The 72,089-nt window shown below is 37.4% G+C and overlaps 3 protein-coding genes across 3 annotated transcripts; 2 read left to right on the forward strand and 1 right to left on the reverse strand.

Annotated features, from left to right (window-relative positions):
* Nucleotides 1-27,092: 27,092 nt before the first annotated feature.
* Nucleotides 27,093-27,765, forward strand: LOC114165300. The gene is made up of 2 exons (XM_028049952.1): nt 27,093-27,346; nt 27,469-27,765. Exons 1-2 carry the CDS (start codon nt 27,203-27,205, stop codon nt 27,763-27,765), a joined length of 441 nt encoding a protein of 146 aa, XP_027905753.1. The 5' UTR covers nt 27,093-27,202.
* A 115-nt stretch (nt 27,766-27,880) lies between these two features.
* On the forward strand, nt 27,881-28,830 carry LOC114165792. Its single transcript, XM_028050374.1, has 2 exons — nt 27,881-28,060; nt 28,148-28,830. The coding sequence occupies exons 1-2, from the start codon at nt 27,892-27,894 to the stop codon at nt 28,633-28,635; spliced, it is 657 nt and encodes a 218-aa protein (XP_027906175.1). The 5' UTR covers nt 27,881-27,891; the 3' UTR covers nt 28,636-28,830.
* Nucleotides 28,831-29,927: 1,097 nt separating this feature from the next.
* LOC114167663 (fructokinase-like 1, chloroplastic) lies at nt 29,928-34,078 on the reverse strand. The gene is made up of 2 exons (XM_028052781.1): nt 33,264-34,078; nt 29,928-30,922 (listed from the first exon to the last, which is right to left on the reverse strand). The coding sequence occupies exons 1-2, from the start codon at nt 33,975-33,977 to the stop codon at nt 30,230-30,232; spliced, it is 1,407 nt and encodes a 468-aa protein (XP_027908582.1). The 5' UTR covers nt 33,978-34,078; the 3' UTR covers nt 29,928-30,229.
* Nucleotides 34,079-72,089: the final 38,011 nt, after the last annotated feature.

A 72,089-nucleotide genomic window follows, 5' to 3' on the forward strand; every position in this document is an offset into this window, starting at 1 on the left:
GATTGATAATATTCATTTCTTTATTGAAGTTATAACATATCCATAACCATTTTTGTTAAATGAATCCACCAATAGCTCATTTCAATCTCAATTCAGTTGCTATATTCACAAATGACTTTGCTGCTAAGGTATGCACATTTGTATTCCTTCTTTTCATTTTATTGTTATCAAATATCAGAAATAGCTTTTGGCAAGAGTCATAGAAATTTGACTTGTCATTCTCATGTTGATCCTGAAGCCGATTTCTATAATTTTGGAGTGCTGTTGCTTGAAATCATTTATGAAAAACTACCATATTGTGCAGAACATGGCCACATTACTGACTGGGTAAGTTTGAAAGAAAAACTTGATGTCATCTATGAGGTGATCAAATAATAGAACATATAGATTAAAAAGTACAACAAATTTTCTGTATGTGAAGAGCCCCTTTGTTAATATTGCCAATAGGACTCCTAAGGTATGACACTGTAGCTTCTTCTCATTGCTCTAATTATTTTCCTGCGGAAATATAACTAAGATCGATTGCAATTAATACAAAAATGCCCTGTAAACATTACAAAAAGGATATATTCTACTAATATTCTTTCTTTAAAGTTTTATACATTATACTTTGTCAAGTTAAAGCTTTATACATTCTACTAAAGGAATACAAAACATAAGTAACCAGTCCATAAAAACATACTTTTTTGTTACCACCATACCATTGTATTATTTTTTATGAAGAATAAAGCTTTGCATCGAAAACATAAACAAAAACTTGTAGAGCACAAACACAGTAAAAAAAAGCAGAAAAAGAAATGTAGAAAAATAAATTAAAACCATTAAAATCACAAACACCTCTAATACAAATCAACAAAAGTTATATGTCTTCAATTGTCAGCAATTTTTTTCACGCAACAATAAAACAATGTAGATCTAAATTGACCTTTTTAGATATGAAAAGTATATAAGTAACATACCTTATATACCAATGACATTCATCTCATAATAAACTTAATGTCAAAATCTCATGAATTGTAGATAATGCCAGAGTGCATAATTATTCCAAAGAAACACTTATGTTGAGATTTTCGGTAAAATTTCAATTTCTACATATAAGCAATCACCAAATTCCAAATACATGCCAGTGATTTTTTAACTACATACAAACAAATTTGAAACAACGGTGTATCGTGTAAGACCCTATTTCTTTTTTCAGCCCTAAGGGTTAATGGGCTGCTCCTAAGTGGGCCTAAGGGTGGCCCAGGGTATATAAGCCTTAGGTCTGCCCTAAACCTAGGGTACCCTACACTTTCAGAGACACCCTGCCCTTGTTGGGAGCTGCAGCCGTCATCCCTTCCGCTAGGGTTTTGCCCTAAGGTCCTCTTCCTTCGAGCTCGAACTCAGTTCCTATTCACGTAAGTCACTCTTCAGCCCATGCTCTTCTCTTCATGGTTTGTGTTCTCTGTATCGTTAGGGATTGGTAATAACCCGCTCTTTTCTTCTGTTCTGCCGTTCAGTTCGGCCGCTAACCGCCCTAGGGGCAGTTCTACCTTCGCTGTGCGAGTTGGAGCATTTGCTAGCTTGGATCCCAGGTACGGGAAGTTAGGGTCCTTGCTTCGAGTCCTTCTTCGAAACTTTTGTGCTTTATTGTTAATTTTATGGATGGATCTGCCGTTTGAATGCGTGAGGGTTTTGTGCATGTGTGTTTTGGACGAAAACGTGGCTGGTACAGTGATGAACAGTGGCGAACCCTGTAAATCTCGCCCAAGCGAGTCAATCTCGCCTAGGCGAGATGAAACAGGGAGATCTCTGCACGAGATCTCGCCCAGGCGACTCGCTCACCTTTTGAGCGAGTGGGCCACTCGCTCAAGCGAGAGGGATCTCGCTTAAGCGAGATCCCGTAATGCCCCCACCCACCTTTTTGTGCTCTCGCCTAGGCGAGGGGAGGCTCGCCTGAGCGAGACATCTCGCCTGAGCGAGACCCCTCAGCCTGGGCGAGATGCTGGGCGAGGTTGCGCTGTGTTTTGGACTTTCGATGCTTCCCGTGTGATCTGTTTTGATTGGGCATGATTGTGTGATGATGTATACGTATATAATGGAGTATGAGATACATGTTTAGCATGAATCATGAATTGTGGATGATTGAGTTGGTATGTGGCTTAGCATGTGAAATGAATGATGGTTTGAAATTAAATGAAACAGGGTGTTGTCATGAGATGAGACCCTAGACACATTGGGGTGGTTGTTGATCAGAGGTATGGGATTGAGAGGTGATACATATGAGGGCTTAAATTCAAGGACTGACATGGAATTGAAAACATAATTTAATATTCCCTAAATTACTGATTTATGAACGTTGGTCCGTGTCAGCGTATAATTCCTTGGGGTCTCTAGGTGGGACCTCCGGGGTTGCGCTTCAGTGGTCGGGACGTAATTCCATGGCCCCTGTTAGTGGGTGTTCATGGTGGTGCCCCATCTGTATAACTAGGTAAGGATTCAAGGTAAGGTTGCATCCTGACGCTCTGAGGAGTCAGTTAGTCTCACTTAGAGCGGACTGACTCTTGTGGTGGGAGTAGCAGGAGGCCTGAAACTCATTAAGGGCTAACCTTGTGGTGGGAGAGATTTGATTTATTGTAACAACTGGTAATACATGGCTCAGGATCGAGCAGCTCAGGTTCGAGCAGGGGTACCCACACAAGTGCAAGCATCCGCTGAATCCGACCAAGTTATACGTATCCGGATGAGTCGAGTCGAGTCGTAGTGTAATGGATGAAGAGTCATAACATGCTTGGTTGCTATGTGGATATGAAATGATGAAAATATGTTTGACTGCTTGATGCATGTTGTTAGCTCTAGCTTACCCGTTTTTGTTGTATGTTTGTGATGTATGTGGCTGTTCTTCTTGCGATGATCATCAACTTGGGTTGATGGGAGCAGATGGGCGAGTTCCTCGTGGTCAGCAAGGGAGCGGTGATCCAGTAGCTTAGCCATCTGGGCTGGAGTCGTCTTCGTGTTTATTTAGGGCCACGGCCCATGTATTCCTTTCCGTATTTCTACGCTTCATTATACGTTGTATTCGTATTCAGCTATCCTGCTTTTGTTGGCATCGTGGTGTGCCTAGTTTCGTATGGGTTGTGTTAGGGACCCCAAGTTTTACTCTGCAGTACTATTATCGCGTGACGTTTCCTTTAATTTAGATTATTAATTAAATGGGACGTTACATTTATGGTATCAGAGCGGTCGTTCCTTAGGTCTGTGGACTTGGATGTCCGCTTAGCTTTCTCTGTGTCTTCTGAGTAGTCCTAGTTAAATTCTTGCCTTTATCGAGTCTAACCAAGTGATTTTCTCTGTGCCAGTGGATTATGGCACCTCCTCGCCGAACTTCTCAGTCATCCCAGGGAGACACATTAGATATCGCCAGAGCTATGGAGGCGATGGTAGCAGCGATGACGCAGCAGAGTGCTGTGATGATGCAACAGCATGAGGCATCCATGCAGCGACAGGCGGCGTCGCTCGAGCAGCAGCAGGCAGTGATGCAGCAGATGGAGGCTGCAAGGGTAGCTGCTGAGGATGCTCATAGGCAGCATATGGAGGCCCTCCGCCAGATGGAGGAGAGCAGGACGACGACACCTGTGTTTGGTCCTGAGCCACGACCTGTGGTCAGGGAATGGAGCTTGGAGGATTTTCTGAAGCACCACCCGGCGAAGTTTGATGGGAAGGCTAGTCCTGACGCCGCAGACCAATGGCTGAAGGACCTGGAGCGCATCTACGACGCCAAGATGTGCCCGGTGGAGGACAGGTTGGCGTTCTCAGTTTATATGCTCACGGGAGAGGCAGAGCATTGGTGGAGCAGTACCAGATCCATCCTGGAGGAGAGGGATGAGCCAGTATCATGGGAAACCTTCAGGGAGAAATTCCTCTCCGAGTACTTTCCAGACAGCATCCGGTACGCTAAGGAGGTGGAGTTCCTCCAGTTGACTCAGGGAGGGAAGACTGTCACGGAGTATGCTGAGAGGTTTAAACACCTCAGCCGTTTCTACACGTTGCCGCTTGACGAGGAGTGGAGATGCCGTAAGTTTGAGAACGGCCTCAGAGGGGACATTCGCTTGATGGTGGCACCCCTGTCCATCAAGGACTTTGCGGCTCTGGTAGAGAAGGCCAGAGTGATGGAGAAGATGAAGCGCGAGGTGGAAGGCCAGCGCCCACCGCAGTCACAGCCGCCTCAGAGGATCGGTGGACCATCTGGGTCCAGGCCTAGACAGGAGGAGCGGAGGAGACCGTACGATAGACCACATCATCAGCCTCAGGAGCCTAGGAGCTTTCCTCCGCAGCAGGGTCGAGTTCGGTGTTACTCGTGTGGAGGACCCCACCCGAGGTATGCGTGTCCACGTAGGGAGGGTTACCGTCGGTGCAACAACTGTGGCAAGGAAGGCCACTTTGGGAGAGATTGTCCCAACCTTGCTAGGGCAGCGACACGCCCTCCAGTTCAGGCACCCCAGCAGCATCAGGGGAGAGACAGAGGCAACAGGCCTCAGGCGACGGGCAGAGTCTATGCTATGACAGGAGCAGAGGCGACAGGTTCAGGTAACCTTGTTATGGGTTGTTGTGTGATTTCTGGGATGAAATGTTGTGTGTTGTATGATTCTGGAGCGACACACTCTTTTGTGTCTTATGCATGTGTGGAACGGTTGGGTCTGCCGGTGCGCGAGCTGCAGTGTGAGCTTGCGGTGTCAACTCCGGCGTCGGGTTTGATCAGGACGTCGTCCTTGTGTGCTAGGCTTCCAGTGGAGGTAGAGGGGCGCAGGTACAAGGTGAACTTAATCTGCCTACCTCTACAGGAGTTGGAGGTAATCTTGGGGATGGATTGGCTCTCCGCCAATCGCATTCTGATAGATTGCCGGGAGAAGAAGTTGTTGTTTCCCGACTCGGAGGAGCATGAGTTGGTGTCCTCCCAGGATGTTATGAGGGAGCTAAAGGACGGTGCGCAGTGCTACGTGATCTTCACACACATGGAGATGGAGAGAGGAGAGACGACGTCTGAGATACCAGTCATCCAGGACTTTGTGGATGTGTTTCCGGAGGAGGTACCAGGGTTGCCTCCCAGTAGAGAAGTGGAGTTCTCCATTGATCTAGTCCCAGGAACAGGCCCGGTCTCGATGGCCCCATATCGTATGGCTCCAGCAGAGTTGGTAGAGCTCAAGAAACAGATAGAAGACTTGATGGAGAAACAGTTCATCCGACCCAGCACTTCACCTTGGGGAGCACCAGTGTTGTTGGTGAAGAAGAAGGACGGGAGTTCACGCCTGTGTGTGGATTACAGGCAACTGAACAAGATGACTATCAAGAACAAGTACCCGCTCCCGAGGATTGATGACTTGATGGATCAGTTGCATGGGTCATCGGTGTTCTCGAAGATAGATCTGCGATCGGGTTATCATCAGATTTTGGTAAAAGCTGACGATGTGCAGAAGACAGCCTTCAGGTCGAGGTATGGCCACTATGAGTATGTGGTTATGCCGTTTGGCGTGACCAACGCCCCAGCGGTGTTCATGGACTACATGAACAGGATCTTCCGACCTTTCCTAGATAAGTTTGTCGTAGTCTTCATAGATGACATCCTTATCTATTCCAGGACTCAGGAGGAACATGCAGAACACCTGAGGTTGGTGCTTGGTGTTTTGAGAGAGAAGCAGTTGTATGCCAAGTTGTCCAAGTGTGAGTTCTGGTTGGACGAAGTTCAGTTTTTGGGGCATGTGATATCTGCTCAGGGGATTGCAGTGGACCCAGCAAAGGTCGAGGCAGTGGTAAAGTGGGAAAGTCCTAAGTCAGCCACAGAGATCAGGAGCTTTGTGGGGTTAGCAGGATACTACAGGAGGTTCATAGCGGGATTCTCCAAGATTGCAGCGCCTCTGACTTTGCTTACCCGGAAAGACCAACCCTTCACTTGGACGGATAAGTATGAGGAGAGTTTTCAGGAACTGAAGAGGAGACTGACCAGTGCACCGATACTTGTGATTCCGGATGTCGGAAAACCGTTTGAAGTCTTTTGTGACGCGTCTCATCTTGGACTGGGTTGTGTTTTAATGCAAGAAAAGAAGGCAGTGGCGTATGCTTCGCGACAGCTTAAGGTGCATGAGCGTAATTACCCCACTCACGACCTTGAGTTGGCAGCGATAGTATTTGCCTTGAAAATCTGGAGGCACTATCTTTATGGTGCTCAGTTCCGAGTGTTCAGCGATCACAAGAGCCTCAAGTACTTGTTTGATCAGAAGGAGTTGAATATGAGGCAAAGGAGGTGGATGGAATTCCTGAAGGACTACGACTTTGAACTTCTATATCACCCAGGGAAGGCAAATGTAGTGGCAGATGCTTTGAGTAGGAAGACGGTACACACAGCGCATCTCATGATAAAAGAGGCAGAGCTACTAGAGAAGTTCAGAGATATGAGGCTACAGGTGGAGTTGGGGTCCGAGTCCATCAGGTGTAGTGCCCTTACTATATCTAGTGACTTCTTGGGATCGATCAGAGAGAGACAGCTGTTGGATGCTAGTCTGAACAGAGTTAGAGAACAGCTTGGATCGGATGAGGCTAGGGACTTCGCTGTGAGTGATGATGGCATACTGAGGTTTCGAGGCAGAGTATGCATACCTGATGACGCCGAGTTGAGAAAGTTGATCCTTGAGGAGGGACACAAGAGTCGTCTTAGCTTGCATCCTGGCATGACTAAGATGTACCAGGACCTCAAGGAAACTTTCTGGTGGCAGGGGATGAAGAAGGATGTGGCACAGTTTGTATCAGCTTGTTTAACGTGTCAGAAGGCGAAGGTGGAGCATCAGCGACCCGGTGGCGTCCTACAGTCGTTAGAGGTACCAGTGTGGAAATGGGACAGCATCTCCATGGATTTCGTGACTCATCTTCCACGGACTTTCAGGGGACATGACACCATCTGGGTGATAGTGGATCGATTGACCAAGAGTGCACACTTTCTGGCAATGAACTTGAGGATGTCTATGGCCAAGTTGGGCCAGCTGTACGTCAAAGAGATTGTGAGGTTGCATGGAGTACCTTCGAGCATAGTTTCCGACAGAGACCCACGGTTCACATCCCGGTTTTGGCAAACCTTACAGGAGGCTTTGGGAACCAAGTTGACTATGAGCTCAGCTTATCACCCTCAGATCGATGGCCAGTCTGAAAGGACGATCCAGTCACTAGAGGATTTGTTGAGGACTTGCATATTGGACCATCTGGGAGCTTGGGATGAGGTGTTGCCCTTGATCGAGTTTACCTACAACAACAGTTTTCATGCGAGCATTGGCATGGCGCCATACGAGGCTCTTTATGGCAGGAGGTGTAGGACTCCTCTTTATTGGTATCAGGATGGAGAGGCAGTGTTGGTTGGACCGGAGTTGCTAGCACAGACCACCGAGAAGGTGAGGATGGTGAGAGATAGGATGTTGGCTTCGCAGAGTAGGCAGAAGGCTTATGCGGATCGCAGGAGGAGGCCATTGGAGTTTGCAGCAGGAGATCATGTGTTCTTGAGGGTGACCCGAACCACGGGCGTGGGAAGGGCTCTCCGCTCAAGGAAGCTTTCACCCAAATTCCTTGGCCCGTATCAGATCACGAGGAGGATTGGACCAGTGGCGTATGAGATAGCTTTACCCCCGCAGTTGGCGAACCTTCATCCAGTGTTCCATGTATCACAGCTGAGGAAGTACGTGTTCGATCCGGCTCACGTGTTGGAAGCTGAGGATATACAGATCAGGGAAGACCTCACAGTGGAAGTACCACCCATCGCTCTTGAGGATAGCAAGGTTGAGGAACGTCGTGGAAAGACCGTCAGTCTTGTCAAAGTCATCTGGGATCGGAGGACGGGTGACTCGACTTGGGAGTTAGAGGAGGACATGAGAAAATCACATCCACATCTGTTTACCTGGTAAGTCTTTATTTTCGAGGTCGAAAATTTTTCTTGTTGGGGAGAATGTAAGACCCTATTTCTTTTTTCAGCCCTAAGGGTTAATGGGCTGCTCCTAAGTGGGCCTAAGGGTGGCCCAGGGTATATAAGCCTTAGGTCTGCCCTAAACCTAGGGTACCCTACACTTTCAGAGACACCCTGCCCTTGTTGGGAGCTGCAGCCGTCATCCCTTCCGCTAGGGTTTTGCCCTAAGGTCCTCTTCCTTCGAGCTCGAACTCAGTTCCTATTCACGTAAGTCACTCTTCAGCCCATGCTCTTCTCTTCATGGTTTGTGTTCTCTGTATCGTTAGGGATTGGTAATAACCCGCTCTTTTCTTCTGTTCTGCCGTTCAGTTCGGCCGCTAACCGCCCTAGGGGCAGTTCTACCTTCGCTGTGCGAGTTGGAGCATTTGCTAGCTTGGATCCCAGGTACGGGAAGTTAGGGTCCTTGCTTCGAGTCCTTCTTCGAAACTTTTGTGCTTTATTGTTAATTTTATGGATGGATCTGCCGTTTGAATGCGTGAGGGTTTTGTGCATGTGTGTTTTGGACGAAAACGTGGCTGGTACAGTGATGAACAGTGGCGAACCCTGTAAATCTCGCCCAAGCGAGTCAATCTCGCCTAGGCGAGATGAAACAGGGAGATCTCTGCACGAGATCTCGCCCAGGCGACTCGCTCACCTTTTGAGCGAGTGGGCCACTCGCTCAAGCGAGAGGGATCTCGCTTAAGCGAGATCCCGTAATGCCCCCACCCACCTTTTTGTGCTCTCGCCTAGGCGAGGGGAGGCTCGCCTGAGCGAGACATCTCGCCTGAGCGAGACCCCTCAGCCTGGGCGAGATGCTGGGCGAGGTTGCGCTGTGTTTTGGACTTTCGATGCTTCCCGTGTGATCTGTTTTGATTGGGCATGATTGTGTGATGATGTATACGTATATAATGGAGTATGAGATACATGTTTAGCATGAATCATGAATTGTGGATGATTGAGTTGGTATGTGGCTTAGCATGTGAAATGAATGATGGTTTGAAATTAAATGAAACAGGGTGTTGTCATGAGATGAGACCCTAGACACATTGGGGTGGTTGTTGATCAGAGGTATGGGATTGAGAGGTGATACATATGAGGGCTTAAATTCAAGGACTGACATGGAATTGAAAACATAATTTAATATTCCCTAAATTACTGATTTATGAACGTTGGTCCGTGTCAGCGTATAATTCCTTGGGGTCTCTAGGTGGGACCTCCGGGGTTGCGCTTCAGTGGTCGGGACGTAATTCCATGGCCCCTGTTAGTGGGTGTTCATGGTGGTGCCCCATCTGTATAACTAGGTAAGGATTCAAGGTAAGGTTGCATCCTGACGCTCTGAGGAGTCAGTTAGTCTCACTTAGAGCGGACTGACTCTTGTGGTGGGAGTAGCAGGAGGCCTGAAACTCATTAAGGGCTAACCTTGTGGTGGGAGAGATTTGATTTATTGTAACAACTGGTAATACATGGCTCAGGATCGAGCAGCTCAGGTTCGAGCAGGGGTACCCACACAAGTGCAAGCATCCGCTGAATCCGACCAAGTTATACGTATCCGGATGAGTCGAGTCGAGTCGTAGTGTAATGGATGAAGAGTCATAACATGCTTGGTTGCTATGTGGATATGAAATGATGAAAATATGTTTGACTGCTTGATGCATGTTGTTAGCTCTAGCTTACCCGTTTTTGTTGTATGTTTGTGATGTATGTGGCTGTTCTTCTTGCGATGATCATCAACTTGGGTTGATGGGAGCAGATGGGCGAGTTCCTCGTGGTCAGCAAGGGAGCGGTGATCCAGTAGCTTAGCCATCTGGGCTGGAGTCGTCTTCGTGTTTATTTAGGGCCACGGCCCATGTATTCCTTTCCGTATTTCTACGCTTCATTATACGTTGTATTCGTATTCAGCTATCCTGCTTTTGTTGGCATCGTGGTGTGCCTAGTTTCGTATGGGTTGTGTTAGGGACCCCAAGTTTTACTCTGCAGTACTATTATCGCGTGACGTTTCCTTTAATTTAGATTATTAATTAAATGGGACGTTACATATCGAATATGAATGAAATAAAGAAACACTTGCTCGTAAGCTATGAAAAAAAAGATAGCTTTTGATCTTTGGTTTATTGCCCAACATAATAAATATACCATATATATGGTATATTCATAACAATGAGATAAAAAAAAATAGTGGTCAGTGAATTATAGAAGAAAAAAAACGAGTAAAAAACAACCACAACAATAATGGTCTATTAAAAAAAATAAACGAAGGCAAATTCATATAAATGCAGATAAAGAATAACCAAGACTAAATTCCATACTATTTTACCTGGTTTTTCATGAGTTTGGCACACACAATTAGGGTCCTCCTCTCTAAAAAAAAATAATCCAAAAACAATGAAAATCATAACCCAAAAACAATGAAAGTAAGGGGAGTAAGAAAACTTATAAAATAGAACAAACATAAAATAAAAACTAAATATGACTATAAATCTTTGAAAACAACTTTCTACCTGATAACATAAAACAATGGAAAAGAGTGTTTTTTAAGATTAAGAATGGAAAAGGGTGGAAAAGGTCTGAAGGGTTCTTTAGTGGCGACATGAAGATGAATTGCAAAGTGGATTTGAAAAAGCATGGATTTTTTGAATGGGGTTGTGATGGGAGAGTTAGATCTGGTAAGAGGTATGAGTACACAGGTCTGAAATGCAAAAGCATTGCTAAAGAAGGAGCAGGGAGAGCGAAAATACAAAAATGGAAACATAAAAAAATAACATAGAGAAACAAAAATAAAAAATCTTAAACCTAGGAAACACCAAAGAAGATAGAAATATTAGATGTAAAAAAAAAACAGTAACGAAAAAAGTAAGAAGAACCTAACAGAAACCAAGAAAAAAATGTTACCCCAATAGATGAAGAGCAAAGAAATAAATCTCCCTCCTTCCACAGTTTGGCATACAAAAAATATGTAATCAAGTATTCATATCTGGCACGTACTAGTGTCCGAAGGAGCTGCTATGTGTGCTTGACAAGGGATTTGAACTGGGAAGAAATGGGAAACCCATAAGGTTGAACAGCGGAAGCCCGAAGACAGTCATTCAAATTTGGGTCACCTTCCTATGCTCTAACATAATTCCCAATTCACACGTTTCTCGAGTTACCACGGACAAGGCCTTGCTCCTCTACTGCATCATCAGGGGGTACATGATAGATGTTGCTGATTTGATAACTAAAGAAATTTCAAGATTGCTTTTTCTTTAATCCAAGCAGGCGACTAAGATTGCCCATCATCAAAAGATACTGTTGACAAACAAGTCTCTCTAGATAAACACTCTTTGTATTCAGATTTGTTGTGTCTTGAAATGAAGCACTACATGGTCCTTTTATAGGCCTTTGGACATTACCCTTCAACTACATTCATTAAATATAACTACTACCTAACTCACAATTAATACAACAACTTCTAACTACCCACCTTCCAACTACCAACTACACACCTTCCAACTACCAACTACCCACATTTAAGTTTACCTAACAAAATCCCCCCATAAACTTAAATGCTCTTCTTGTCCTTCATTCCAAGTATCATCTTGTTGTTCTCAAACAGAGAGGATGACAGCGGCTTTGTAAACATATCTGCAGCTTGTGCACGACTTTCAACGTGCTCCAACTCTACATTTCCTTCTTTCACTTGTTCTCGGATGAAGTGAAATCGAACATCAATGTGCTTACTTCTCTCATGATTGACCGGGTTCTTTGCCAATTCAATGGCCGACTTGTTATCAACTCGGATCACAGTCCCCTTTTCTTGCTTCAATTCCAGTTTACTTAGAAGGTTTCTAAGCCAAACTGCATGGCAGACACTCCAGGATGCTGCAACGTACTCTGCTTCACATGTTGACAGTGTTACAATGGGCTGTTTCTTTGAAAGCCAGGTGAACGCTGTGCTCCCCATGAAGAATACATATCCAGACGTGCTTTTCCGGTCATCAACATCTCCACACCAATCACTGTCTGAGTAGCCAACTAGTCGGTAATCATCCGTCCTAGTATACATCAGACCAAGTGACACAGTTCCTCTCACATACCTTAAAATTCTCTTTAGGGCCTTCCAATGAGTATGCCTTGGTTCTTCCATATACCGACTTGCTATTCCAACACTCAGCATTAAATCTGGTCTGGTATTTGTAAGATACCTGAGACTTCCAATCAGACTTCGGTATTTGCTCGCATCAACTCGGTCTCCATCTGTATACTTAGAAAGTTTTGTGCCAGGTTCCATAGGGGTGGAAACCGGGTTGCAACTTGTCATCTTGAACTTCTTTAAGACCTCCTCAGCATACCTTTCCTGCGACACAAAGATACCGTCCTTCCTTTGAATGACTTCCAAACCAAGGAAATACTTCATAAGACCTAAGTCGGTCATCTCGAACTCCTTCTTCATCACTTCCTTAAATGCTTCAATTAGCTCAGCATTATTCCCTGTGAAGATAAGATCATCAACATAGAGGGCAATGAACATCACATCTTCTCCTTTCTTCTTTATGTAGAGAGCATGTTCATAAGGGCACTGCTCATACCCATTCTTCTTGAAGTAAGTGTCGATTCTTTCATTCCATGCTCGTGGAGCTTGCTTCAGGCCATAAAGTGCCTTCTTCAATCTCAGGACTTTCTTCTCTTCGCCTCTTCGCATGTATCCAAGTGGCTGTTCAACATATACTTCCTCTTCCAAGACTCCGTTCAGAAATGCTGACTTCACATCCATCTGCAAGATTGTCCATCTGTGTTGAGCTGCTAAGGAAATCAACAATCTGATTGTTTCCATCCTCGTCACTGGAGCGAATACTTCGTCATAGTCTATTCCTTCCTTCTGCTTGTACCCCTTCACTACGAGTCGAGCTTTGTATCGCTCAACTTCTCCTTCAGCGTTTGTTTTCTTCTTGTACACCCACTTTACGCCAATAGGTCGAGCTCCTTTGGGCAAATCGGTTAGCTCCCACGTGTTGTTGCATTCGATTGCTCCGATCTCTTCATTCATTGCAATTTGCCACTTCTCCTCCTGCACGGCCTCTTCAAAGTTCAAGTCTTCCGAATCTGCCAAGAAACATACAACATGTACTTCGTCAGTCGAGTTGTATATGTCTTGCAAGCTTCGTGCTCTAGGCTGTAGAGGTTCATCTTCTTCATCAGAAGTCTCATGATCTCTCACAGCTGGTGGTGTATCTACTTCCAAGCTTCTAGACTCCTTCTCCGAGTTGTTCCACTTCCACTCGCTCTCTTCATCAACTTGAACATCTCGGCTCATAATCACCTTCTTTGTTATTGGGTTGAACAACCTATACGCTTTGGTTTTTTCATCGTACCCAATAAACACGTACTTCTTGCTCCGATCTTCAAGTTTGGTCCTTTGTTGAGCAGGAACATGACCATAAGCAATGCTACCAAACACTTTGAGGTGAGACACACTCGGCTTTCTTCCGCTCCAGACTTCTTGCGGTGTTTTCTCGTTCAGCTTAGCATGTGGACATCTATTTTGCACATAGATGGCACATTGCACTGCTTCTGCCCAGAACTCCTTAGGCACGTTCTTGCTTTTCAACATTGTACGAAGCATGTCAAGTATGGTTCGATTTTTCCTCTCAGCTACTCCATTCTGTTGGGGTGAGTATGGTGCTGTCAGAAATCTCCTTATTCCTTGCTCCTCGCAATACTTCATGAGCTCAGATGAAATGAACTCGCCTCCTCGATCAGACCTAACAGATTTGATAGGCATACCGGTCTCCTTTTCAACTATTGCCTTGAACCTTTTAAACACTTGGAACACCTCGGATTTCTCCTTCAAAAAATACACCCATGTTTTTCTTGAAAAATCATCTATGAAAGAAATGAAATACCTTTTCTCACTGAAAGATTCAGGGGTAATTGGTCCAGAAATGTCTGTGTGAATTAATTCGAGTTGTTCCTTTGCCCGGTACTCGGCAGTCCTCGGAAATGAGGTCCTTGGATGCTTCCCGAGTACGCACTCTTCACAAAATTTCTTTTCAAACTCCACCGTCGGGAGGCCTCGCACCATCTCCTTTTTCACCAACTCGGCTAGTCCACCAAAATGCAAGTGGCCAAACCGGAAGTGCCACATCATAGCTTCATCCTTCATGTCAAGTTTCAAGCACCTTTCTTGGACTATTTTTAGGTCCAGCTTGTACATCCTGTTCTTCTTCATCTCTACTCGAGCAATCAATCGATCTGACTTATCTTTCAAGTCTAGTACTCGGTCTTTCATCAGAACCGAGTAGCCTTTCTCCATCAGCTGGCCCATGCTCAATATGTTGCTCTTGAGATCGGGTACATAGTACACATCTCTGATTTCTCCAACTCGGTTGTTCTTCTGCAGGTACCAGATTGTACCCCGGCCTTTTACTGCCACCTTTGATGCATCTCCAAATGATACGTGTCCAGCGTCAACTTTGGTGAGCTCCTTAAAAAGATTCTCATCCCCACACATGTGGTTGCTTGCTCCTGTATCAAGGTACCAAACTGAGTTGTCAGAACAACTCGGACTTAGCTCGGCACCTGATCTCCTGGACATCATCAATATTCCTTCTTCCTCAGCATCCTCAGAAAGGAAGTTCGTTTCCTTCTTGCTTTCAGATCGACAGTCCTTCGCGAAATGTCCAACCTTCCCACAATTGTAACATTTGACTCCTGAGTAGCAGTCTTTAGCGAAATGACCGTACTTACCACATTTGAAGCACTCAACTCTTGAGTTGTTCGAATGACCTCCTCGGCCTCTACCACCACGACCTCCACCTTGTCCTCGTCCACGCCAATTTTGTTGGCCGACCTGTTCTTGACCTCTTTCATATCCTCCTCTGCCTCTACCACCTCGGCCTCGAGTGTTCTGAGTATAAGGAACCTTCTTCTCCCTAATGGTTGCCTTTGCTTGGAGTGCTTGATCAAGGGACTCCTCCTTCTTCTTCCTTCTCCGCTGCTCATGCGCTTCAAGCGACCCAGCAAGCTCTTCCACCGAGAGCGCTGTCAAGTCCTTTGATTCCTCTATTGCGCAAACTATATTCTCGAAGTCATCGGTTAACGACCTCAAGATTTTCTCCACCACTCGGCAAGCGGGCAGCGTCTCTCCATTTCTACCGAGCTGATTCGCTACGGTCTCAACTCGGGAGACGTACTCGGCAACCCCTTCATCTTCCTTCATCCTCATCCTTTCAAGCTCGCCTCTAAGAGTTTGAAGCCGAACTTGCTTCACACGGTTATCCCCTTTGTATGCCTTTTCCAGAATATCCCACGCTTCTTTTGAAGAAGTAGCATTTGCTATCTTCTCAAAGCCGGACTCATCAACAGCTCGGTACAGCACGTACAAAGCCGTTTTGTCTTTTGCTCGTGTTGTTTTTAACGTAGCAATCTGGGCTATCGTCATTTCTCCAACATCCTCTGGTTCTTGGTGCCCATTTTCGACCACCTCCCATACTTCTTGGGAACCAAGGAGAGCCTTCATCTGCAGGCTCCAGTTATCATAGCTGACGCCTTTTGATAACTTCGGCAGGGGCATGCTGTTAGCTAAGTTGGCCATCTCGATCAAACTCTCTAACTCACTCAAACACTCAGGCTCTCAAGCTCTGATACCAAATTTGTTGACAAACAAGTCTCTCTAGATAAACACTCTTTGTATTCAGATTTGTTGTGTCTTGAAATGAAGCACTACATGGTCCTTTTATAGGCCTTTGGACATTACCCTTCAACTACATTCATTAAATATAACTACTACCTAACTCACAATTAATACAACAACTTCTAACTACCCACCTTCCAACTACCAACTACACACCTTCCAACTACCAACTACCCACATTTAAGTTTACCTAACAGATACATCCAAGAAAATTGCACAAATCCTTTGGATGTTATGTATGGATCAGCGACCTGAACCCAAGGAAGAGCCAGAACACAGGATGAATATCACAAGCATAGGAAGAAACAATGAAAGTTGTGATGGTCAAGCTGGAACACACTCAACAACAGATCACAACTACATTCAGAGCCTTCACAGCTTTACACACTACCATACATGATTTCACGTTGCAGCAACAACAAAACCTCCACTACTTCTGCATCACTCCACAACAATTTCAACAATTTGCGGCTTGTCCTGGTGAAAATCCTTTCTTCCCGAGAGAAAGTGAGACAACACCAAAAGGAAATGCACCAGTAGAGCAGCCAACAAGAAATGAAGAAGCACCACATGTTGTCGTTGAGCCGCAACAAGCTAGAACAAAACCTAAGCAAGAGGGAATGAATAAGGAAGAGGAAGAGGATGCTGATGAGGAGTCTCCATTTGAACCAGAACCAGAAGATTTCTTTGATGAACACCCATTACAGGGGGCAATTGGAAAAACAAATTTGGCTTTAAACTTACTGCATTTAGGATGTATATATTAGTAGTAGCTTAGCTTTCATTAGATTTTGCTTTTGTTTGATATGTTGCATGCATCATAAACATCTGATTTGTTTGCACCCGAAGCACTGCATAATCTGTTTGAATCCCATGCATTGCAAGCATTGTTTTGTTCACACCCTAAGCACCTCGTTTATACACTATAACACCCAGACGTATATTACTTAATAAAAGAATTTATAATTGAAAATAAGTTCAATCGTCTGATTTTATTTCCAAAACGGACAAATTTTAAAATCATTAAATGCGCCTAAAGCCAAAATCCATAATTCATCATTAAATTATTACAAGTTCCTACGTCCCAAAATCAACTTAAAGGAATTACAAAGTTTATTCCAAAACATAGTTTCTTTACTAAAGCCCAAGCACTAGTCCTCGCTTTGTCTCTCTGCCTCGCTATCAACACCTGGATTATCATTTGCTTCTGTGTGATAAGTCACATTATCATCGCCAAACAAAAACATCAAGGGTGACCTCAAAACATAATAAAATTATCACAAAATCTCACCTCAAAGAAATAACTTTACTAGACAAGACTCACATACTTAAAGACCTTATAACACAAGGTAATTATGCTTCCATAATCTCATAACCTATATAAGACCAGCACATCAATCAAATAGTATACATAGTCAACCATGGCCTTAAGGATATCATATGCTTCCACGAACATGCCCGCTCGTGGTCCAACTCTAGGAACCTCCCTACTCGTAGTCCAACACACGTGAACACCACCTGTTATGAACCTCCTTGCTCATAATAGCTTCAAGTGTGAGCACAAAACATATGAACCTCCTTACTCGTATCCTCACACAACATTACATCCAATACGAACCTCTCTATCTATATCACACGTTTCTAACTCTATTACGAACCTCCCTGCTTGTAATCCATGCAAGCATATCCCAGACCAAGAGTCATCACCATGAAGCATGCAAAACTCAACACAAACATGCACTGCCACTACATTATCCTCTGACGCAGCCTAAGCGCCGCCAGGCGAAGTTGCATTGCAGATCGCTTGGCAATCCCAATACGCCGCCAGGCACCATACGCCTTAGGGCCTCCCTGGTCCTCCCTATCGCCTAGCGGCTTCCCTTTTGCCGCCAAGCGCTATACCAGTAAAAAGAAATTATAGGTTTTTGCACCCCAAAAAAAAGTTCTAATAATCCTAACACTCAAGACACATAGTTCCAGAATCCAAAGTACATATATATGTGTGTTCAATGACTCAAAACTGCACTATCACACTCTCATGCATCAATCACATATATACATTCTCTATGGCTCACAAATTCATTCATTCCAACACTTAATTTAGCATTAAGGATAAACCATGCTCATAATAGAATTCATAAGACTTTGGTACAAATTCTTATATTTCACTACGACTCAATTATATATGTATCTATACACCAATCATAATTAAGCAGTCATGCATTCACAATTTGAAATCATGGCATCACTTGAGTTTGACCAAGAATATTGATTGCTTATACGAATCAAAAAGACACCAACATCAATCTAACTCCAAACAGCAATAACCACATTTTAAAAGTCAACCCAATTATTAAAAGAATCTCAAACTAAAAATAATAAGGGTTAAGTATGTTTTTAGTCCCTCAACTTTGGTCAAAAATTGAAATTCATCCTTGGTCGAAACTTTGATAAATTTTGGTCCCTAAACTTTAAAAATGAATGAATATAGTCCTTTTAACCAAATTACATTGACTTTTTCCAACATGTGGAATGTGTTTCATGTTAATATTGGAGTTGTTTATGCCGTTTGATACATTCTCAGCTCAATATTTACTGAGAAATGCGTTCTAAACCTAAAAAAAAAATTAATAAATTTGGGTTAAAATGACTATATTCATTCATTTTTAAAGTTTAGGGACTAAAATTTATCAAAGTTTCGACCAGGGACGAATTCCAATTTTGGGTCAAAGTTCAGGGACGAAAAACATAATTAACTCAAATAATAAACATGTCAAATTATTTTGTCGTTGCCCTAAAAAAACCACACTACCAATGCTCCTCATAATTCATTTTTGCCGCTACTGTAACGCATGATAATAACATGCTCCCACTGTTAAAAAAAATTGAATGTTATTATTTCATCTAATAAAAGAAAACGACTCTTTATATATATATATATATATATATATATATATATATATATATATATATATATATATATATATATATATATATATATATATATATACACGAAATCATTCCTTATGACTGCAACGCATGAAAACACCATTTTAACATCACCAATTAGAGTTACTGCCATTTTAAAAAAATTAATCCTAAAAAATAATTTCAACCATTCGTTTAGGTTAAAAAAACAACCAAAGACATAACATTACCATTATAATAAGCCTAGAATCATAATCCATATATAAAATAGTTCAATCCATGACCATCATCTACTTTTGATTATTCCCATCGTGTTGCCTATAAGATAAAAATAAATTGTCACCAACGTAACTTATATTTCATACCGCGTAAAAAAAATCATTTATCATATTTAATATGTAACCCACATATTATAATATTTTTTTGTTTAATTATATTTTGGTCTCCATTTTCGTAACAAAATATCGATTTGATCCCTCTATTTTTTTTATCTCAATTTGGTCCATATTTTGGGAAATTTGATGCAATCAAGTCATTTCCATTAGTGGTGCAGTAACAATGTTAAAGAATGTACCACGTGTCAGTTCCTGAATTTTTTGAATTTTTTATTTCTTATTTTAAAAAAAAATTAAAAATGTGTCATGTGTCATATTGACGTCATGCCACGAGGTAGAGATAGTGTGATGTGGTAGTGATAGTGCCACATGTCACTATTATGCTAGGTGTCATTTCCACATTCTCAATTTGGTCCCTGTATTTTAATTTTTATCTCAATTTAGTCTCAATTTTTGTAAAAATGGAGCGATTTTTTCCCTCTTCAAATTGAAACCAGATTTCGTTTATATATAAATGTACACAAATATTTCTATCAAAATTGATATTTCAAGTAAATATTTTTAATAAAATTAAGTTTATTTAAATTTATATTTTACATTAAACTTTATTTAAAATTGTTTGAAACTTGGTAATAGAAACAAATTCATAAATTATTTTGATATTTTATTACATTATACTTTAATATTGTTTTTTTATTTGAATTTATTTTTCAAATAATTGTATATTTTTAAAACGTGTAAAATTAAGTAATCTCTATGTAAATGTTTGAGTTGGTATAAAAATAACGATTATAAAAATTTTAAAAATAATTTTAACTAGTTCATGTAACAATAAAAAACAAATAAATTTAAAATTTGATAACAATTTTAAGTAAAGTTAAATATGAAACACAAATTTAAATAAGCTTAGTTATGTTAAAAATATATAATAAAATATCAATTTGAATAAAAATATCAAATTTAATAAAAATATTTGTATAACATTTATATAAAAATTAATTTTTGTTTCAATTTGGAGAGGGACAAAATTGCACAATTTTTACAAAAATTGGAACTAAATTGAGACAAAAATTAAAATACAGAAACCAAATTAAAAGTGAAGAAATGACACCTGGTATAATACTAACATGTGGCATTGTCATTGCCACATCATTCTATCACTTCCACGTGGCATGATGGCAGCTTGACACGTCACAAATTTTTATTTAAAAAAATAAAAAAATAAAAGAAAAATTTCAAAAAATTCAGGAACTAACACGTGGCACCCCTTTAATGTTGTTACTATACTACTAACGGAAAGGACTTGATTGCATCAAATTTCCCAAAATAGGTACCAAATTGAGATAAGAAAAAATAGAAGGACTAAATCAATATTTTGCTATGAAAATGGAGATCAAGACATAATTAAACCGTTTTTTTACTCTAACTCGTACCAACATTTTAATTGAATATTATATAAATCGTCATCAACTGTAAGCTATATAATATTATAATATTATTATAAAGCCAACAACATACCCATAAATTCTAACAAAATCTTGAACTACCATTTCATATAATCACGGCAAAACCAAAATAACCTAATCCCACCTCTAATTCACGATTATGAAAACACATCCACAAATGCCAAATTAGTTAGACTAAAAGTCTTACATTGTCGATTACTTGTGCTGATAAAACAAAATATCATGTTGAAATCTTTCAACCCCTTCAAACCTTCCACTAACTTTATAAGATAAATAACTCCTATCAGCAAATAAAAAAAAATATGTACATTGTGTAACACCAATACACAAACGTGTCACCTCAATCTAACTTTGCCATTGACAACACTTAAACCAAAAAATTTCCTTTCATAAGAAAATGTAATGAAACTCCAACCCCACCAATATCTTCTGTTAAAAAACTACAAAGGCACCATGCTAAAAGCTAACTTCTGCCTCACCAAATACAACATAAAATTATACAACTTCATATTATTAGTTAAACTCAATAAACACGACAACTACTTAAAATAATTTCACAATAACATACCCATGTATATATATTATATATCGATAACAAGGAAATAGAGACGCAATCAAAGAAACATCAACCCACATTTGGTAAAATATTTTTAGCTTTGTCCCACTTGAACTCGCACATAAAATAAAAACATCATCGATCAAAACATAAATTTTCCCCAAGATATCTCCAAACAAGAAAGAATTTACATAAAAAGTTAACTTCCCTTACCTGAATTTTCCGCTCCAAAAGTGCTTCCAAGGTTCCTTTTTGCATGACTTGGATTCAACTTTGCTTCTATCACTCAACCAGCCATTTATCCCCTCCTTAGATTATCACATCCCTCTGATTATCAAGCATATTATAAGATCTCATCTCACGTCTATGTATACATGCAAAAGAAAACAAATAATTAAAATATCACACAAATGGCATACACAAGATTCGAACCAAAGACCTCTCCACACCACCCAACATGCTCAAGTAGTTAAGCTACCATTGAACCTTTGCTATGACTTGACAATTAATTCTCTTATAGGTACTTCCAATCCATAATTATTGCTAATTAAATATTTATTATTTATTAAAATTTCTGGAGTCTTACACACATCCCGCAATCATCTTCCATTCATTAGTTTTTCGGTCATAAAGTAACATTCGCGAATTCGATGACATTTATTTGTATTTTATGTTATTAATTTTTTTGAAGTAAAGAAATGTTACCCTCCCAAAATTTGTTGACATATTTCCCACCCAAATATTCATGAAACTCCCTCTCCATGGTCCAAATATCTACAAAACACATTAACACACAGTACTCGACACAGAATCACCATTCACAAATCATTATATTTGCCATGTCCCTTGCTCAACCACCAGATTTACCATAGACCACCAAGCATTAGGCCACTTCACAAACCGAACCAAGCTCTTCCACGAACCAGAACTAGGTGTAAGACCCAAGGAATTTAAATAATTATTTAATAAAGGCGGGTAGTGGGAGCCTTTATGGCATTAAATGCTAACTTTCATTATGTGGAAAAGTACTAGCTCAAGTGGTTGAGAGTACTTAATTGTCTTGAGAAGACTTGAGTTTGAGCCCTATGTATGCCAATTGTGTGATTGTTTTGATTTTATTATTTTTATGATATGTTTGAGCATGATAAGAGATTTTAAATTTCTAGATTTATAAAGATTAGCATGAAACATAAATTGGTTGAATTGGTTGTGTATTGGCTTAGTAATTGCTTGGTAGTGAGTTCAAACCTTGATCTATGCAAAATAACTATTTTCTTTTTTTGCTAAAATCATTTTTGGCATGGATGAGAAAGGTTAGGAACCCTAGCCGTCTTGAGGAGTAGATGGAGAGGCTAAAGAACCACTTAGTAATGGAAATTGAAGTGCCATGAAGACACTTTTAATTAGATTTTCATTTTTTAACTAAAAGTGATTAAATTGGGTTAGTAAGTGAGGGAAGAGAGTAATTACGAGAGTGAAACACTACTAAATTTCGTGTATATTGGGGGAGGAGTATTCCAAGCATCCATTGGTGTGAGAGAGAGAGAGAGGGTAAAGAGCATAATTTTGTGTGATCAAGAGAAGACCTTGTGGATAAAAAAGCTAGCTAAAGTTTTGGCAATTGGAGCACGAAATACCAGGTTAGGGGAGTTCCTATTTGGTGTTTTAATTTTAATTGTATGTATTCGTGAATTTGGGATTTGGGATTTGCAATTGGAGCATGAAATACCAAGAATGCATTTCCCATTTCATTCGAGTTTCGTTCGGGTTTCTAGAATTTTCCAGAAATCGCTTAGTGGTCATGCGCGACCTGCTATGCGACACAAGCTCAAGACCTAGTTTTCTGGGTTTTCTTCATGAACCGCCTAACGGTAGAGGATGATCCGCCAAGCGACGCGAACGCGAGTGCCCAATTTTTAGTTGCCTTGGATTTTTGTGGTATTCGTGATGTTGCAATGATGTTCTTTATGTGTGAGTGTGAATTTTGATTGGTATAATTAACTGCAGGTAATATTGTTATGTTGAATGAATGAATCTTGATATAATCTAAGGGTTAGGGTTCACTATGGGTTTTGGAGATGAACAAGCACAATTTTCATATTCTTAATATTATGATGTTATGAAATTGATCTCCAATTGAACACGCATGGACTTAAAAAGGCGATTTAACACTCAAAAACATGATAAAACAAGTGACTGATTTGATAAGAGTGAATTAACATTCATGCAGGTGCAGAACAAATTTGGAAATTCCAAAAATGGCATGTACTACCTAGCGGTACAAGAACTACCACCAGGCAACTCACCAAGGCAGTGAGCATTGTGTGTTAAATTTGAGTTGCATGATCTTAGTTAGATGTTTGGGAAATTTTGTATGAAATAATGGCTAAAGTAAGATTAGGTGTGGAAATGAAACATGTGCATGGAAGGTAATTATTAATAGGTATAATTATATGCTAGTGGGGATAAAGTATGTATGAAATGAGGTTTGATGTGCCTGTGATGTTGCCTAGTGTTTGTATTGCTAATTGTTATGATATGTAAATGGTGATGTTGACAATGGTAAAGCATATTTGGGCTAAAATTAGTAAAATATTTGTCAAGTGGAATAAAAAAGGGTAAGGTTTGGGGTTATTTTGACAATGGTACAATAACATGATTTGGGTGAGTATGGAATGTATGTGCAAGTTGTGTATGTCTTAGCAATGCTCACAACATTCTATTCTTGGACAAATAAATGGTGTAATGAATTCATAATGCATGTGAATGTGCAGACTGTATATCAGTTGCTATATTAGGATTGAATAAGCATTTTGGGAGATGATTGTTTTACTGTAGAGTGATGGGTTCATTAGAACCAGTCTCAAATTGTCAAAAACTAGTAGCATTGCACTACTGGTATGGCGCCTGACAACACGAGACGGGTGCCAGGCGATAGATAACCAAAACAGTGGTAGGAGCCACTAGATTCGCATGGCGCCTGACGGCATGGTAAGATTCGCCGACGGAGTTCATTAACAAATGTACTGGAAAGGCGTGTCGCCTGGCGACACAGGGAGACCGCCAGGCGGTCTGGAACCAAGTTCTGCCTAGTGACGTGAGAGGTGCGCCAGGCGGTTTTGGGTGCAGAGTTGGATCGTGAGGAAGATTTCTACACAGCTTTGGATGGAGGCCATGATGCGAAGCTTTGTTGAGGGCCCAGTTACGAGTGTAACTTGTATTGGGGTAACACGTGGCCACTCGAGGTTGTAGCCTGGTGGTTTTGGAAGTCCAGTGGAGTGTGCGAGATCGTGGCTCGTACGGTAGGGTTTCGGAAGATTGCCCTCTTCAGCGAAACTAATTGAGTTTGGTAGTCTAGGGACAAATACGGACTGTGGTTCGTATTAGGGAACTCCACTTGGTGTCGCGGATTGTGGTCGTGGCAAATTTATTCCCGTGTGTGGACTATTAGGTGGTAGGCTTGTAGTCGGAGGGGTGAGTAGACACTCGTGCAGCAATGATCGATCAGTGTACTCATCAAAGGGTGTAGAATTGATAGGCATCCAACAAAAGGTTTGGAAGTGGAGGATTTAGGTTTGGGGTACTAACACGGGTTATAGTTAGGAAATTCTTTATTATTTCTTGTTGTAATTGTTTTTATTGTATCTAAGCTCACCCTATCTGTGTGTGTGGCGATGATCATGTAATTTGTTACATGGGAGCAGAGGTTGATGCAGGTGAGCAGGTGGACGCTTAGAGTTGGAGTGTGGCCAGCCATGGGAGTTTTATAATTGTTTTCTTCATGGATTTTATGAATTATTTTGTAATAGATATCATAAACCATTTATATTTGTGATAATGGAACGGTAAATGGATTTTTTTTAATTTGGCGCGTTGAAACAAATGTAAATTTTCCCGCGTTTTGGGAAAGTACTTAATAATAAATGCAGTTTATTATTATAATTCTTTCTTTTTATTTTAAATAAGTAATTTCCGGCTAGGACGTTACACTAGGCCCATTCACGAACCAACTTAGTTAACCCCTTTCACGAACGAGCTTCAAACTACTTCATGACCAAAACCAAGCCCCTTCACAAGCCAAACTAGACTCCTCCATGAACCAGACCAACATGTGCAAACCCAAATCTAGGGGAGGCATAAACCCTTTGCAAAAAATTAATTGGTTAAGGAAATGGATGCAATGTCTATTTCTCTGATTTATTTGGGGTTTTATAGTAGGTATAGGGTTTTATGTTTTGGGGTTTTCTTGGATAGGTTTTATTCATATTTGATTTTATTTTATTCTGGTTTCCAGATTCGTTTTCTCACATGTGTACTTTTAAAGAGGTAAATCGTTTCAATTTTTTTTTTTCACAACTATGTATCTTGGTAGTGTTTTAACTTGTGGTGGTCATAGTCGCGGTTTTATCAAGGGAAATTGTGGACAAATGTGGCTACAATTAATATAGTGTACCAAATCGCACAAGTAGTACAGTAGACAAGTCTAGATATCGTATCCCACACGGACTAATGTGGTCTAAATTAATTGATTAGTTACTGATAAAGGGTGAGTGAGAATAACAAAACATTTGTGGGTTAAAGGAAAAATAAATGTAGAATATAAATTATAATGGGAATTAACACAAAGGAAACAAAGAGCTTAATTTAGAAAAATATGAAATAAAATTTTTATTGAGATTGGGTTTCACGATTCCATTCAAAGGAAAAATCAACAAACAAAATAATTCAATATGTTTGTCACACACACATCATTTGTAACATGCCTGAATTTCGTCACAAATAAACCTATACTAAAATAATAAAAACTCTATTTCTAACAATTTTATTATTACATTTGCATTATTAAATTGTGTATATTAAATTTTGTGATTGTCTTATCTATATCTAAATCAATTAAATGACGCTAAAAAATGTAAATGATAAATTTTTAATCTTTTATATATTAGTTTAGTTTTATTTTTATAAATTAAAATATCTATAATCCTAATTTTTAAATTATGAAACCAAACACATTTAAGCATATAAAGTTGGAAAAAATAACAAATATTTTTAAAAAGTAAAAAAAATTACATATATCTATATCGTTATACATAAAAGAGATACCTATTTTTATATCTATTTTTTTGTCATTTTTAATTAAATAATTTCATCTTTAATAAATAAAAATATTTTTTTATTTAATAAAATGAATAATTGAATATCTGAAAAATAAGTACATTATTGTCGTATTTAACAATGCCCACTCAATTATTTTCAACATTATTACAAAAAGCATATATTTTTCATATTATATTATTTTGATATTTTTTATAGGTTAAAATACATTTTTGGTCCCAATTTTTGTCAAGTTTTTTCAAATAAGTCCTAATTTTGGTTTTGTGTTCAAATAGATCCTAATTTTCGTCAATTTTGTTCAATTTGGTCCTTTTTCGCTAACACCGTTTAAAATCATTAACGGCCATTAACAGTGACTGTCACGTGTCACTTTGTGATTTTTTTTATTTTTTTTATTTTTTTAAATTTTTTTAAGTTTTTTTAAAATTTTTTTAAATGTACACGTGTCAATTCAGTAGCGTGCCACGTGTCACTTCGTGATTTTTTTGAATTTTTTTTTTGAATTTTTTTTTATGTTTTTTTAAAAAAAATTTAAATGTTCATGTGTCAACCTAATAGCATGCCACATGTCAAAATGAATGTTCTATATTCAATTTGGTCCCTATATTTGTTATTTTTGTTCAATTTAGTCCCAATTTTTGTTAACATTAACCAATTTGGTGCCTATCGAAGATGTGATCAGATTTAATTTTTATATCAAAGTTATAATGATGTGAATTTTAATATATTATATAAAAGTATTTAATAAACATTTGAATTTTGATATAAAAATTAAATTTGGTTTCAATTTGAAGATGGACCAAATTGGTTATTGTTAACAAAATTTGAGACTAAATTGAACAAAAATAACAAATATAGGAACCAAATTGAATATAGAACATTGACTTTGACATGTGGCATGCTACTGGGTTGACACGTTGACATTTAAAAAAAATTCCAAAAAACCACAAAGTTACACGTGGGATAAAGTATCCACCCTACGAGGTCGAGTCGATAATGTTTATAAGGCATCTCACTCTCAGAGTAGTTCATCATACTTTCTCTTCCTAAAGTTTCGTTTCGAAGGTTGTCATTTATGTATTTGATCGTGATTCTGATAGTCTCCTGAATTTGGTTTATTTCGGTAGCTCTTTTGTGAATCGATTCTTCTTGAACGCATTCAAAAGTGTGGTGGCGATGACTTGTGCGAGGGGTAATGTTCCTGAGACTGTGATTGCCTTCATTGTCGATCGATATCTATCTCGCAACCAATTCTCCCAAACGCAGGCCACCTTTCGCAACGAAGCTTCGATACTCCTCGCCGATTCACCAGCAAACGAGGTACTCGCGCTAATCTTTCAATCTTTTTGTTGTTATCATATTTCTTTAAATTTTTCACAAAATGAGTTGGCTTTCTTGATTTCTCACTTTTCTCGTCAATTTTTCTTTTCTTGCTGTCAAAGAATTTGTTGACTTTGGAGGGGATAGTGGATCAGTATATATATATGAAGAAACAGAACAATCTGCTGGATAAAGAGAATGTCATGTTGATGCAAGAGAAACACAGAATCCAAATGTTGTTGCAAGATTTGCAGAATGTTGTTGACAGTTTCAATGCAAGATCATCACCCTTGTCCAATGCCGCAGCCATGATTCAAAATTCTGCGGTTCTGCCTCCAATGCAAAATTCTAATAGATATCATCCAGGAATTCTAATGCAAAATTCTAAAAGAAATATTCCAGGTAATCCCTTTTTCTAGTTGTTAATGAATTAAGATATGGTTATTGTTGATTTTTTTTTTTTCATTTGAGTTCTTTCCATCTTTAACGTATGGATTTTTTTTTTCCTATTTTTGTTAGTTGTGTCTACTGGCATCGTTTTTCCTATGCAAAACACAATGTCAGTGACGCCTACATCCATGGACAATATAAGCTTGTCATCACCTATGATCAGAATGCTTGACAGAAAGAGGAAAGATACTCCAATAGTAGATGGGTGTAAAGTTGCAAAGAAACCACGTGGTAGACCACCTGGTAGTAAAAATCAAGTCAAAGGTATATAATTCTTTATCCTTCTTCTGTATACACAAAGTTTTCATATGCAATCAATTACCTTTTTACATACTTTATGCTCATTCATAGGTATAAACACATTGCTACCGTCTCCTAATAACAAAGTAGATTTTGGATCCCCTTCTGCAAAACCTCAGTCACTGGTAGGGAATTCTGCTCTCGGGGGATCACTGATTTCAGCTAATCCAGTTTCCAGAACACTTCCCATAATCCATTCAATTCAATCTGATACACACGTGTCCCTACCTGTATCTTCTGATGTAGCCCAGACCACTGAGATTTCTCCTACTGCAGCCTGTAATGGGGAAGTCATTACTCCTTGCTACAATGTGATTTCAGCCAATGGAGTTATAGTTCAACCTGAAAAGCAAATGGTTTACAAAAGAGACAATGACATTTCTCCCATTGAGCCACATAGTGATCAAACAAATAACGGGAATGCATACAAGACAAGTACAGAGACATTGGACAAGCCACTTGGAATTCCTCCTTCTGAGTCTGAGTCTGACAAGGACAGAGACATTTGGGCACAATTAGGATTGGACGACATTCACTAAAATGATAAGAGATGTAGAAACCATGAATGAAAATGCTTTTGACCAACCAGCTTAGGTGTATGTTTTAATTTGAAATCTTTTTTGTAATTTAGTGTTTCCATCTTACATTCTTTTGACAGAGTGGACCTGTAGTCACTCTAAATATGGGATTTGCAGTTTCTAGTAGGAACAAGTCAATGAAAAACACCATTTGAAATACTGTAGTGAAAGTTTATGTTAATAAATAAAGTTCCAGATTCTGGTCCAAGCCTTTAATTGTGTATTGTTGTTTTCTTTCAAGAATAGAACTAGAGTTTACTTTCTCAACTGTGACTTTGATTACTGTGATGGATTGAATCTTACTAAGTTTCATTGTTATACTGGTATTTAGGATGAAACATGCATTCACTTGCTTTCTATTCAGGTTACTATTACTCTTTTGTTCATTAGTTTGATCTAATGCTTCGAAATAATAATACTGCGTGAATCATGCAACGCATTTATGTTTAATTCGTATTATTGTAAGCTAAAATTTTTAAATAAATAAATAAAGAAAATAGTAGATGTAAATTAAATAAAAATTAAGTAATTAAAAAGTAAACTACTAAAAGTATGAACTCTGTAAAATATAAAAACAAAAACAAAAATAAAAATTAAACTTAATTTTGTTGATAAACATTGGCATCTTGAAGATATAAAAGGTTTACCATAATTTCTTTTAGAGTAGCAAGATGTATTAAGGAATAATGCTATCTATTTTACAATTACAAAACATTAGTTTTTCTAGTAACCACATTAACTCTTAAAAGCAGATTGCAAAAGTGCTTATTTTAGTGTAAAAAAATCATCTTCTATTAAGATCCAACATTTTTCTTACATTTTCCAAATATCCAAGTACAAATTTATTTTTCGATGGTTATTGGTTCCTACAGCACTAAAAGGTAATTTAATAAATAATAAAATGTATTTGTATTTACTTTATTATGTAATAGTTGATAAGAATTTTGGTGGATATTTAAAAGTTAATAATATTTGTAGACCTATAATATAAAAATGGTATATCTTAACCCGCCATTAAAGTCATATATTTGGCTTTTTTAAAAGCTTGTTTACAATTCAATATATAAGTTTATTTTAGTTTATAAACATAGCTTCTCTTCTATTTCTGTTTTATTTCGGTCCAGGTTGTAGGAAACTGCTTATGTTTGTACTGTCACACTAAAGCACCGCCATGTTCTTAAGTGGAGCAACTTGCATATTGTTGCATGAACAGAAAGAAGGTGCATAAAATTAAAGCAGAAGAAGGTCAACAATGAGGAAGAAAGAGAAGATCATTAAGAATACAAAGTGTTACAAGAATAGTGTACATTACAGCTATTACCTACAAAAATTTTAATTGACACCCTGCCTTCTGTCGCGGAAAAGTGAGGCATTGGATGACATGAATTGGAGCCAACTGAAACAACCAAACAACTTCAGCAATCTAAGTACTTTCTCCTGCTCCCATTTCATATGAAACAGTTTCAGACAGGACCCAGATAAATAATCAAACAATAACTACCAACTAACGCCTTAGGACTCTGCTAAGCTCTATTGAAGTTACACAAACAATTTATCACCACATGGAAGGCACGTAAACTTGTTCTTTGAGGTTCTGAGTAGCACTTTCAGTAGGAAAACCTCTAATAGCACCAATAGTCCATTGGGCTATAATTCCTGCTGCAACAGCAAAGCGTAGTTGTCTCTCCAAAACATCTTGATTTTCAAACATCTCTGGGCAAGTTGTTAGCTTTCTTAAAATAGCAGCTACAATAGCATCACCTGAGCCAGTTCTATCACATGTGAATGGAGTTATGAGCACATCTTCAGTTCCAACCACAGATCCATGAAAAGAAGGGGTATAGTAGTGAATTCTAATGGTTCCATCAGTTACAAACAGGAATTTAAGTCGATCATGCCACAAAGGCGCAACTTCTTCAGGAGTGTAATGGTAATACTCTTGTAAATTCTTGGTTTGTTCATAACTTTCAGCAAAGTACTGTGGCCTGTAATTTCTCTTCCTCTCATAATATTCTTCATCCAGAAGGAATTCTAGCTCACTTCTTGAAACTTCAATGATGTCTGCTTCATTCCATGCTTTTTTTATTATTTCTCTAGTCTCATCGCGAGATCTCCACAGGGATAATGGCAGATTTAAATCAAAGAATACAAGACCACCAAACTTTCTTGTCCACTTAATTGCTCTGAATAGTGTTGATTCCATAGTGGGGCATGTTAGAACTTCTGAATTGAAATGGAAAATCCTAGCCTGCAGTAGTCCACACAAACGAAGTCACAACAAACTCAGTGTACACTTCACACAACAAACAATGCAAAAGAGTCTCACTCTTGCTGCAACAGATCTATGAATTTATAACACCTAAAGTAACAAATTCAATTTCCCTATCCAGTACATTCTGTGACCATGGTAGTTGAATTGTGATATACAAATTATATATCGGAGAACTTATATTTTGAATCGTGAATCATAAGATTTATAAACATTTAAAAATGTAACATATAAGACATACATATGTATAGATATAATTAATACCAACCATATTCAAAAAGTGTAGTTGTATCCATGGCCAGATTAGGTTAATGTTATAATAGTTGGATTAGGGTTGTATGGCCGAACTCTTTCGTTAAATGAAAAATGAAAAACATATTTGTCCTAATAAATGTTTGGCCCAAAAATAATAAGAGACAAAGTTAGGGTTATCTTCTCTCATGTGCGCCGCTGCCTTTTAACTTTCCATGAGCATTGTTGCTGCCTCTTTGTTTTTGCATGGACACTACCACTACCTCACTGACTCTTCATTTACGCAAGGGGAGCAGCTACACTGCTAAAAGAACCATTCATGGCAATCGAAGTAAGGTAGAGTATGAACTGGTATGTATATCTTCCAGCTGAGTTCACGCAATAAAACAAAGCAGAATAGGGTTTTTCAACCCAGGTCATGCGACCCCACCATATTGAAGTGAGACCTGAATTCAGTTCCATCCATGATTCAGGCTGTGATTCTTGTTAGAATCGCTGTTCATCCTATTCCGAGTAGGATAGATTATACAACACAAATTCAAGAGCACAAACGAGTTTTTCTACGATTTGTATCATGGGGTTGTGAATCGTGTATTGTGCAATACTTACTATCACCTTATGACATCAAAATAAAGTGTTTGGTTTGCAAGCTAATAAAAGAAATGTAACAACAATGAAATTGGCAATTTATTCAATTGGTTTACGCATGTTATGTAATATTTTGTTGATTTGCACTCTTTGTCCATCAATAGTTTCTTTTAATCTTCCTCCATCTTAAATTGTCATCTTCTCACACTACTTGGTAAGCACACATTAAATTTCACCCATCCTTTTTGCACTGCATAAAAGATTACCTACTTTTGTCATCCGCTTTTTATGCAAAGTGCAGCTTGTTCAAAATAAACACTTGGTGCCTCCACACTCTGCTTAATGATAATTGTTTATAGCATTAAAAAGTCTATACATAATTGCTAAAAGCATTTTCAAGTCCAAAAAATATGCAGCTGCAATATTGAAAATTCCACAACCAACCCAATCAAGAAATATTTATACCAAAGCTCATATCCAACTAGTCCCAACTGTAAATCCTTATGACTAGAATTCTCAATCAATTTCTATAAGTTTGACAATTGCTTAAAGTTGACTAGTCAGAAAAACATAGGCACCAAACTCTCTAGCACCCTGTTTCCAATGCACTCTTTATCATCACTTAAAGTTTACTCAAATTCATGAAATGGCCTAGGTTCCATTTCCTATTAAATGAATCTCACCCAAGCACTATTTGGCCCTGTTTTAGCTTTCCAAATTGGCCCAATCCAATTCCAAGAGAGTCTAGGTGGAGAGAAGCGTTTCAAGGAAAAAAAATGGTATCTTGCGTTGTACCTTGCCTCTCTCTACTTAATGGAATAAAAATAACACTTTCATGTTTTGGATATATCATAATGGAATAAAACCGAGATTCCATTCAATTGTAAGAAAAAAATTGAAAGAGCACAGCAAGTTATAACCTCAGTTCCTACATTATCTCCACTTCAAAAATCAACTTTAAAGGATTATATTTTTTAACCAGTCAAACAATAGGGACATTTTTTTAACTTTTGCACCATCCCCTTTGCCCAAAATTAACGGGAATAAAAACTGGTGCAAACAATGAAATAGGATGGGTCAGGTCCATCGTACTCCATTCTTAATCTTACAAAACAAACAATATCAATTTTTTCATTCCTCTCCACTCCACCATCTACCACAAATCCAAACATAGTCTATGGTCTCTTTAATATGGAAAGAAAATAAGAGGAACAAAAAAAAGTTCTAACTTTGCAAGGAAGGAAAATTTAGAACTTTTACTTCTAGAGGTCATCTATTCTCTCTTTTACCATCCATTTTCTCACCAACTAATTTCCTTTCCCTCCAATTCAATAAAAACCTTGATTAGCTGGTTCTATTAAACTTCCAAACACATTCCTAAGGTTTCTCAACGGCAATAATTCAGACACGTCAGTGAGTAGTTAGTGACTACAACAAACTAGGCCAAAACAAAAAACACTTGAAGAATCAAAACAAATACCTCTTTCAGAACTGCAAGGTTGAGTTCAGATGCAAGAAGCGAGTCCTCAGCAGAGTCCTTGACCGTCTCCATCTTCATCCTACCCTCCTCAAACTTCACCTTCATATATGAGCACCCTGTCCTGCGCCCCTCATCAAACTTAACCCCTCTTGTCTGCACCCTCTCCTTGTTCATCGTCAGCACCAAATCGTCCCCGAACTCGTCCCTACCCACCTTCCCCAAAAACGCGGCACGCCCCCCAAGCCGCACGTGCGCCACCGCTACGTTCGATGGCGGCCCCCCCGGCGCCCGCGCGAACTCTGGTGGCTTCCACTGCAGCATCTTCCATTCCGAGTATTTGTCCGGATGCATCGGGTACATCTGCACCCGCACCCCAGGGATGAACTCCCTCTGTGCCGCGCCGAAGCAGCAGACCAGCGGCGGATCCTCGTAGGGGAAGTCGATGCCGTCGTCGTAGTCGAACAGCTCGTCGTCCTCTGAAGGTTGCTCCTTTTTGGTCTCTGCGTTTTGGTGTTCCGGCATGTCGTTTGCAGGTGGTGTTTCGGGTGGTGGGGGTTTCTTCTTTCGGCCGCGTCGTTTTGGGGTTGGGGACTCGACGGTGGAGCGTGTCGTTTTGAGTGGGCGCGTTGTTCTGAAGAAAAAGCGTTTGGGTGGGGTTGGAGAGTGAGGGAATGGAAGAGAAAGAAGAAGGTGGTGGTGGTGAAGTGACGCCATTTTGGGTTGATGGAAGTGATCGTTAGCAGGGTTATCGTTGATGTTGGTTTTTCGGCTTTGTGAAGGATGTTATCGGTTCACGCTAGCTAGTTCAAAAGAATAGGGTCGGAATGGGTTTTAGCTAAATGTTTGTTTTTAAGAAACAAAAATAATATTTTGGCATCCTTCAAAAAAAATCCTCCAACTTTACAATATCTTTTTTAATATTTATTATTATTATTATTATTTAATTTACAATTCATTTTAATATTATTAATGAAAATATATGTACCTCTGTTTATGATAATAAAAATTAATAAAATTATTATTATTATTATTATTATTATTATTATAATTATTATTATATAAATGTGCGAGAGATGTGTTTAAAAATATTGGTTCAGTTATTGATGCATAAGGTCAAATTTATGATAACACTTGGTATAAGAAAATTTGTCTCTTCATACAAGAAAGTAAGGATGTAAAAATTTCAAAACTGCGGGATATGATAAAATCCGTGTTAGTTTTGAAATGGTGAGTTTAGCCAAAAGGGGGTTGAATTGGCTTTATAAAATTTTTTCGAAAGTTTAAAATCTTTTTCAATTAAATCTAATAGACTGGAAAATTTGGATGTAAATGTAGCAAACTAGTACACTTTCAGTCGATTAAAATATCAAAACAACAGACCAAATTGTTCTTGATATTATGAAACAGTCGATTAAAAAGACAAATCAATCGGCTAAAATACTGGAGAATTATGCAGAATACAGAATTCGCGAATTTAACTCAAACAACAATCTTTACATACAAGACATGTTTCAATCAGTATTTATAACAAGTACAAAGTCTCAGATTACACAAGAACACATTAAATCACACCAAAGATCAAATTGCTTGGTTTTCTTGAGTTTTTAAAGAGTTTCAAAGAGAGAGAGATGAGGGAAAGAAGATTGCACAATTGTTTTTATACTGGTTCACTCAATCACACGGCTACATCCAGTTTTTCAGGACAACCTGAGCCTGGTTTCCACTATATTCAAAAGTTTTACAAATCAAACACCAAGATTACACTTTTGAACACAAAGCACACAAGATTTTTAACTCACACAAAAATCTAGAACTACAACCTACAAGAATCACACTTGCAGACCTGAAATCACATCAAGCAAACCATCCAGAGGCACAAGAACGTCCAAACCTGATGGTGGTTGTCCCTAGCACACCATACATGTGTTCTTCAAGCTACTCACAAGCCAAAATGCCTCCAAGATCAACCAAGATCTTCAAACACGAGTTGCAGTTGTGTATTGTAGAGAAAGAACGCTTCCTAAAGATGAATGACACGATTTCGTTCAGAAAAACTTAGATTCGCACCTCTGCTCGCGAAAACACAACTTATATAGTTTTGGTTTAAGTGAAAACAGTCGATTGAATTTTCCGTACAATCAGCTGATTTCACCTGACTTAAGTGAAATCAGTCGATTGAAAAATAATTCAACTGACTGAATGCATTCATACTAGAAACTATATACAACAAGCCTTTTAACTTGTTAAAACCCATTTTAACAAATTAAAAGAGACATACTAAGGCGCACAAGACATCTAACCTATGTCATATAGCCTATCAACAATGTATAACACTAACACATTACATTTAACATGTTATATACAGATTTAACACACTAAAAACATAATCTTCAAATGGATCTTCATCAAACACTTAAGATCTTCATGCACATGGCTTTATCAATTCTTTGCTTCAAGCTTGCTTGTGCCAACAATCTCCCCCTGAATTGATGAAGCTAACACCCTCGAGTTGAGTTGATGAGCTAAGATCCATAGAGAAACCTGAAAAAGCTTTTGCATACAAGATACCAATATTCCAAATATACAACCAAGCAAAAGCACACAAGCATACATACATATCACATATGCATATGCTCCCCCTATCATTAATAATATGATTTAACTTCAAATTTTTGATTAAGTTTGCAGTATTATATGATTACAACAAATTTATTTCAAGTTTTCCAATTTTAACACAATTTTACTCAATTTTCACTCATTTTTCTCCCCCTTTGGATTCATCAAATGAAAGTAAATGCATAGGTCAATTTGGAAAGATGAAAATTTTCATTAAAGCATTAACATAGGGGTGTACCAGGGCACCTGGTACGCATACAAACACACCAGAACAGAAACATAAATTATAGATCATCATGAAGCTAAAAACTGATATAATCAGCCGACTAAAATGAGAAAATAGCCAATTAAAATACTGGAACAGACAGCAGACACACAAAATGCAACATGAAAATGCAATGCATGACCTATGAGCCATCCCCTTCACTCATTCCTAGGGTTGTCTCTATTGTAGACATTGGAGAGGAGGTCATGAGCATTATGAAGTTGGTCATCCAAGTCTTGCAACCTTGTTGTGCAGTACATGTGATGTGCATTTTGTGCCATGTTGAGGTCTTGAAGTTGATTGAGAACCATTCTCTCAAATTGGGAGTATGTAGGTCCAGTATTCTCAGGAGGGTTGTACAGCTCAATTGCCATTGGATGTGGTTCATCTTCCTCTTGGTTTCCTCCACTTGTTCCCGCTTCATGATCATTTGCTCCAACTTCAATGTTTGCACCTTGATCACCTTCAACTAGCCAAGTGTTGCCTACCTTGGTGAATCCCATCTTGTGCATATTCAGTGTTGAAACATGATTGAGAAGGCTAGTAAACTCCTCAAGCTCTCCTTCCACATCCACACACCAAAATGTTCAATGAACTTGGAGATGAGCACCACATATGGAAGCTTGAAATCCGTGAGCCTTTTTGCCTTCATCATATAATAACGAATTGTGTAGGTCCAGTCCATCATCATCCCATTTTGAATGCAGTACATCACCACTAGATCACCTTCATTCAAGGTAGCATGATTGCTCCCCCTAGGCATGATGATTTTGGTCACCACCATGGCTAACAACCTTTCCTCCACACGAAGCCTTCCCACATGGAAATTTCTAGCTTGCTCACCTTGATTTCTCACACATTGGTTGAAGTATTGCACCTTGTTGAACTCATCCACTGCACTAGTTTCACCTTTGCGGACTTGCACACCTCTTTGCCTTAGGCCAGCCACATCCTTCCATGTTTGCCTAGTGATTACCATTTCCACACCTTTGACACTTGATTTGAGAACACCATTGCTGAACTTGAGGTTGGCATAGAATACCTTCACCAAATCCGGATACACCTTACCCGAAAGCTTAAGGAAAGTCTTCAATTTTTTAGCTTTGAGATGTTGCTCAAGGTTGCCAAAGTTTTCTGCCCTTAGCCATGACATACAAATCACCTTAGGAAGAATGATTTGCTTCCTATTGATCTCAATCAAGAAGGTTTGAATTCTGTCCTCATGACTAACCATATCTCAAGTCTTCCTTGATTCATAGCATTTAGAGAGGATGGAGTAGGTGGAGTGGAGCTTTCATCATCTGAGGGGGCAACTCGTGATCTTCTAGGCATGGTGAAATGTAGGTTTGGCTCTTACTAGCAAATGAGAATGCCAATGCAAGTATTTATAGAATCAGCAAGTTGATTTTCAAAATCAGTCAATTAAATTGTGCAGAATATCTGGTTTCAATGCAGTACAGAAAATCAAAGCAATTAAATGTGAGGGAATCTGAATCAGAAATGCAGTGATGTGTTTCCCATGCGTTTTATGATCAATCCACTCATAAACAATTCACATCTAATGCATGCACATTGGAAATCATGTAATTAAAGCACTTTATGGTCAATGCAATATGAAAAGTTGATTTTAGCAGATGTAATAGTTGTTATATGCTGTTGCTACAGTCCAAAAATAGTCATGTGATGCATACTTTGATTGGGTCAATCAATTAAAATCAATTCAAGCAATTCCACATCAGCATAAGTGATTTTAACACATAAAAATACATAGTTAGTCGACTAAAACTGTACCAGTAAACTAATTTTTGGGGCAGTGACAGTTTTAAGTGAAATCTATGTGTTGAATTTGCAAATTTAGCTGACTAAAAATTTCAGATTTAACGAAATACACACCAGACCAATTTGAATCAAATATACATGCTGTTTTGTGAGATTTAGCAGATTGAAACAGTTTCAGAACACAAATTATGCAGATTTTGACATTTTAAATGAAATCTATGTGTTGAATTTGCAAATTTAGCTGACTGGAATTCTGGTAGTTTTCAAATTATGCAGATTGTTGTCATTTTAAGTGCAGCACACACATGATCTAATAAGATTAACAAGCTAAACAAATATCAGCATATATTCTTCATGTCAAGAACACCTAATTCAGTTCTAAGCTTATTAAATTTATCACGTGCAAGTGGTTTAATGAATAAATCCGCCAATTGGTTTTCAGTTTTCACAAACATGATTTTAATATCACCTTTTTGAATATGATCTCTTATGAAATGATGCCTGATTTCAATGTGTTTAGTTTTGGAATGTTGGATTGGATTCTTAGTTAGGTTGATTGCACTTGTATTATCACAATAAAGAGGTACCTTCTCTAGCTTTGCACCATAATCCATAAGTTGATGCTTCAACCATATGCTTTGAGCACATGCATGTCCAGCTGCTATGTACTCAGCCTCAGTTGTAGAGAGTGCTACACATGCTTGCTTCTTGCTATTCCATGAGATTAGGCTTGATCCAAGTAGATGGCATGTGCCACTTGTGCTTTTCCTATCCAATTTGCACCATGCATAGTCAGAATCTGAAAAACCACTAAGAACAATGTTAGATTCATTAGGATACCATAATCCAACATTAGTTGTCCCTATCAGATACTTGAGAATCCGTTTTGCAGCTTTTAAGTGCGATTTCATTGGATTAGATTGAAACCTAACACACAAGCAAACACCAAATTGTATATCCGGTCTACTAGCAGTTAGATATAGCAAGGAACCAATTAACCCTCTATATTCGGTTGAATCAACTTGGTTTCCAGCCTCATCTGCATCCATAAGGCAGTTTATAGCAATTGGAGTGGCAACCTCTTTGCAATCCTCCATTTTGAACTTTTTTAGTAGATCAAAACAATATTTTGACTGGCTTAAAAATGTCCCATGCTTGAGTTGCTTCACTTGCAGCCCTAGGAAGTAGGTTAGCTCACCCATCATAGACATCTCAAATTCTCCCTGCATAGCTACAACAAACTCTTCACACATGGAGTTATTATTTGATCCAAAGATTATATCATCTACATATACTTGAACAAGTATTACATCACTTGCATGCTTTCTAATGAAAAGTGTTTTATCAACAACACCTCTAGCATATCCTTTAGATAAAAGAAAGTTGCTTAACCTCTCATACCACTGTCGTGGTGCTTGTTTCAAACCATATAAAGCCTTTTTCAATTTGAAAACATGATTAGGATAGAGGTGATCTTCTAAGCCAGGGGGTTGTGATACATACACTTCCTCATTTAAGAAACCATTCAAGAATTCACTTTTCACATCCATTTGAGAAAGTTTGAAATTACACATGCATGCATATGCTAACAATAGTCTCACAGCTTCTAGCCTAGCCACAAGTGCATATGTTTCATCAAAATCAATGCCTTCCTCTTGATTATAACCTTTAGCAAGTAACCTAGCCTTATTCCTAACTATATTACCACTTTCATCCATTTTATTCCTGAACACCCATTTTGTACCAATCACATTCATTACATCAGTTTTAGGAACAAGAGACCACACATCATTCCTAGTGAATTGATTAAGTTTATCTTGCATAGCAATAACCCAATTACTATCACACAATGCATCATTCACATTCTTAGGTTCAATTTGAGAAACAAATGCAACATGTTGAAAGAATGCAAGCTTGCGTCTAGTGGATACTCCCTATTCTATGTCACCAATTATGTTGTCCTTTGATAATCCTTTAGGTTCAATCCACTCCTTGGGTAAATTGTTGTTTGCAGCTTTTTCAGTCGACTGAATTTCCTTTTCAGCTGACTGATTTCCTGCAATAGATTCCAATTCTGTAGCAGATTTCTTTTTCAGTGTTGTTTCTTCTTCATCTGCAATCAACAACACATTTTTGATGTTGAAGGAGGATCCATTTCCTATGACTCCATTTCCAAGGATTGTTCCTTTGTTGTTGTCTCCATAGGTTACAAATCCTTCTTCTTTCAATTCCAACTTTGCAAATTTGGTCTTATCTCCTGTCACATGCCTTGAGCAGCCACTATCTAGGTACCATAGATCCTTTTTTTCCTGTTTTATGACCTGCAAAACAAAATAGTATTACATGGTACCCTTTGAGAGTTTGGGTCCAACATGGTTATGCCTTTCTAGATCCTTTTGGGATCCATTTCATAAATCCCTTAGGTACATCATACTTTCTAACATGACAATTCTTAAGAATATGACCTTTCTTCATACAATAGTTGCAAGAAATGAAGGGCATAGCATTTGGCTCACTCTTGGAAAAGAAACTAGAGAACTTCTTGGCTTTCTTTTCATGGATAGGTGTATAACCAAGTCCAGCCTTTCGAAAAACACAATTTTGAGAGCCAAGAAAAACTTCCAAGTTTTCTTTTCCTCTTGTGAACTCTGCACATGTTTTCAAAAGATATTTCACTTGATTTTTCAAAGTAGTGCAATTTTCACAAGTTTTATAGCCAACTGTTTTTCAGAACAATCGACTGAATTACTGTAAATCATTTCCAAATGTTCAAAATCAGTTTTTAAGTCTACTGTTTCTGATTCTAGTTGGCTAACTCTGTTTTCTAGCCAACTATTTAATCCTTTTAGCCGATTGTTCATGACAACAATTTTGTTTGCCTCACTATGCAACTCTTCAAAGTCATGCAACAATTGGTATTAGTCATTCTTATCTTTGGATGACAAGGAACTTACTTGGCTTAATGAGGATGATTCATATCCGGCCATGAGGCATAGATTTGCTTCCTCACTTTCTTCTTGAGATGAAGTACTTGTTGAATCATCATTGTCCTCCCAAGCTTTGTAGGCACGTCTTTCCTTGCCCTTTTTCTCCTTTTTCCTATAATCAACCTTCTCCTTCTCTTTGTTAACATTAGGGCATTCAATCTTGATATGTCCTTACTTTCCACAATTATAACATGAGAATTTAGAAGAATTACTTGAATCATTTTGTTTAGAATTGTACCTCCTTTGATTACCTTTGTTGCCTTTCCTCTTGAGATACTTTCCAAACTTCTTGACTAGTAGATTCAAGTTCTCATTGTCACTAGATTCAGCAACCTCTTCCTCGGTTTCATCACTCTTCTTAGAACTAGCATTCTAGGCTATGGGTTTTACCTTTTTCTCACTTGTTTCAAGCTCACTTAGCCTTTGCATTTCAATCTCATGCTCTCTAAGCTTACCAAACAGTGCAACTATTGTGATGATAGATAAATGCTTAGATTCAGATATGGCAGTCACCTTTGGTTGCCAATTTCTATCAAGACACTTAAGCACTTTGATGTTTAGCTCCTCTTTGTCAAATTCTTTGCCTAGACCCATGAGATGGTTGACTATGTGAGTGAACCTCTTTTGCACTTCAACTATGGACTCTCCTTTTTGCATCTTGAAAAGCTCATACTCTTGAATCAAGGCATACTTCCTTGCTCTCTTCACTTCACTTATTCCTTCATGTGTAACTTCTAGGACATCCCACATTTCTTTTGCATTCTTACATTGGGATACCCTAAAAAAATCATCCATGCTCTAAGATGAAGTGATGATGTTTGCATTGCAATCATATTGAGCTCTCCTCCTTTCTTCATCAGTCCATTCACTCCAAGGCTTGTCCACCTGCTTATTTTCAACAACACTTAGGAGTATATGGTCTATTAACTATTGCATCCCAAATTCCTTTGTCTAAAAATTCAATGAAAATTTGCATCCTTATTTTCCAAAACTGATAATTTAGGCCACAAAACATAGGTGGTCTATGAATAGAGGCACCTTCAGCAAAAAGGAGTTTACTTTCAGCCATTTCAAAAGATTTTTTATCAAACTTTAATACCTTTCAAGAACCTTGCTCTAGATACCAATTGTTAGTTTTGAAATGGTGAGTTTAGCTAAAATGGGGGGGTTGAATTGGCTTTATAAAACTTTTTCGAAAGCTTAAAACCTTTTTCAATTGAATCTAATAGACTGGAAAGTTTGGATGTAAATGTAGCAGACCAGTACACTTTCAGTCGACTAAAATAGAAAATAGCAGACTAAATTGTTCTTAATGCTATGAAACAATCGATTAAAAAGACAAATCAGTCGGCTAAAATACTAGTGAATTATGTAGAATACAGAATTCGCGAATTCAACTCAAACAATAATCTTTTACATACAAGACATGTTTCAATCAGTATTTATAACAAGTACAAAGCCTCAGATTACACAAGAACACATTAAATCACACCAAAGATCAAATTGCTTGGTTTTCTTGAGTTTTTAAAGAGTTTCAAAGAGAGAGAGATGAGGGAAAGAAGATTGCACAATTGTTTTTATACTGGTTCACTCAATCACAAAGCTACATCTAGTTTTCCAGGACAACCTGAGCCTGGTTTCCACTATATTTTTTTATCAATTAATTTAAAAAATTATTTCTTTGTTAATTGTCATTCAACACTATTTAAATGTGTTATTTGGATTTTGTTTGAGATTTATGAATGTTATGTATTGTATGTTATTTTAATTTATGATTAAATATGTTGTTAAATATTTATTTTTATTCTTTTGTAAATATCTGCGGGATCCGTGGATATCCGTGAATATTAAAATATGATGCAGGTACCTGCATAATGGATACTCGATGGATATGGATATGGGTACGAGACAAATATTTATCCAGTGGGTAGAGTACGGGAGAGCTACTACCCGTACCCTACCAAGGGTCGGCTCAAGGGTAAAGCGGGTAAAGCACTCGCTTTGGACTCAAGGATAACACGGCCTCAAAAAAAAACTTTACTACTAATATTTCTTTATATTAAATTATATTTAAGAAGAAAAGCCTCAAATTATTTTAGTACTAATTAATATACCTTTATTAAACTAATTATAGAATTATGTTTAAGATAAAAAAGGCTTCCAAAATATATTTTATTACTAATATAACTCTTTTAAATTATGTTTAAGAAAAAAGGCCTTAAATATTTTTTAGTACTAATTAATATACCTCTATTAAACTAATTATAGAATTATGTTTAAGATAAAAAAGGCTTCGAACAAATATTTTATTACTAATATAGCTATATTAAATTAATTATAAGTTTATGTTTGGGAATAAATTTTAATTAAATTATTATTAGTGTAGGTTAATTTTTATTAGTAGTAAAAATAATAATTAATGAGTTAAAACATATTTTTAGTATATTATAATTTTGTTTACAAGAAAGAGAATGATTAGCTATCTTTATTCTTTTATAATCAATTTGGATTCTATTGTAACACCCCATTTAAATAAATACCTTAATTAAATGACATGTCACACAGATAATATAGAGACAAGTCCCAGAGTATAAACACTACTCCTTACAATATCCAAGGGTACAAAAGAGAAGACAAGGCACACCACAATGCCAATACAGAGTATAGTAAAAAGATCAACAATAGTACAAAGTAAAAACCCTGAGATAAGATAATACATGGGTCGTAACCCTAAAAGAAAAACCCAAGCAAAAGGAATCCAGCCCAAGCTGGCTATGCAGCGGAGTCACCATTTCACTGTTGGCCACGAGGATTTATCGCATCTGTTCACATCAATAAATTGATGATCATCGCAAAAAGAGAAAACCACACAAATAGAGCATACACAAACAAAAGGGTAAGCTAGAGCAGAAAATTATTCATCATATAGTTACATACAATTTTATAGTTCAAGATGCATGTGTCAACCAATCATGTTATGACTTGCACACAATACACTAAGACTCAGACACGACTCATCTGGATACATATAATTAGTCGGATTCAGCGGATGCTTGCACTTATGGTGGTTTTTACTGCTCTACCGAACTGCTCTACCGAGCTAATTGTTATAGTGTCTCATCCCCCACACACAAGGTTAGCCTTTAATGGGTTCCAGGCCTCCTACTACTCTCACCACTCGAGTCAGTATGCTTTATGTGAGGCTAACTGACTCTTTAGATGAAATCCTTACCTTGAATCCTTACTAAATTATATAAATGGGGCACCACCATGAACTCCCACTAACAGGGGTCATGAAATTACGTCCCGACCAACTGAGGCACCACCATCAGATCTCACCTAGAGATTCATGAAATTACGCCCTAACCAAATGAGGCATCACCACGAAACTATCATGGAATTACACCCTAAACATACCAACATCATGTTTTGTCCATTAATAGAGAATCATATCTCATACCAACACCATGCCACTTTCATTACCAACCATCTCATTTGTCTTACATGCCAAGATCATACCAACACATCAATCCAATTCATATTCTCAGATATTTCATGCATATTCACATGCCTCATACCTTAAATAGAGCCAAACAACCAATCAAAAGATCAATAACAACCATGTGAGGAGAATAGTGTGGCCTGTAACAGATCTCGCTCAAGCCAAAAGCCCTCGCTCAGGCGAGAGAAGTGCTCTCGCTCAAGCTACAGATTCTCGCTTAGGCGAGATCGCGACAAAGGCCCTAGGAGGTTTTGCGAACGCTCGCTTAGGCAAGACCATCTCGCTTGAGCGAGATGGTCTTTCACTCAAAACTCAATTCACTCGCCTGAGCGAGTACTCGAGCAAAAATCCTGGGCGAGGTTCTGCTTCTCTCGCCTAGGCAAGAAGAGCTCGCTTGGGCGAAAATAGCAGTTCGCCTCTCATGTTTCATGTAACAGTGGCAGCACACCAACTTCAAACATTATTCAGTTCATATTCATCCGCACTCAAGCATTATCCAGTCATATTAATTACAAAACGAAGGTAAAATAGCCAACATACAACCAAGTGATGAGCGCGTATTTTTGCCCTCATTCAGTGTTTAATTTTGGGTATTTAATTGAATTTGCGTGTTTAAAGATTGATTTAATTGGGATTTCCTATAATTGGGTTTATTGAGCTTGAGATACAAAAACATGTTAAAAATAGTATTTTAGTTGCATAAATGTTCGTTGGATATTTTGAGGTGTGTTAGTGCAGCTGCAGCTAAGTTGAGCTCATGGAGGTGTGGAAATAAATTTATTAAAGCTTCATGACACCTTAAAGATAAATCCAAGAATAAGAAATTATCAAAAGCACAAAAATCCAAGCCAAGCATTGCATGAAGACGACAAGAAAAGCTTGAAAAAGTGAAGAAGTTTAGCTAAACCAAGAGAGGAACAAAAAAAAAATTGGACCTTACAGTTTTCTTTATCTTTATGATAGAAAATAATTTGGGAACAATATATCTTTAGATATTTTATTTGATATTTTTAAATAATTATATTATTTAATTATATCATAAAATATTAAAAGATAATAACTACCAAATCTTTTTAAATATGACAATATCTTCTTGAATCTTTTTAGTTCCACAACAAACAAATATATCTTGAAGATATTGGATTATTTAGAAGATAATTTAAGGAGATTGCAAAGGGTTGATTTGGAAAATTAATACAAATACTAATTGGTGATAATTTATCATATATCTTTAATTAATTAATTAATTTAATTATATTAGATATTGATATTATCAACCAATTATATTTATCAAATAGTCTATATCTCTCTAAATATTTTTAAATATTTATCTTTATCTTTATTTTAAAAGATATTTGAGAGATTTTAGCAACAGAAAAGCCTAGTCCAATTCCTATATAAAGAGACCAAGGGAGAAGCAGAAAGGACAAGCTCAGGACTTCGGAGTTTTGGAACCCTTAGGGGTGCCTAATTTCTTTTCCTTTCTCTCTCTTTTCTTCTCTCTATTCTTCTTTTGTATTCCATGGATTGCTAAACTTCTTGGGTTGATTCCATTGTAATTTCATTATGGATTTTAAGGTTAGAATTAATTAATTTCTTTGTTCTTTTTATTATTGTTGAGGTTTTAATTCATCTATGTCTTTTATCTTTGAATCTCGTAAAAAGTAATGATTTTAAATCTATATGCATGTTGATCATATGAGTTCAAGGGTTTTTAAATTTAATTGAGACTTTACTTTGATTTTATTTAGAAACTTTCATGTGATCAAATGAGTTTTTACCAATAATTGAGACTTTACTTTGGTTAAAGGTATTTACTCTAATGAAAATTAATCGAGACTTTACTTTGATTAATTAAGTTTTATATTTGGTGAGGAGATAAAAGAATAGACATGATTAGGCATAGTAAAATTTGATTGAGACTGTACTTTGATTGAATTTACTATGGATAATCTAAAAGTTCTCACTTTTAATTGAGACTGTACTTTGGTTAAAAGTGAGAACACCAACAAATTAATTGAGACTTTACATTCATTAATTTGCAAATCTACAACAATAATTAATTGAGCAATAATCTTTAGATAACTGATGATGAATCTATTTTGAAAAAGCAATGGAATCAATCTATTTTCTTTACTATTGTTTTTATTTCTTTTTATCTTTTAAATTTTATTTCATCGTTGTTTATCTTAATCCCCTATACTTTTTATTTTATTTGACTAACCGCTTTGTATAGTTTTATAAGAACTAATTTGTTAAAAATCAATTCCGTGTTCGTTGGGAGACGACTTTGGGTTACTTTACCCTTTCTATTTTCATGACTACTATCTTAGCAATACTGAAGTTGCTATAGCTTAGTAGTATTAATTTGATCGCGTCAACGACAACGTTATCAAATTTGACCAAGATATGAAAATCCTAGCTTCCCTTACTTGGAAAGAGCTAGTACGCGACCTCGACACCGAATAACGGAGTGCAACAACTCTAGGAGCAAAATAAAGAGCTGGAAAAATAGTGGAACGAAGCAGAAATGAGATTACTACGAAGTCCTATCGGAAAAATGCGAAAATCAAACTGAAGTATAAGAGTATGAACTGAAAACAACTTACATGAGCGGGGAAATTAGTTGAACTCACTTGAAGACGAAGATGTCTCAAAACCCTAGCAGAGAAACGGCAGCAGCTCTAAGGAAAAAGGGAGACTATTTTTTGAAAGTGGAGTGAAATGAAAGGGGTTAGGGCAATTTAGGGTCATTGGCTCCCAATGGGTCAGCCCTAGGCCCAACTGATTTGGGGCAGCCCCTATAAAATTTAGGGCAGAATAAATAGTGGGCCTTACACCTATTTTCTTCTTTTGTCTCTCTATGACTTCTCTTACCCCTCCTTACTTTATTTTCTTCTAATAGTCCTTTTTCTAGGGTATTGGTATATTACATCCCTTAAATCTCTTGAATCTCATGTTGCTTGTGTGTATCAATTTTTTCATCTTCATTTCAGGTTAGTATGTTTTTTCTATTTGTGTTGTTGTTATTTTTATTCTGTTTTGGATTCGTATTAGAATTATAAATGTGTTTCTTTTGTCTAGTTTTGTTTTTCGGTACTTTTATATTTACAGAGTTTTTTTTTGTTTTTTGTTTTGCATTTATCTTAAGGAGAAACTGAATTTGTTTACAAAACTATTAATTAGATTATGGTTTAGTCTTCGGTGGATAATAAATTAATTGGAACATAATTCAAAATTCAGTTTTCTGTAGAAAGATAATTCAAGTTTAGGAAAAAAAAGACTTACTATCGAGTTTAGAAGAACAATATTTTTTTAATTATTTTTATTATTGATTAATCTTAAAATAAACAACTTTGCAAGTTTGTGAAAAGGTTGAGACTTAAGAACGAAAAAGAGACTTGAGACTTCAAGATAAAGTCTACTATCGAGTTTATTTTCTTGATAACTAGAACCAAATTTTATTATTTTATTTCATTCGTTTTATATATTTATCTTTAGTAGTGTTTTATATATTATCATTTTTTATTTCATATAAAAATATATAGATATGTCAACTAGATAATTTGAATCAGGCTATTCAAGAATTCAAAAAAAAAAAGAATTGAGATTTTAATTGCATAACAAAAAAGGAGTTATGAACAAAAAATAGCAAATGTCATGTGTATAGTAGACATTTCATTTTTTGAAAGAAAAATGCTTAAAACTTGAAAAATCTTTAAAACATGATAATTTGTTGGATATAGATGGATTTGATTTAATTTCAGAATTAAATATCTTAGGGGAAATTATAGGTTTGGAAAGCCAATTGACATTCTTAATTATTTAAAAAGAATAAATTCTTTTCCAAATGCATATATAACTTTATAGAATAATGTGTTAACAATTCTAGTGTAAGTTGTTTCAGCCAAAAAGAGTTTCTCAAAGCTAAAGATAATAAAAATTTATTTAAAACGAACAATGTCTCAAGAAATATTAAACGGATTAGTCTTATTATCTATTAAGAAATAAATGTTAAATGAAATAAATTATGACAATTTAATAAATAATTTTGCATCAAAAAAACTCAAAAAAAAAATTTTAAATAAAAGGCCTCATTTTTTAAATTTGTTTTAGACCTTCCAAACCGTTGAGCCGTCCCTGACCCTACTCTTTCCGTTGACATCCCTACAAGAAAGTATGATTGCAACAACAAAAATATTTAATACAAATTCAATTAAAAATAGCCGAGTAAAACTTCAAATTTAATTTATTTTTATTTTGAGAAAATATTACGTAACAAAACAAATTGTTCAGTTTAATCTTACAAGTTTTTGCGTGTAACTAATTTAAACTTTGCGTGGTACAAAGGAACCTACCCGTGTTGGAGTCTTGAACCTTTGACCATCTTTAATTGGTTTTTCTAATGCAGAAACACAGGATGATAATAAATCCCCATGATACGAATTTTTGCAGTGTTTGTTGTCACATTTAGGTGTTCTTTAGATCCCATCTCTTCTTTTCTTTATTCTAGATATTCTCTTTTACTTTGACTGTCACATTGTCTTTTTCCCCTACAAACATGATGAGTCTTGAGTTTTTGTCATAATTTTATTTCATTCTACTACTTTGAATATTAGGTTCTTGCAACAATTTCATTCTATTGATTATTTATTTTGAGAGATGATCTATTGTTATCATGTAATGATGCTTTTATTTATTAGATTGTGTTTACATTTGTTCATGTTTTTCAAATTATATTGTGTTTTAATTTTTAGCTTTAGGATATGTTTGAAAATATCAAACTGTTCATACCACATGTATCTTATTGTCTTATTGTTAAAAGCAAATTCACTCCAAGAATAAATCTAAGCATAAAATTATGACAAGGCAGACATAAATGTCAAACCTATTGAAAACAAAGTGACATAGGAACTATTTTATCAAGTACTTTCTCTGTTTCATGTAAGCATTGCATAGAAAAGAAAAAATTTAATATTTAACCATATATCTTAACCATAAATTCAAATAAAAATACAATATATAACATTCATACACTAGTGCAGAATTTCCTTTTTACCTCACCTTATATGCCTCGGTTGACCAGGAACCGAAGCATATAATGGCGCGATGACATTTTTACAATTTCAACCAAGTTTTATGCCTCGGTTCAGCTAACACCCGAAGCCAAAGACAACTATAGGCCTCGATTCACACAAAACCGGTGCCAAAGAGTGCTATAGGCCTCGGTCCAACAAGACCCGAAGCCAAAAAGGGACAACATTTTTGAAAAAGCTTTTGTTTAGGGTACGCGAGTCAAAAAGCGGAAGGGGAAAGGTTCTGTCTAGGGTTTAACATTGGGCAAATATATCATCTTTTTCGCATTTCTCTTCGCAAGCCACTGGTTCCCTCTTATCCGCGCTGCTGTTTCATCCTCTTCGCGTGGCTCCCATTGGCACCGTTGTTCTCCACAAGTCCACCGCCGCTGTTGTGCACGTCCATCGCAGTTACCGTCGCCGCTACTGTGCGCGTCCACCGCAAGCCACCGTCGTTGTTGTGCGCGTCCACCGCCGCTACTGTGCGCATCCACCTTGCTGCTGTGCCGGTCCACCGCAACTGTCATCACCGCTGTTGTGCGCATCCACCGCAGTTGCCGCCGTCGCTGCTGTGTGCGTCCACCTCGTTGTTGTGCCGGTGCTGCTTGTTGTAGGTGCGTGATGTGCGACGCGGAGAATGTTGCTGCAATGGCGCGCGGTGGTTCCGTGAGAAGATGGTGGGGGTGTAGATCTGGTGCTGCGCTTCTGCTCCTGTGGCTGCTGCGACTGTGAACGGAGATGGTGGTGGGTTGTAGGTGCGAAGCTTCCATGACTGCTGCGTTTCGCCGACGAGAAGGAAGATGGTGGCTTCCATGGTGGAAGAGGTTCTGGTGCGGTGGCTTGAACGACGTTGGTGAGCGGCGCACACGTGCTGGAATTCCTTGGTGGAGAAGGCACCTCTGGTTCCGGCTCATGTGAAAGTGGCTCCGAGGAAGAGCAGGAAACTGTTGGACAAGGAAAAGTGGGATCTATTGGGTTGTAGAGCAGGAAACTGTTGGACAAGGACAAGGACAAGCACGTATTTTTTTTAAGGGTTAAATATGTTTTTGGTCCCTCAAGTTTGAGTGAAATATGGGTTTAGTCCCTCATCAAAACTTTTGACCAATTTAGTCCTTCATCTTCCAAAATGCGTGAATTTAGTCCTTTTAACCAAATTTTGTTAAGTTTATCTGACATTTCAAGCGCATTTCATGATAGTATTTAAATTATTTATACTGTTTGACACATTTTTGCTTCAATGTTAACTTAAATACTATCATGAAATGCGCTTGAAACGTCAGATAAACTTAACAAAATTTGGTTAAAAGGACTAAATTCACGCATTTTGGAAGATGAAGGACTAAATTGGTCAAAAGTTTTGAGGAGGGACTAAACCCAAATTTCGCTCAAACTTGAGGGACCAAAAACATATTTAACCCTTTTTTTAATTTTAATCAATTTTCGGCCTCGGTTGCAACTATACCCGAAGCATAAAGTCCAGTTCTGATTTTTTTTAATGCTTATTAGGCCTCGGTTGTTTATAGAACCAAGGTAGTAGCTGTTGAATATGTCTCGGTTTTCAACCGCGGTAAAAAAGTGACTTTTTTGGCCTCGGCTTTATATGCCTCGGTTTTGAAACCGGGGCAGAATAGTAAAAATAACCGTGACCAAATCCCCTATTTGTACTAGTGATAAATTTTAAACAAAGTGCAAATAATCCATTTAAATAATGTTGAATGACATTTTACAAATAATTAGAGATTCTTTAAAACCAATTAATAAAATTGACTCATTCATAATCAATGTATTAATATTTTAATCACGTTTTTTTAAAACTTAAATTAGATTATAGCAGGTACGAGTATCCATGGGTACAGATACTATGATACCTGTACTCACACCGTTAACATGCGGGTAAAAAAAAAAAATACTCGTACCCATTACTCACGGATACCCATTTACAATATTCATTTCCTACTCGTTGTGGGTTTGATTCGCAGATACCACAGATATAGATTTTTTTGACATCCCTAGTCTTGGTATTATTATAGCTCTATTAATTATTATTATATTATTTCATATTTTTATTATTAATAGCATTATTTAATTATTCATTTTCTAACAATAGTTTTGCAAGTAACATATTTAATTAGGTGAAATAGTATTCAATTAACAAATTTCACTTAAGTCAATTAAAATCAAGATATTGAAAAAGAAATTTCAACATGTTCAATCATCTAGCAGACTATAAAACTTGGGTTTTCAGAGAGAATGTTGAAATATTGAAGTCTTGAAGCCTTGTTGGCTTTGTTTGGGTGCTTTGAAGAAAGCTCTTGGTTGGGTAGGTAGAGCCACCACTAAGGTTTGGTCTTTTGTAGGCATTTGTGATTTGTTTGTTGTGATTCAAGATCTGCAAGTAGGAGTCTTGTTGTGTTATATTAGATTCTTGGGGATTCAAAGTCTATTATTTATGTTTTTCAAAAGTGCAATCTTGTAAGAATTTTGTAAAACTTTTAAAATAGTGAAAAGCCCAACTAAAGTTGTCTTCACAAATTAGATGTAACTCACTTACAAGTGAACCAACATAAAATTTTGTGTGCATTGGTTTCATTTGTTTAGTCTTAATCTTTCTTTGATAAAATCTTCAAGAAAACTATTTCAATCAATATTTTTTTCTGTAAATTTGGTGATTTAATTTAATATGGTATTCAAAGAGTGATTCTACCGTCAATTGGAATTATTGAAATTAATCTTGATTGATAATTTAATGAGATTTGAAGTCTTGCTGAGTTTTCTACATAAACTTTTCTAGTATTTCAACCTCTCGATCTTGTTTCTCAATCTGTTGAATCTGTCTGATATCTCTTTGGCTCTCTTTTAGTGATTTTAATACGTTGATTTTGTTTTCAATCAATTAAAATACATATTCCGTGACATGACAAATTACTAAAAGGTTGGTCAATTAAATTCAAACTAAAGATGTTTAAAAGTGTAAAAGTGAACCTAGTCAATTCAAATTTTTTCTTTTTTTGCTAAACACTTTTTTTACATTTTACACCATGAAGTTTCAAATTATTAAATTTGTAAACAAAATACGACACAAATCCGAACGGTTAAAAGAAGCACCTTGATCAACCGTCAATTGGTTGAACAGTTTCTTTTATTAAATAATATTATTTAATAAGCCAAAAGTTTTAATAATTTTATTTTTAATTTTTAATATTGGTATTATTATTTAATATTATAATAATTTAGTTAATGCTGTCAGTTATAATGTTAATAAAGTAAAAATATAATAATCTATAACAATATATAAAGAAAATTCTCCTTTTTGTGATTATATTTCAAAATATCAATTTTACCCTTTAAATATAATAATTTATTAAATTTTTAAAAATTGACTGTTACTTTTACAAGTTTTTTATAAAATCAGCTATCTCTTCTTCTTTATTTATCAATGGTTATTCTTTAATCTGTTCTGATATATTTCACTTTATTTTTAATAAATAGAATTTTAGTTTATATATTAACTTAATAACATTACAATATTATCATCTACTAATATGATATCACACATATTTAAAAAAAAACATACACAGCCATGCGCTAGCGCTTGTGTTTATGCTAGTATTTATAATAAATATATTATTTTTTTATTATACTAAAAGTAAAAATATAATAATATTTATTAGATGTAATGGATTATTTACAATAGTGGCTTAATTTTTTTTAATAGTTTTGTAAAGGTTTATTTTACGTCTTCATAAAAATTAATATAGATTTATTTTTTAATTTATTTTACGTCTTCTTGGGGACGTAATGGATATTTTTTTTTCAAATTAATTGAGTTTCTACTGAATTTATTTTCGTTCATCGAGTGATTACGTTGAAAATAAGGAATATGTTTATACAAAAAGAAAACGGTATTTTACGTCTTAATTTTATTTTTTATTATTAATATTGATAATATTATTTAATAATTTAAAATTATTTAATAATATTTTATTTATAATAATATTAATATTGGTAATATTATTTAATAATAAAATAATTTATGATGCTGTCAATTATAATATTAATAAAGGTAAAATGTGATAATATTTATAATAAATATAGTATTTTTCTTATTACTCTAAAAGTAAAAATATGATAATATTCATTAGATGTAGTGGATTATTTAATATAGTGGCTTAAAAACTAATATAATTTTTTTTTTCTGATAATATTGCGCACATGAAAAGTAACACTATTATGATAACAGTCAATTATTTTTGTCTCACTTAAAATTTATTTCAAGCTAAGAAAAAAATCATACGAGAAAATTAAAAAAAATTATTATAAAATAAAACTAATAACAGAGAAGAAGAAAATGAAGAAAAAAATAGAAAATAACTTTTCTGTTTTGTGTGTTTTACTTGTTAACCCATATAGGATACAATTCAAATAGTTAATCCAAATCAAATCATATGAATAATTACATCAATCTAATAGACGATCATTAATTCATAACACTCCACATTTGGTATACATTGATAAGAGAATCTATCTCGTTAAAATCTTATTAAATTTTTTTTTAGAATATGTACTATACCTAGGCAAATTCAGACAACTATTCGGTCTAAACTGCCTATATATAGTCCTATGATAAAAACAGTAGACGGATATTCAACCAAACGAGATTACCTACATGACGACTTAGGCCGCCTACTATAAAGGATACAATGTAATCAAAAGTTGTTAACTACAAACTTAGGCCCCTCACAAATACTCAAAACTTGGGCTCAGCCCATACCCATCGAGAATCTAAATATTGGCCCAAAATGGCTAAAGGGGGGCCCAACCCACAAGAAGGAGCATACACAATTAATGACTCTATAAATATACGTGGACCCAAACAATTAAATGTACGCTTTCATTAATTCACTAATCTGAGATTTGACTTTTGAGAGTCCTTGCTGACTTGATCGTCAGAGCCTTTTCCGCAAGTAACCCCTTAAGGGTCTAGACCGCCAACATTAGGAGAAGACGCATACAAGTCAAGGAGAAACCAGTCCGAGAAGTCAATGATTGGGGTAAGATGTGATTTGTGTTCCCTAACATTCCTTTATTGTTTTCGTAGGAACAATTGGCGCTCACCGTGGGGCATGAGTTAGTATCTTACCAAGCAATCCGGACACTATCGAAAATGGTTTCTACCCGTAGTAGAGCTGGAATCGTGAAGGACCTAGAGGCAGGCCCAACCATGCCTGCAGGCAGCACCTTGAACTTGGCCGCTATCCTCGAGGGGCAGGCCAAAATGCAACAAGGGCTTGCTGATCTGAAGAAGCGCAATGCTGACAAAATGGAAGCACTAAGACAAGAGAACTACAGGCTCAGAAGGAAGATTGAAGTTGATTTCACTCAGAAGGGTAAGGAGTTGCTAGAGGACCCCAAAACCCGAGTGCACCAACCTAACGAAGAAGAAAGTGAATGCAACCCTACCCCACACACTTTCACCACCACTCAACAAACACCCACCATATCCGCCTACCGCACAACTTGTGACGCCCCGACTACTACATTAAATAATTATTATTTGATAAAAAGATATGAAATTAATTTTTTTTCCATAAGATTTTCCTTAAGAGAACATTAATAATAACATAAATTCATATTCATATATATATATATATATATATATATATATATATATATATAGTTTACATCTCTGTAATCGTTCATGAAATATTACAAAAATATATATATTTGTATAATATTAAGAGTCCTATATCAGAATAGAAGATTATCTATATTTTTAATATCTCCTAAAGATATTAATAGAAATTGTACCGTACCTAGCCAAACTCAACCAAGTAAAAAGTGTGCATATTGAAACCACCTAGTACCGGTACCCGGACATCACCAACGTAAGCCATCTAGGCAAGTAGTCGGTCGAGACCGACTACTCAAGCACATCTGGTAAGATCTCCAATAAACTTAAGCGAAAATCAAAGCCCTCCGCATTCAATAGGTCTCAAGGGCCTGGGTTAGGACCCAGGCCCACTCATGGCCCAAACTAGAGCCCAGGTCAAGACCCAGCCCATGAAATGGTCAAACGTCATTAATGTTCTATAAATACACGTGGACCCCATCATTTAAAGGTACGCATTCATTAATCACTGATTTGACTCTCTGAGAGCTTTGACTTACTTGAGCTTCGGAGATTCTTCTGCAGGTAACCCCTCCTGGGTCTAAGCTGACATGTATCGACCGGGAAGAGGCCAACTGAAGAGATAGCGGACTACATGGTAAGGTGACGCTTGTGTCTAACCTCTTATTTGTTCTCTGCAGGAACAGAAATTATCCATGAGTGAATCTTTAGAAGATCCACCAATAATATCCCAAACAACTCTCACTGAGAAGGTTCCTCGTCTGCTCATGCAACAGGTACATATGAAAGAAAAATATGAAAGGATTGAGGTCTTTATAATCCTTAAATATCAATCTTAATAAACTCAACAAACAATACAGACATTGGAGGCCTAGATTTGGACCTACAACCACAAAACCTGATCTTGTTTTACTAGACATATGGATCCATATTCCCCTTTTGATGATCCATTATGAACATCAAAAGTTACTTTGGGAAGTGATTAGGTAGTTGAGTATTTCTCATAAAACATTGGTACAATCATAATTATTTCTTTCTTGAGAATATTAGCCATTTATCGGCCCACACTACCTAACCTTGGCGATGCCGAGCAGGTATCGGATAGTCTCAAGTTTGGCCTATGAATATCCTAGTCCAGTGCGCTATTCTGAATTATCAGATATTCACCTACTTGGTAAAACTTCCTTAGACCCCACCATGGTCCCTGCCTTTCATCCCGCAGTGTACCAAACTGTGACTTCCCAAATACAAACATTTTGACATTGGTTTAATCTCAACTTATTGAAACTAATCTTAACTCTTACTTAACTGACATAGTCTTGGATATTTTCTAAGGTCATAAAATGTGATGACTATCAAATCATGTCATTGTATAAACTATACACAAAGAACATAAAATAAAATAAAATGTACATGTAATTTTCTTCTATAAAAGCTCACTAAATAAAATAATATTTACTTTTACTTTACATTCATTTATTTTTTTAATTATAAAATAATCATAAAATAAGAATTAAAGCAAGAACTTTAAATAAAAAATTAGATAAGGATTAGAATGTTATAAATAAATATAATAATATAAATTTTAATTAACTAGGACCAGTGCGTAACTAGAGATATATTAATTGAAATAAATAAACAAGACTAGTGCATAACTGGAGATAAGTAAAATAAAATAAATAAACAGGACCAGTGTGTAACTAGAGATAAATTAAATAAAATAAATAAATAGGACCAGTGCATAACTGGAGATAAACAAAATAAAATAAATAAATAGGACCAATGCGTAACTGGAGATAAATTAAATAAAATAAATAAACAGGACCAATGCATAACTGAAGATAAATAAAATAAAATAAATAAATAGGACTAGTGCATAACTAGAGATAAATAAAATAAAATAAATAAATAGGACCCGTGCATAACTGGAGATAAATAAAATAAAATAAATAAATAGGACAAGTGCATAATTGGAGATTAAATAAAATAAATAAACAAGACCAGTGCATAACTGGAGATAAATTAAATAAAATAAAGGCTTGAATACATTTTTGTCCTCATTTTCGTAGTGTTTGTTGCGGATGGTCTTCATTTTGACAGAATATTTAAAATGATCCTCATTTTTACCAAATGTTTAAAATGGACCTCATTTTCGCAATTCGTGTTTTATTTGGTCCTTTTTTGTAACGCCGTTTAAATCATTAACGGAGCATTGTACAGGTGGCACAATTTGTATTAGGGTGTGTTACGTGTACTGTACATATGGCTAATTAATGTTAATTTTTCAATTTAGGAGAAATTTTGCAATTAGGGAAATTTCTTCATCTTCGTCTTTCTTGAGCTTGGATTTGCAGAGTAAGCAAATAGTACTAGCCATTTCATCATTGGATTGCAGTTATGCTCTTCATTTCAATTTTCCCATTAATCATCATCAACGAGGTAAGTGGGTTTAGGGTTTTCTGGATTGTGTTTGCTCGTGGGTTAGGGTTTTCGTAATTTTATTTTGGGGTTTGTTTGTCTTTCGATTGTTTTGATGTTCTGCATGGTTTCTAAATTACTTCCTTGATTTTGTGTAGTTTGTGTCTGTAGGTGGGGTTCAGTGGGGTATTATTTTAGTTGGTTTGTTTGTCGGTTGTCGGTGTTGGTGTAATGATCCCCATTATTTTATTTGTAATTGATTGTAGCAGTGATCCCCCATTGCGTTAAAGTAGGCTTAATAATACATCTTTTTATCTATTTAATTTACTTTAGGGCAATGAGTGATGATAGGTTCGATGTTGTTGTCCACCACGGTGGTGAAGTAGAGGCCCATGAAGAGGCTGCTGAAGTAGAGATTGGGGATGTCAATGGTCTGAATAGTGATGTTGAAGTGGAAGGTGAAATTGAAATGGAAGGTGATATTGAAGTGGAAACTATGTTTGAAAGTGATGATTCTAGTAGAGGTAAATTTGAAAATAGAGCATGCCATTTAATCAAGTTATCTGATGATGAATGACAATCAGAAGAATTACTTAATGGGCTAGATAGTGAGAGTGAAACAGTTGGGGATGAAGAAAACAATGATGAAAGGACAGGATGTGGTCCATTCCAAACATTTGTAATGCCAAAAAGTATGGCGGATTACAAATGGGAAGTAGGAACTGTTTTTCTAGTGCACAGGGATTAGTGCCTACCATTCAGGACCTATTACCCACTGCTGAGCACAGGTTTTGCATGAGGCATCTGTATGCAAATTTCAGAAAAAGATTCTCTGGCAAAAAAATTAAAGATACTCATGTGGAAGGCTGCTAGGAGCACACACCCAACAGTTTGGGAAAGAGTGATGTTAACAATTAAAGAGTTAAATATCGATGCTTAGAAATACCTTATTGCTATACCACCAAGGTATCTCTACTGTACAAATACCTGATTTTTGTACAAATACCTGGTTTTTGTACAAATACCTGATTTTTGTACAAATACCTGATATCAATACTGATGCTATTATTCATGCAGGTTCTAGTCCAAGTCTAGATTTAGTGGTTGAGCCATATGTGACATAATTATCAACAATATGAGTGAAGCTTTTAATAGTGTCATAGTGGATGCAAGAGGCAAACCCATAATCACCATGCTCGAGGAAATCAGAGTTTATTTAATGGAAAGGTGGGCCACCAAGAGAAAAAAGGTTACAACTTTTGAAGGAAACATCTGCCTTTGGGAGTGTGAGAGCTGAGTTTTTGGAGTGGCAAAGGAAGGCTATTTGGTATCATAAAGAGAAAGGGCTAAAAGACCATTAGGAGCAAGGATTTTCCAGGTTAAGGGAGCTCTTTTGCATGTATATACATGGTTGTTAATATTTTCGTGTATTCTGTAATATGCACGAATAAATGTATCTTTGCCATGAAATTTCATGCTTAATGTGATGCGAATTTGAGGGTTTGATTGTGTTGATGTTGTGTGAGTAATCCCTTATGAGATTGTATGAAAATAGTGTTTTCTGTACTGTATGTGGATTATTGTTTAATCTCGAATTTTTATGGTAAAATTAGAGTCTAAATCATGTTCATAAGGCTTGTAATCTGTGATGATTTGCTTGGAATGCTTGAATGTGATTTAGGCATGAATTCTGGTTTCTGTTCGCGTAAACAGGGAGAATGTTTGTTATTTTCACTCAAGCGAGCAAGACTCGCCTAGGCGAAAATAGCAGAAACTCATGCCTAGTTGTACTCGAGCATCTCGCTCAGGCGAGCATATCTCGCTTCAGCGAGAACTCGAGAGTACTGTGTGGTTCAGCTTGAGCACCTCGCTCAAGAGGAGAGCCCTGTTTTGGGCGACAGAGTATCTCGCTCAATCGAGGGGTTCTCGCCTAAGCGAGAAGTCGTGAAGGAACGCGTGCTTTGCTTATCTCGCCGCCTAGGCAAGAGATCCTGTTTTGGGCGAGGGATGATCTCGCTCAAGCAAGAAGGGCTCGCCTAAGCGAGACTTCGTAGTGAGTCGTTGTAGCACGCTGATGAGTGCGTATTTTTGCCCTCATTTAGTGTTTAATTATGGGTATTTAATTGAATTTGTGTGTTTAAAGATTGATTTAATTGGAATTTCCTATAATTGGGTTTATTAAGCATGAGGTCCAAAAGCATGTTAAAAATAGCGTTTTAGTTGCATAAATTTTCTTTGGATATTTTGAGGTGTGTTAGTGCAGCTGCAGCTAAGTTGAGCTCATGGAGGTGTGGAAATAATAAATTGCTTAAAGTTTCATGACACCTTAAAGATAAATCCAAGAATAGGAAATTATCAAAATCACAAAAATCCAAGCCAAGCATTCCATGAAGACAACAAGAAAAGCTTGAAAAAGTGAAGAAGTTTGGCTAAGCCAAGAAGAGAGCAACAAAAAATTGGACCTTGCGATTTTCTTTATCTTTATGATAGAAGATAATTTGGGAAAAATATATCTTAGATATTTTATTTGATATTTTTAAATAATTATCTTATTTAATTATATCATAAAATATTAAAAGATAATAACTACCAAATCTTTTTAGATGACAAGATCTTCTTGAATATTTTTAGTTCCACAATAAAAAAATATATCTTGAAGATATTGAATTATTTAAAAGATAATTTAAGGAGATTGCAAAGGGTTGATTTGGAAAATTAATACAAATACTAATTGGTGATAATTTATCATATATCTTTAATTAATTAATTAATTTAATTATATTAGATATTGATATTATCAACCAATTATATTTTTCAAATAGTCTATATCTCCAAATATTTTTAAATATTTATCTTTATCTTTATTTTAAAAGATATTTGAGAGATTTTAGCAACAGAAAAGCCTAGTCCAATTCCTATATAAAGACACCAAGGGAGAAGCAGAAAGAACAAGGACTTCGGAGTTTTGGAACCCTTAGGGGGGCCTAATTTCGTTTCCTTTCTCTCTCTCTATTCTTCTCTCTTTATTTTACTTTCGCATTCATGGAGTTCTAAACTTCTTGGGTTGATTCGATTGTAATTTCTTAATTGGATTCTGAGGTTAGATCAATTAATTTCTTTGTTCTTTTTATTATTGTTGAGGTTTCAATTCATCTATGTCTTTTATCTTTGAATCACGTAAAAAATAATGATTTTAAATCTATATGCATGTTGATCATATGAGTTCAAGGGTTTTTAAATCTAATTGAAACTTTACTTTGATTTTATTTAGAAGCTTTCATATGATTAAATGAGTTTTTACCAATAATTGAGACTTTACTTTGGTTAAAGGTATTTACTCTAACTACAATTAATTGAGACTTTACTTTGATTAATTAAGATTTTTATTTGGTGAGGAGATAAAAGAATATACATGATTAGGCATAGTAAATTTGATTGAGACTGTACTTTGATTGAATTTACTGTGGATAATCTAAAAGTTCTCACTTTTAATTGAGACTGTACTTTGGTTAAAAGTAAGAACGCCAACAAATTAATTGAGACTTTACATTGATTAATTTATAAATCTATAACAATAATTAATTGAGCAATAATCTTTAGATAACCGATGATGAATCTATTTTGAAAAAGCAATGGAATCAATCTATTTTTTTTACTATTGTTTTTATTTCTTTTTATCTTTTAAATTTTATTTCTATCTATGTTTATCTTAATCCCTTATATTTTTTACTTTATTTGACTAACTCATTTGTATAGTTTTTAAGAACTAATTTGTTAAAAATCAATTCCGCGTTCGTTGGGAGACGACTTAGGGTTACTTTACCTTTTCTATTTTCTTGACTACTATCTTAGCAATACTGAAGTTGCTATAGTTTCGTAGTATTAATTTGATCGCGTCAATGACAGCGTTATCACACGCTCACTCAAGAGAGGAAGCTTAGCTTAAGCGAGACATGCCTGGTCGCTTGAGCTAAGGCTTCTAGCCCAAGCGAGTTTAGTGCAATTTGTATGCGTTGTTTGTACGCATTGATGCGGACCTGGATGAGGGGATTTTGTGCCATGAGCAGGTAGGTTTATGGATGGTGGTTAACACATGATGATATGAGTGGGGAGGTTTATATCCAGTTACTCTCATGTGGGGATACGAACGAGGTAGGTTTGTATGTTCTGTGCTCACATTCGAGAGATGCTATGCGTGGGGAGGTACGTAGTTGATGGATCACTTGTGTTGGACTACATGCGGGCAAGTCTGTAAAGTAGGACTACGAGTGGTGAGGTTCGTAGAGGTAGGACCACGAGCGGGCAGGTTCGTTTGAGCATCATAAATCCCGAGTCCATGGCTAACTATGTTATGTGATGTAAAGGTTGAAAAGCCTTGGAGTATTAAGGACTTTGCCAATGTCTAATTTTAATAATATAGCTGGGTGTAATTATATGATTGAACTAGTGTGTTTCTTTGATTATTGAGCTCACCCTTTCTGCTTGTGCTTGGCGATGATCGTGTAATTATTTACACGAGAGCAGTTGATGATACAGGTGATACTGCTAACGCTTGCGACAGAGAGAGGGGCTAACTTGGGTTATAGCTAGGGATTTTGTTATGTTTTATTTTTTTATTATTATTAGAATTTTTACGAAATTGTAATAAGTTATTACTCTAATTTTGTTTAAATTATGGCGCTTTGATTTATGTTTTGAATTTTCCCGCGTTGGGAATAATAAAAGTTTGACGTTTGATGTTCTTTTCTTATTCATTTATTTTAATTAAGTAATTTCCAGTAGGGATGTTACACCACCTAGCCATGAAGTTCCCTTCCCCTTCCAGTGATATTATCACCATTGATGGCGACCAAAGGCTTGTACGCGAATGCTACATGGCGAGCTTACGACCCCAACTACCCGTTCTCCAAACCCACAATATCGAACGCCAACCCGGCTCTGGCATAACCCTATCCGACGAAGATCGTAACCCCATAGTAAGGTGCGACTTGCGCATCGAACCAGTAGAGGAGACAAGGACCTTGGAGCTCTCCATTGGACGCATCCTCAAACTCAGCGCAGGCCTGCAACAGGATCATTGCGATGTATTGACAACTACACTAACCACCAACGCCAACCTCTTCGCCTGGTCAGCCGAATATTTTCCTGACGTAGATCCCCAAATCGGCGTCCACAAACAATCTATATACAAGGAAGCCAAATACATCTCACAAAAGAAAAGAAAATTGGGGGAAGATCAAAGGCTAGCAACAAAAGCAAAAGTCGAAAAATTACTAGATGCCGGATTCATCGTTGAAGCACACTACACCACATGGTTGTCTAATGTTGTCCTTGTCAAAAAAGATAGTGGCAAATGGAGGATGTGTGTTGACTATATAGATCTTAATAAAGCCTACCCTAGACACGTCTATCCCCTACCCAGCATTGACAAATTAGTAGACGACACTATCGGAAACAAGGTGTTCAGTTTCTTGGATGCTTATTCCGGATATAATGAAATACCCATGGCTACAACCGACATGATCAAAACCGCCTTCATAACTGAAGACGCGAACTACTTCTATAAAGTCATGCCCTTCAAACTCAAGAATGCAGGCGCTACGTATCAGAGGTTAATGGAAAAAAGTGTTTAGCCACGTAATGGGCAAGTGTGTCGAAGTATACTTCGATGACATGGTTGTCAAATCACCCAGACACTTGCAATATGCAAAAGACTTGTTTGAAGTATTTTCTGCCCTACGACAATATAACGTCAGACTCAACCCCGAAAAGTGTGTTTTCGGCATAGATAACGGGAAATTCTTAGGTTTCATGCTCACACAATGCTGAATCGAGACCAACTCCGAGAAATGAAAAGCCACAATCGACATGCGCAACCCAACCAGCGTCAAAGAGGTGCAATGCCTAATAGTGATAAAGTATTGATCGCTACAAAGGATCACCAGTGCAGAAAGGGGTTTTTGCCGCGATAATTTTGGTCATTTGGCATCGGTTTAAGACCCGAGGCATATCTAGCCGAGGTAAAAAAGTTCACTTTTCTGCCTCGGTTCTTACCCGAGCATATCTCATCATTACTGTCTCGGTTCTAATACTAACTGAGGCATAAAATACGTTAAAAATTAAAAAAAATAATTCTGAAATGGCTGAAACCTGCAAGAACACAAGCAAGAAAAATATGTGAGCCTCACTGAAAAACGCCTCCATCACCATTCGCGGATCTCCTTGTGTTTCAACCACCATCAACGGAAACCACCAACAAGTGTAGCGTCTCGTTGACCCAGAACGCAACTCCGCCAGTTCACAAAACCTGAACACCTCACGCGTCCAAAATCTCGTGCCAACAACCATTAAATCAACCATTATGTGAAGTTCACCTGCACCAAAACGTGAGGAAACACAGCAAGACGAACCCCAACCCTACAGGAAAAACACCCAAGAAAATGGATTCAAATCGCAAAATGGAAATGCAAAAAATACCCCAACAAGTAGCAGCAAGACGAAGGTAAGCTGCTATTCTCGTCGGAGGAGGCGCAACGCTAGCAACAAGTGGAGAAGGCGGGCATGGCGGCGGATCTGCGATGGTGGGTCGCGGGACTGAACAGTGAAGATGCATCTGCAGTGGTGGCGGAACGGCGTTGAGGCACAGGCAGCGCTAATTTTTGAAGGTAGGGGATGCATCTACAATGCAGCGGATTTGGATTTTTAAAACCTAACTGGCCTTACTGCCTTGGTTGATTCGAAACCGAGGCATATACTCACGCAAAAAAAAAATCAGCCACGTGGAAAAATTCTGGCACTGATAGGCCTCGGGTGAAACAGCCCGTTGTAGTAAACCATTATATGCCTCGGTTCAGTGGGACCCGAGGCATAAAACTGCCCAATTATTTTCGAATTTTTAAAAAAGCGGGAAAGTGTGAGTTTCTGGTAGCGTTACTGCCTCGGTTGAATTTATAACCGAGGCATAAACATTCATAGGCCTCGGTTGTTTTGTTAACCGAGGCATAAAAGTTGTTCGAAATCACAAAAATGCCACCGCGTCCTTATCTACCTCGTTTGTGCAAGAACCGAGGCATATAGGGCGCTGTCTAAACATGAAACTGCACTAGTGGATGTTGGCCCATGACACATGCTTAGAAGAAAGGGAGTTCCTTGATTCCTTTCTTTCCTTTTATTTTCTTTAGTTTAAAATTCCATTAAGTTGGCTTGGTTGACTATTTTTAAGTTGACTTGTTGACCTTGACTTTGGGTTGACTTGTTGACTCAAAGAATTAGCTTAACCTAAAGCCAACATGTTAATTCAAAACTAACTTGTTTTGTAGGTTCATTAAGAGGTGGGACAAGGAAGGACAAGTGGCGCATTTAGATGGCTTTTGGAGAGCACATGTGGAGGAAAGAGAAGGAGCAAAGCTTTCTAGAAGCATCTAGAAAGGATGACCATATGCCTTGGCCACCAAGAAGTCTAGAAACATTTAGAAGGAGCTTCCACCTTGCCTTGGCTAAGAAGGCTTCTAGAATGTCCATGTGCTCCTTTGTAGACTTTGTTATTTGCATTGTAATCCTTTTTAGCTTATTTTTTTTGCTTAGAGGCCCTTAGACACTTCTATTTAAGGGGACCTTTAATACTTGTACAAGGGTTGAACATTTTTGAGAAATTAAACACCTCTGTGTATCAACCATTATGAGAGTCTTCCTCCTTAGGGAGTGGAGTGCTTTTAAGCCTTATCTTGAATCTTGATTCAAGTGGTGGCACACATCCACTCATCTTCAAGGTTGCCATGGCTTCTTCTAGCCTAGCCTTGTAGTGGCGTGCTTGTCACATTTTTATCATTTCTTTCCTTTCCATTTTATGCTTTCTTTTTCCTTTGTGTGTGTGACTTGGGTTTTACTCTTTTTATGTGTTGTCCAATCCTATTTGTTTTGAATCAGTCTTCTCTAGAACCTTGGAAAGGAACCTTCACATCTAGATAGCTTTCTATCTTAATGTCCAATAGGGATTTCCTTGGTCTTCTTAATCAATCATCACCATATTCAATAATATCCTATAAGGAACAAGATAATCCTACATCAAGTAGGCCGCCTCACCGCCATATTCAGATTCCTGCCCAAACTTATAGAACAAACTCGACCCATCATCCAACTTCTCAAAAAGTCCGCGAAGTTCTCTTGGAATGACGATTGTGGAAAATTTCCAAGACCTCAAAACTACCCTCACATTCCTCCAATCCTCCTCAAACCAGATGTACACCTCCCTCTACTGGTGTATATTACAACAATAGACCATATAGTCAACATCCAGTTTACTTCGTCAGTCGATCTTTGCAGGACCCCAAAACTAGATATATGATGGTGGAAAAACTAGCCCTATCTTATGGTAAATGCAGAAAGACGGCTCCGCCCATACTTCCAAAACCACCATATCATTGTCAAAATAGACTACCCCATCCAGAAAATCCTCCAGAAACCCGACCTTGCCAAACGAATGTCATCATGGGCCGTAGAGCTTTCCGAAAAATCCAAAAGGTGTAGGTGTCGATATCGTCTTAGAAGGCCCCAACCACATACTCATCGAAAAATCCCTACACTTCGCCTTTAAAATCTCCAACAACCAGGCCGAATATGAAGTCATCCTCATTGGCCTATCACTGGCCCGCAAAGTCCGAATACGCTCGCTGATATGTAAAACAGATTCCAAGTTGACAGTTGGCCACCTCAATGACGAGTTTCAAATTAAAGACGCAACTCTGCTCCAATACTACCACCTGATCCGCAACATTATGCAATCCGTTTTGACAGGGTACAAATCCAGCACATACCTAGAGGAGAGAATGCACGAGCAGACACCTTGTCCAAATTAGCAAGCATTAAACTTAAGGCCAAACATAAGTCCCTCCTGTAACAGACCCTATCAGCACCATTAACAACAAACGTCTGCCTCAACCTGGGCCATACCGACAATTGGACAACTCCGTATATCTAGTATCTCAAGACTAGAAAACTCCCAGCCAATGCCAACAGGGGATGGCCATCAAAAGCAACACGGTACCAATGATAGGGGACGATTTATACAAACGTGGATACGAATAACCCCTGCTCAAATGTGTTACAAAGGAGCAAACAAAGTACATACTTTAGAGAAATACATGAGGGAATATGCGGATACCATTCAGGTGCACGAACCATGACGACAAGAATACTTAGAGCCGACTACTTCTGGCCGACCATGGAAGCAGATTGTCAAGCTTTCATCAAAAAATGCATACCATGTCAGAAACATGACAATCTCATTCACCAGAAACAAGAGCAATTGCATTCCATACTCTCCCCATGGCCATTAACATAGTGGGGAATGAATATCTTGGGACCGTTCACCCCAGGCAAAGGACAAGTAAAGTTCCTCATCGTTGGTATTGATTATTTCACACAATGGATAGAGGCTAAACCATTGGCCACAATCACAGCACAACAAGTCCAACAATTTGTATGGAAAGACATCATATGCCGATACGGAGTCCCGCACACTATCATAACTGATAATGGTCAGTAGTTCATAGATAAGGAACTTGTTAAATTCTACAGCAGTCTCGAAATCAAACATATCACCAGCTCAGTGGAGCATCTGCAAACCAACGGACAAGCCAAGGCCGCCAACAAGGTCATACTAGTCGAGTTACAAAAAAGATTAGATGGCACAAAAGGCTGATGGCCAGAGGAATTGTTTTAAGTATTATAGGCTTACGGGGCAGAAGCGATGATACCAGTCGAGATTGGAGAACCCTCCTTACGTCGGCAAGTATATGACCATGACTAGAACCAACAAAATTTATTCACAAACCTAGATTTGCTAACTGAGTTGCGTGAGAAAGCACAAATCTGAAACATCGCAGTGAAATAGAGGGCAACCAGAAAATAGAACTCGGACCTCTGCCCACGGACGTTTGTCAAAGGGGACCTAGTTTGGAGAATGGCCAGCAGTGCAAGAAAGAGGGATGACAAGTTCTCAGCCAATTGAGATGGACCATATCAAATACGAGAGGATGCAAGAGGAGGTGCCTACAAACTAGAACAACTATCAGGAAAGGAGATACCGAACACGTGGAACGTATCTCACCTAAAGTTCTATTTTAGTTAGGCTTCCCAATGTAATAAACACAGACAATTTGTAACCCTGGGTGTACTCTTTTTCCTCACCAGACATTTATTCCCTAAGGAGGGTTTTGTGATGAAGGATTATCTTGTTCCTTTTTAAGATTATTGAATATGGTGTGAGTTGATTAAGAAAGCTAAGTGAAATCCCCACTAGACATTAAGATAACTAGCTATCTAGATGTGAAGGTTCCTTTCACAAAGCTCAAGAGAAGAAGATGATGGATTGATTCAAAACAAAAAGGAAATGGAAGGCACATAAACCATAGAAAACCAAGAACAATTAAAGGAAGAAGAAAACATAAAATGGATAGCAAAGAAATGGTAAAAATGTGAGAAGCACGCCACTACAAGGCTAGGCTAGAAGCCATGGCAACCTTGAAGATGAGTGGATGTGTGCCGCCACTTGCGATACAAGATAAGGCTTAAGAGTATTCACTCCCAAGGGAGGAAACTCTCACAAATGGTTGAGACACAAGAGTGTTTTTACTTCAAAATGTTCAACCCTTTTACATGTCTAGGAGCACCCCTTATATAGAAGAGTTTAAGGGCCTCTAAGCAAATAAAAGATACCTAAGGATGTCTCTACAAAAACCTAACCCTAGCTTCTAGAAACTAGGTCAAATAAGGTTACAAAAATGAGAGACAAAAGAGCTAACTATAGTGTGTGCAAGGATAATTTCGTTCTTGCACAAAAGGAGACAAAGAATGTGTCTCGTATGTCTCCAAAAAGTGGCCAAAGTGTGCTAAAAACAAAGGAGACCAAAGGTACATAGGTACACTTGCTTCATGCCTTTTACTTTATGCTTTATGCCTTTGCTTTACTCTCTCCTCCACATCATTTATGCTCCCCAATCACCATGCGCCACCTAGCATTGCTTTCTTACTCCTGTTGGCAAAAGCAATACAAGTCTAAATGCTGAAGCAAGATTTTGATGATGATAAAAGAAGCCTGAAAGCCATCTGGAAGACAATATGAAGACCATATGTTGTTATGTTTAAAGCTATCTTGTAAAATGTAATTAGATTAGTTAGAATCAGTATTGTACAAGAAAATTCTAGTATTTCTCGAAAAATCAAAGTGATAATCGATTATCACTTAGAATAATCGATTATCCTGAGCTGAACCAATTTTTTCAAGAAAGCACTGGAATAATTGATTATCACCTCTGATAATCGATTATCTGCTCAAAATTTTTTTTGTCATAAGCCACACTGGAATAATCGATTATCACAAGTGATAATCGATTATCCTGGTCAGTTGGGCGCGACTGTTCAGGTTTTTGATCTAATTTCTTGAAACCCTATTTAAGGAACCTCAGAGTTACTTCTCACTTACCTTTTTGAGAAGCTAGAGTACTAGTGTTGTGACTGTAAGAGAGTTCTCTGAGTGTTCTCAATAAAAGCTTTGAAAAACCTAGTGTGAGTAGAGCGATAACTTTTCTTGAGAGGTGTTCTAGGAGATTGAGTGCTACTGTTGTTGCTAGGAAAGCTAAGGTCAAGGTTCTCTGTGTGATTCAGAGAAAGGTGTTCATCTCTTGTGTGATTCAAGAGAGGTGTTTTCTTTCCTTACACTCTTAATATCTGATTGTAAATCTGTTACTTATTAGTGATTTAGTTAATCTCGTTTTTGAGAGATTAACAACTGGACGTAGGGTCTTTTGATCCGAACCAGTATAAATACTTGTGTTCAATCTTGTTCTCTATCTCTTTATTTCATCTATTGTTGAGTTTAAAGAAATTATTTATTGATCTAATTGATAAATTTTGGAAAAATTTTTAAAGTATTAATTTTATTACTTAAAAACCAATTCACCCCCCTCTTGGTTTTGTCCGCACACTCAAACATTCCGCTATGCGATACCAACAACTCCTAATTAACCTACAAAGCAAATAAACATAGATTAGCATGTAGGCTTAAGTCAAGTCAACTATAGTCAACAAGTCAAACCTAATCAAAGGTCAACAAGTCACCTAAAGTTGATTCAACTAAGTCAACTTAGGGAATCAAAAATACCAAACACAAATGAAAGGAATGAAGAATTAGTGAACTTCCTTTCTAAACATGCTTATTCTTCTTAAGCATTTGCCTCCATCCTTGGTTGGGGTCAATCCTTCATCATTTTGGCTAGGGTGTTTTTAACGAGGCACCCCAACTTTATGAATACAACAAAGGGTTCTTCATCTATTCAGTGGATTCATAAATATTTCTTTAAGTTCCCCACCACTTACCAAAGTAAGCAGCCTGGGTCAAACACCCAATTGTTAAAGCATTTTCTTAAGTTCCCCACCACTTACCAAAGTAAGCGGCCTAGGTCGAACATCCAATTGTTAAAATATTTTCTTAAAGTTCCCCACCACTTACCAAAGTAAGCGACCTGGGTCGAACACCCAATTAAAATATTTTCTTAAAGTTCCCCACCACTTACCAAAGTAAGCGGCCTGGGTCGAACACCCATTTGTAACTTATTTCCTTAAGTTCCCACCACTTACCAAAGTAAGCGTCCTGGTTCAAACACCCAATTGTTAATTATTTTCGCTAAGTTCCCCACCACTTACCAAAGTAAGCAGCCTAGGTTGCACACCAAATTGTTAAAGCATTTTCTCTAAGTTTCCCACCACTTACCAAAGTTAGCGGCCCGGGTCGAACACCCAATTGTTAAAATATTTTCTTAAAGTTCCCCACCACTTACCAAAGTAAGCGACCTAGGTTGAACACCCAATTGTTAAAATATTTTCTTAAAGTTACCCACCACTTACCAAAGTAAGCGCCTAGGTCGAACACCTAATTGTTAAAATATTTTCTTAAAGTTCCCCATCACTTACCAAGGTAAGCGACCTAGGTCGAATAACCAATTGTTATAATGTTTTATTAAAGTTCCCCACCACTTACCAAAGTAAGCGGCCTGGGTTGAACACCTAATTAAAATATTTTCTTAAAATTCCCCACCACTTACCAAAGTAAGCGGCCTGGGTCAAATACCCAATTGTTAAAATATTTTCTTAAAGTTTCCCATCACTTACCAAAGTAAGCAGCCTGGGTCGAACACCCAATTGTTAAAATATTTTCTTAAAGTTACCAACCACTTACCAAAGTAAGCGGCCTGGGTTGAACACCCAATTAAAATATTTTCTTAAAATTTCCCACCTCTCACCAAAGTAAGCGGCCTAGACCATGCATATCAAACAACTATAACAATTCCAAGAAAATAATAAAGTCATCAAACAACGCAACTATAACTCGAGTTAGCAACATCACACAACGCAATAAGTATACGAAAGGCATTCATCATATTAAAAGAAAGGAAAAATTGTACGAGTTATTACAAACTTATGATTAAAAACAAATCAAATATTCAAATCATAAATCCTAAGCAACTGGCTGCTCCATGTCCACCTCCACTACCACAGTTTCATCAGGGTTCGCAGCCACTGAAGCTGCCACCTTATTAGCTTCCTCCTCCGAATTGTATTCCATCTCGCTCACAAGCTGCCCGTCCACCACATCCTTGTTCACGTCACACTTGGCGTTAGACGCGTCAACATCCTTGTGGAAGAAGGCCGCTTGCCGCAAACCCTTCTGAAACCTATTGATGTGCTTTTGAATAATGTGGCCATTCAAGTCCTCAAGTTCGCTTTCTAGCCCATCATGCTTCTCCTTCAGCTCGTCATAATCGGTCTCAATGTCGACAATCTTTTCATTCAGTTTTTTCTCATAATCCAGACATCTGACCTTCCACGACCCCAACCGCTTCCTTTCCACTAATCACTCCTCCTTTTCTTTTTCCCTAGCTGCTTTCTCCTCTGCGTGCTTGTCGGCCTCGACCTTCAACTCTTCTCGGAGCTCCTCCACCTTTGACCGACCACCCTCATTCATCTCTCTTTGAAGTAAACTGCCCACTTTGCGCCCCAAGATCAAATCCTTACTATTAACCTCCAGTATGGCCTTGACCATGGCGTTGGGCTCCATGTTGTCAATGGAGTTGACTAGGGACTCCGCTAAATTAATTCAATGTCACGTCGGATAGTAGTCTCCGGCAGCTCGATCAGACCAGCCTCCGACTTCTTTGCCCCAAAAGAAGATCCCAGCCCCAACAGTGTGGCCCTTACTCGCTTTATGTCTTTCCCAGCACCCGTCTTGGCAAGCACGTCCGCGTTCCTCTTCGTCCCTGCATGGACATGCACCTCCACTAGCGGATCCTGTAAGTTAGGAACTTCAGTATTCCCAGCATTTTTTGCTTTTGCAACCTTCTCCTTGCACAGGGCCTGAAATAAGTTCAAGTTCTTCTTCCCAAGTTGAGCCATATGACTTGCAGTGGCAAGAAACATCGGTTATTTCCCTTAAAATAACATAGCGGTTAAAATACAAAAAGATACCTTCTAAATCAACAATTGGGTGCATGGATAAATAA

This window comes from Vigna unguiculata, chromosome 10, assembly GCF_004118075.2.
Source record: "Vigna unguiculata cultivar IT97K-499-35 chromosome 10, ASM411807v1, whole genome shotgun sequence".
In the NCBI taxonomy this organism is placed as follows: domain Eukaryota; kingdom Viridiplantae; phylum Streptophyta; class Magnoliopsida; order Fabales; family Fabaceae; genus Vigna; species Vigna unguiculata.

Excerpts from the sequence above, each read along its gene's own strand:
- LOC114165300 (XM_028049952.1), top strand. The coding sequence starts at position 27,203 with ATGACTTGTGCGAGGGGTAATGTTCCTGAGACTGTGATTGCCTTCATT. Across the intron at positions 27,347-27,468 it reads CCGATTCACCAGCAAACGAG|AATTTGTTGACTTTGGAGGG; the intron begins GTACTCGCGCTA and ends TTGCTGTCAAAG.
- LOC114167663 (XM_028052781.1), bottom strand. The coding sequence starts at position 33,977 with ATGGCGTCACTTCACCACCACCACCTTCTTCTTTCTCTTCCATTCCCT. Across the intron at positions 30,923-33,263 it reads ACCTTGCAGTTCTGAAAGAG|GCTAGGATTTTCCATTTCAA; the intron begins GTATTTGTTTTG and ends GGACTACTGCAG.
- LOC114165792 (XM_028050374.1), top strand. The coding sequence starts at position 27,892 with ATGCAAAACACAATGTCAGTGACGCCTACATCCATGGACAATATAAGC. Across the intron at positions 28,061-28,147 it reads TAGTAAAAATCAAGTCAAAG|GTATAAACACATTGCTACCG; the intron begins GTATATAATTCT and ends GCTCATTCATAG.